Genomic DNA, 67,728 nt, shown 5'->3' on the forward strand with positions numbered 1-67,728 from the left:
TCTCACTAAACATGTTACTTTCACAGAAGAAGGTGTAACTTCTTTTTAAACTTGTGACTATCTTAAAACATGTTACTCTCTCAAAACTTGTTACTCTCTCAAAACTTGTTACTCTCTTTACACTTGTTACTCTTAAAGCTTGTTACTTTCATAACTAAAACTTGTTACTCTCTCAAAACTTGTTACTCTCTCTCAAAACTTGTTACTCTCTCAAAATTTGTTACTCTCTTTACACTTGTTACTCTTAAAGCTTGTTACTTTCATAACTAAAACTTGTTACTCTCTCAAAACTTGTTACTCTCTCTCAAAACTTGTTATTCTCTCAAAACTTGTTACTCTAAACTAAAACATGTTACTCTCTTAAAACTTCTCACTCTAAACTAAAGCTTGTTACTCTCTCAAAACTTGTTACTCCAAACTAAAACTTGTTACTATCTCAACTAAAACATGTTACTTTCACAGAAGAAGGTGTAACTTCTTTTTAAACTTGTGACCATCTTAAAACATGTTAATCTCTCAAAACTTGTTACTCTCTCAAAACTTGTTACTCTCTTTACACTTGTTACTCTTAAAGCTTGTTACTTTCATAACTAAAACTTGTTACTCTCTCAAAACTTGTTACTCTCTCAAAACTGGTTACTCTCTCAAAACTTGTTACTCTAAACTAAAACATGTTACTCTCTTAAAACTTCTCACTCTAAACTAAAGCTTGTTACTCTCTCAAAACTTGTTACTCCAAACTAAAACTTGTTACTATCTCAACTAAAACATGTTACTTTCACAGAAGAAGGTGTAACTTCTTTTTAAACTTGTGACTATCTTAAAACATGTTACTCTCTCAAAACTTGTTACTCTCTCAAAACTTGTTACTCTCTTTACACTTGTTACTCTTAAAGCTTGTTACTTTCATAACTAAAACTTGTTACTCTCTCAAAACTTGTTACTCTCTCAAAACTTGTTACTCTCTCAAAACTTGTTACTCTCTCAAACCTTGTTACTCTAAACTAAAACATGTTACTCTCTTAAAACTTCTCACTCTAAACTAAAGCTTGTTACTCTCTCAAAACTTGTTACTCCAAACTAAAACTTGTTACTATCTCAACTAAAACATGTTACTCCTTTAAAAATTCTCTCAAAACTTTTACTCTAAACTAAAGCTTGTTACTCTCTTAAAAATTGTTACTCTAAACTGAAGCTTGTTACTCTGTTAAAACTTGTTACTCTCTTAAAACTTGTTACTATTTTTCGTATTTCATTTATTTATGAAGCTAATCTTAAAGTTACAATTGTGTTGAAATTAAACAAATATTATTTTTATTTCTGTTTTAATTATAACCAGTATTGTATACATATTCAAATTAGCTATAATAATAATAATAGTAGAAACCAAATAAAATACAGTGCAATATTGGTTTTAGTTTTCTCAGGCCATTTGATTAAGAAAAAAGATATATATATTGGTCTAACTTTATTAAATTAGATCCATAAATTATTTGGCTAGAGTCAGTTGAAAGGGTTAAGGTCATAAAAATTTATTAACCCTCTCATGTTTTATGGTTTATTTGCTTAAAATCAGCTTCAAACTTTGAAGTTCAAATTAGAGTTAATGGGAATAAAAACTCATGTGAATTTAGATATAATTTTTTTGTGTGGGGAAAAATGGAGAAAACCGTACATTTTTCTGATGTTAATAAAATGAAATCTGATTCCAAGCCTAAGATTGTACGGAGACGACTTTCTAGGTGGTCAACTTTCAAAGGTGAGATATTTCGATGTGTTTTATATAATTTCTACAAAGGGGCTGTATTCACAATGTCTATTATAAAAAGGAGCCGCGGTGGCTCAGTGAGTTAGACACTTGCTCACTAACCTGAAGGTCCAGGGTTCAATCCCGGCATAGGTCAAGATAATTCCCTCGGATTTTTCAACCTGGTTTCCACCTGTCAGGTAAAAGGGGCTGACATGGAAAAAGCGTCTAGTCATTTGGATGGGACAATAAACCGAGGCACTGAGTGCTACAGGCTGTGCACGTTAAAGATACCTCGACAGTTGGAAATCGAAAAAAGGGCAGGCCTATGCGGCTGTCCTGGCAAAATTTCCCTCATTGCACCATGCATGGCGTTGCCCATCTTCATTAGTCCACATGATGCAGAAAAGTAGGACGTAAAACTCCATTCATTTCATTTATTTTCTATTATAAAAAGCATTGTGATTTATACAGATAATATTTCTAAAATATGCTATATATTTCTGTGTATACAGGTGATTAATCTGATTATATTTTTTACCATAATAATTAAAAACAGAGTATAGTAATAAGTTAAGCAGTTTGATTTAGTTTTGGCTCAATATTATTAGTTGAATCTTCAGAATAAGTAGGAGACATCTTTCTCAAACTCAACATCATTTCATTTCGTATTATTTGTGGGAAAATGGCAACTGAATTGAGGTCTACCATCTTAGAACAGTATATACATGAATGTGAAAACTAGCTCCTAGTATTTTATAGACTTGCAACAGACAGCATCTTTGAGAATTTGATTAATCGGCTGAACGAACCAACAACAAAAAATAGCTGAAGTTGCCATCCTGCTTGTGTTTTACCAAAAAACAAAAATGGCATCTTGTCAGTGGACTGAGCAGTCAGAATTATTTCCATCCATATGACTTCAGCCAACTAACAGTTGTTCCTAGTTGTGATCAGTGTTTTGTCCATGTCGACAATGGATGTGATGAAATTTTTGAATCATCAGTGTATATTTGGCTATCGGAGCCCCTTTTCTACCATTAGTTTTCTTATTTAAATAGTAGTGTATTGTTCGCAAGTCTAAAATATGTTGTAATAATTAGAGCAGGTGAAATATGTTAAGTATTTACTTAGATAAAGTGTTAGTAAAACAACAGACTAGTTTAGTCATGTTCAAAGTTAATTATGTCCAAACTATGCTCTCTCACTCTATTTCATGGTGTTTGTTTAATGTTGAAAATGGTTTAATATCTAATTAGGAATTTAAGATAAACATGGTTAAGACATGAACATGTTGTATTATGTTAAGAAACCCGAGCCAAGCCTTTTGATAAGTCACAAATCTTGATAACTCAGTGAAGACAGATGTCTGGACAAACTAAGCGCAGTGCTTCAGTTCAACTTCCAGTTCAGCATAAATCTGATATTGCTCGTTTTAAATCAGCACCAGCTTGCTGCAGTCGAAGGTCCAATTCTGAAGACAGCAAACATTTTTTAACAACAACTATAAGGAAGAAACATTGGAGTAAGTTAGTGCTTATTCTTCTAGACACCTGTTATCTCTTTTCATTATGAAATACTTATTCATTTATGGTTGATCTACTTCCTGTTTATTACCTGCTACCAATGTTTCCCCAATATGTTGTTGGATTTTGTGTTTGGTTTTGTGATTCGGATCGTTAGTAATTGGTTTATTTATGAGTGATATTTTTCAAGGCTACATAAGGTAAAAGTTTGAGCGAACCCTGCCTTACTTGTGACACTGGTCACAATTTCTATAGTCTAAGTTATAAGCTGCAACTAAGATTAGTCAAACTGTGAATTAGCTTGAAATTTTGGGAAAGAAAGATTTTCTCACCCTGTACCACAATACAGTCTAGGGTAGCCTTAACTTGAGTTGTACAAAGAGGGATAAAGCCTACCCTTTGACTGTATTGTGGTACTATGTCAGGCACACGGACATTACAGAATATCTGGAAATGTCTTGATGTACTCATTAATTGTTCAGTTTTGTATCAATACCAAAAATTTTGCCAAATTTCTCTTTTGTCATTCTCAAAATTAGAAATCTAAAAATGGATCAGAGCAATTCACATAAAATGTAAACTTTTGAGTCTGGTCCTAACTGTGACAATATTACATCTATAAGTCCTGGCATGGGTAGGGCCAGGTTTGTCAAGCAACCATGAACCATGAAGGTATTTTTTGTCCAAATCAAGTGATATATTTAATAATTTACTCTGATCAAATAAAATGTACCGAAGGTACCCACCATGAACTTTGTCCTGCATTGTTCAATGTAATATTAATCTTTAAATTAAAACTAGTAAGAATCATTTCTATTGTATTTAACAATGGCAAGACTTATGCTTTTCAATAACCTCTCACATTCATAATGTAGAATTGACCAAACCTGTCACTTTTGATTAGTTTGACCCATCTTTGTGTATTAAGGGCAACCCCTATAGTTACTATCAGTTGACTAGTGGTTAAAGTCTGCTCAGCATGTAGAAAGCTCCCCAAGTTTGTGATATAATGTCTCTATTGAGGAGGCAAAGTAAACAGTTGAGTCCTGGATCTACAGGTCTTAGCAGACGTCCTTCTGGACCAAGTAAGGGATGTTAATGTCATATGGATTTAGTTGGACTTTGTTCTCCGTTTTCTATGAAGTTTTAAACAAAATGTATGAATGTTAAAGCAGAATACAAATATTGATATTATTTTGAATAAAAAGAAAGAAAATGGAAGTATTGGACTCAAAGTTTCAAAAGTTTCAAAAGAAAAAGAAGAAACAACAATTTCTTTCACAAGGATAACAATTTAGACTTACTAGGATCCGGTCTTCAAGCTGTACCTGATGAATCCTCTTGGCATGGATATTTCAAGGATTATCTAAACCCATTTCCAGCTGGGTCAACTGGAATATTTTCACCAGCTGACCAAGCTTAGAACCCACGATAACTATTTCTTTTCAATGTAACCTTTGGAAAGCAAATGACATCATATTCTAATGTTTTTGTTCTAGTTTGTAATTGTAGTGTACAAAGTGAGCAAACAGTTGACGTGATAATTTTGTAATTTCAGATCGGTTGAAAAATAAAAAGCGAGATGGGACACCAGAGAAGTCAACTACACCATCCCAAGATGTATCAGATGAAAACAGACCACCCTCTATGAATGTTATATGGAATGAAGACATTGAAAAATTACAAATCAAACATGAAGAAATACAAAAGGTAACTATAACTAAAATCTATAATTAATTGTACAGAGCCAGGAGGTCAAATTTAAGCCTTGGATTACAAAATAAGTAGAAATAGAAACTTTGGTGATTTTGCAGAAATTTGATGAACAAATTTATTTAAAAACTTAACAAATATTAGCTAACCAACAAATTTATTATCTGAATTCCACAAATGTCTGTTTTCATATCTATCATAAATGAAATAAAAAACCAGAAATCTTTTACTAGTAAATTGTCTTAAAAGAAACTTTGATTTAATACTGCAGATGTTTCCATGGCAACCTAGGAAATTTGAGAACATGCATTCGAATTCCTATATTTGCAAACTTTTGCATGTTTTTCATTTATTAATATTTTTTGTAGCTTCATGACCCTAGACCACCATCAGAAAGAAAAAGTACACCCGTTATTAAAAATGTCAGCATACGTAAAGTTAGACCTCCATCAGAACCAGGCAAACCTCAACCTCTCAAGTAAGTAGAGACAAGCTAGCACTGAAATAATGTCCACAAATTGGTTGTTACATGGACATGTACTGTTTTCGATAATGCTGCCTGACTGAGCATATGAAATGTTGAGTCAATAAATTTCAGAAATAGTATTTAAGCAATAAACTGTTACCCTATGGCGGTTATGGTCGTATATCAGGACAAGTTTGGCAGGAAAATTAAATAAATGTGCATAAGGCTTTAATATTTCTTGATTGTTTACATTGGAGACGGCCTATTTGATACAATGACATCAATGAGTAATGGTGATAAACGCCACACGAATTTGTATTAGTCCAATGGAAAAAATAATAGCTAATAGTAAATAATATATCAATATATAATGTTCTTCTTTCCCCTTTAAAATGCCTACAAATTCAGTAATTATTTTTCAGTGTTACTGTAGCTAAACCAGCACCAGAAGATGCACCATTAAAACCTATTAACTATACTGGTTATGCTGGACCTAGATATAATTATAATGGAGATGTACTATCACACAGTATTCTGGGTGGATTTGAAGAGTTTCATAATGAGGCTGTCAAACGTGGAGATTTTATTGTGAGTTATTTCCCTTGTATTGTATTCTTTATCACTATCTGCTGTATTTCTGATACATATTAAGATGCCTGAACTCAGCAAGTAACTTGATGAAAATTTTCAGAGAATCTAGAGAAAGGCAGCCAAGGTGACACAGTTTGCTTGCTAACCTGAAATTCTAGGGTTTGAAGGATCATGGTTTAATCTTGGTATAGATTACATTGAAGTATTTTTTATTGGGAACAGACAATCAAGGCCCTGTGTATTACAATCTCTGCATGTTGATGATCCCTTGAATGTCTGAAATTGAAAAAAGAAGGCATATATAGTGATGCCCTGACAACAAATACCACATTGCATACTGCACGGTGCTCTGTCTTCAATCTGTGGCGAAAACAGTTGGATTTAAAACTCTATTTCATTTTCTCAAAAGGAGGGAAAACCTCTGCATTCATTAAAAGATCTGTTTAAATTGTAGAATGTAGAAACACCAACACTTGATTTAGATCAATCTGATAAACCTACAGTTAAATATGAAAAGAAAAGACCCAGATCTCAGAAAACACGAAGACAAGCTGAAGAGAATAATGCTTTAATAAACTGGCAGATGAAAATGATAGAAAGGAAAAAACAGCAGGGATACATTTCTAGTAAGTTGATTTTGACACTAGTAAGGTTTAAAGGGATTGTGAAGAGATTTTAAAAAAATATTATTTGTCTTAGGGGCACTGATAGCATCAATTTGCACCATTCCAATTTTCAATCAGATGTCTGTTGTTCTTTCAATTCCACTTAAATTATGTGTTTTATAGGTCCTATATTATATTAATAGCAGCTTTTGCTATAGTGACATTATAAAATGTTTTCTGGAATTGTAAGAGCCTGAGATGTCTGATTGAAAATTGGAATGGTGCAAATTCTATCAATGTCACAGATACACAAAAAAGTTTACAATCTCTTTAGTTTAATAGACGAAATGACCCCATTTCAGGGATGCAGGTCAGAAGGCTAAAATAGAAATAGTCATTAGACTGTAAATCAAGATCCCTCAAAATATAGCCTGGCAAAATTTCCCTCACTGCATACTGCATAATGTTCCTTGTTAGCCCAATCAGGTGGAGAAATGTGAAACACCATTTCATTTCCATATTACAGAATTATTACAAGTACCACCAGAAGATTTAGTAATGAATCAAGGTGATAATTACCGTGTTTTACAAGAAAAACGAGACGTAATTGAGAAAACTATTCCAGCTATAGACTACGGTAAAGGATGTAAGTGAATTTTCTTTTTGTTTTCCCTGCTTTTTCAAAAAATATTATAATAATTTGTAAAAAATATGTATTTTTATGTGAAGAGGTACCCAGTTTATTTTTATATATATATAATAGATATATTTTATATAATTTTTAGATCGTGTTGGCAGTGAGTTTTGGAATCAACAGAAATTACTAGGAGACAATATTAATGGTATTCAGTAAGTCTTTTACTCAATGATTCTGTCTTTTTTAATTTTCTCTTTTGTCTATCAACACATGATACCACTTACAAACTGTGTATGTCAGCTTACCAGCCTCTTCAACAGTTCACAAAACTTTATATGACGTCATTGATTGTGGGTTCTAATTTTGATCAACGATGACCTTGAATATGTTTCACTCGTAATTCCAGTTGACCTAGCAAATGGGTAGGGATAATCTGGGAGGGATCAATGCCAAGAAGTTTGGCCAAGGACTAGCCAGTAGAAAGGATCCTTAATTGTGAACCTTGGTTGTTATTCTTGTTTCTTTCATTTTCATTCAATGAATATTTTACTATGTTATTTATAGTATGAGTTTAAAAGATACAGAAAAAGGAATAGGACCACCAGTACAACATATTGGTATTCCACAATCTGTTCGTAAAGAAAAAGGTTAGTATTTTTCTACCTTATTTTTGAAGAGCTCTGACCAAAATACATTTGAAAATTTTGGAATCTGACAATTTTTTTTTTGGAATATTAAGTTACTCTGATATTTATGCCCCATTGCAGCTTAAGATACATGAATACATTTATTCTTAAATGGCTTTTGTGAAAAAGGGTTGAATTTTTAGAATTATAATGTGGTTTTAAAATTCATATAAAAATCTACCAAAGTATTTTCATCTCAGGATAAATTTGTTTTGATAAAAATCTCACAACAAAGGTTCTTGTAGTGATTGTAATAAAGGATATGCTCCGTTATCATGTTAATAGCAAAGATATTGAAGAATGAGTGTAAATTCAACAAAAAAAAAGAATCCCTGTTTGTCTTTTAATTCATTTATTTATTAAATCATTCATAATTCAATATCAATAATATGTTAATTTGTTTATTAATGCTGCTAGAACATATACTATTCCATAAAGACAGTAAGAATTTATCTGTATATCTGTTTAATCTCAGTTTTCTCTTATATATTTTCTGTGGATACTATTAATATAAATTTTTATACGCCCACATCTCTCTATGTGGACGTATATTGTCGGCACCCCTGTCCATCCGTCGGTCCATCCGTCAAATGAAATTCGGTATGTGTCTACATATTCATAAAATGAAGATCAAGTTCAAATTTGAGCTATTTTCGACCGTTAGAAGCAGAGTTATTGCCCTTGCCCTTGCTTGAATATTTACCATCTGCATGCCGTGGTGGGTGTATATGGCTATGGTCCACTATCTTTAGAGTTTTCAATGGGGAAAATTTTTGTAGTGTAATGAGACACTATGTAGTCTGGCGTAAAACTGAAGTCAGGCTATATTCTCAAACATGGAAAAAGATTAACCTAAGAGAAAATCAGGAAATAATAAAAATTCTAGTTGGAAGGGTGTACTGCAATCAATCAAAGATCATGAAAGGTGTAATAGAAAGAAAAAGGTTGAAAACTCCTGATTTAGACAGTCTAGCCATTTGATAAGTAATGACATAAAGTGCCACATTTTTTTTTTTTTTTTTATATCTGTGGTCATATATCCTTAAAATTGATAATATTCTCTATATAGGATGGACCTGGGCAGAAGATCATCATACAGAAGTACATTATCCCTGGCATAAAACACCATACCTGTCATCTCGGGTCAAACAACTACAACCTTATATGAATGAACTTGACCCACACCAACCTGTAAGTTTTCAATGCATTTGATTTAAACCTATCAATCTTGATATTGATCAACAGATGATGGAATTTGTAATTTCCCATCATCAGCAGCAAGAATTGTAAAGAAACCCAGCCAAGGAAGGACCAAGTTTATACAACCTTTTATATGAAACAACTTTGAATCATTATACATGGCACCAAAAAAGGCTAGTTTCAAGAAATGAATTCTCGGAGACAAAATTCAAATAAGGCATTCTTGTATGGTCAAAGCCCTAAGCGATGTTGACGCTTTGACCATACCAAATGCTTAGTTTTGAATGTAACAAATTTAACAGGAGTTAAATAACACATAAGTTGTTTTGAAGACTGTTGGCATAGCTTGTAGATATATAATTGGAAAAAAAAGTAAAATTTCTTTTATATGTTTCAGGAATTTGCTGGTTTAGAAATCATTGGAAGTAACAGACCTCTACAAACAACAGTTGATGTTGATTCTGATACAGACTGGACAGAAATACAAGCTGAATCAGAAACAGAAGATACCATAGTGTGAGTATAATATTGTTCAATCTTACTAGGGCAGGGCTTTTGAACATTGGTGTGGGTAATTTTGAAATTTTGGGTGTTATGAGGTGCTATGTGGTCTAACATAAAATTTTTGGACAACTATAATTTAAATTCTTTTCAGTCAGGCTATATTCTCTGTCATGAAAAAGGGTTGCGAAGGGTTTGCAAGGCATTGTTCTAATTGGCTGATAAATCTGCAATGCAATATGTCTTGAATACCCCCTTATCTTTACAGTGATCCATTAAGTGAACATCCAGATGTACATCCAGCACCTATATTTGGACCTTCCATCCAGTTTGCTGGTCAACCCGCTCGTTGGACCGGAGATAGTCATAGTTTTAAGAATGAAATGGGTGTTGAAGCGAGGGTAACATTTGAATCCTATACCAATGAACGTATAACCTCCTACCTAGAAATTATAAATGATGGTACAACTTCTATATATTATGATTGGAAAGTAAGTTGTTTAAATTTCAGATTAAATGAAATAAAACTTCATATACTCTGAACTTTAATTAATATAACTTAAAGCATATGATGTCACTTGGTTACGGTGGTTTACTGACTGCTTGGGTATATGCTGCGTAATTATCTGACTGGTAAACTGGTTGCTAGGGCTGAAGACCAAGAAAGAATTCCAAGAACACATCCTATTGTTTGTTCCATTTTGAATTATCTACATCTAAGATCCCATTTGGGAAAACTAGCCACCATTTCAAAAACTAACTGAACATGAAATGAGCTGTAGTAAATTTATGTGACAAACAAGAATAAAGCATAAGAGAATTTGTTTATTAACTTAAAAACATGTTGTTACTCAGAGTTTCACTATTTGACAGGGAAAGTTTATCTGAATTATTATATATTTATACCTGTATTTTATTCTCTTCAGAAACTAGATAATGATAATCCATTTGAATTAGTAAAATCCTCTCATATTCAACGTTTTTATTTCAACAATAGTAGTGGTAAGTTAATTATAGTACAATCAGTCCTGTTGGTGGGGTGGGGTCCACAGGAGGGCTGGGCCCCAGCAATGAGAATTAAGTCCCAGCAAGCCTTCTTCAGTTCAGTAAAGATTGATTAATTTGCAGCGTCTTTGTACAAAATCAAAAGATGAGTATTTTGATAAAGTTTATTAGAACCTAGAAATCATCAGAGTGAGTTCTCTGGGCTTCTAATTTTATATATTTTCGAACTCCCAGATTGTAGAACTTGTGGCGCTTTGCTCCCATGGGGTCTCCCCAGACTTAATGTAGAAATAAAGTAAAACCTTATTTTATTTGATCAGGTGTGGTATTACCAGGTGAAACTATGAAGTTTCCGTTTGTATTCAAGTCACCTAATGCAGGAGTTTTTAGTGAACAATGGTTATTTGAAACTAGACCTGTAGTTTGTGGTGGAGCTGCATTGGTAGTAACATTACGTGGTGTGGCTTTACAAGAAGACGTTTATAAAAAACATAGAGAAATTATTGAGGTATTAAGAATTTATTAAGAGGTCACAAGTGGCTGGTTGTACTTGTCTAGTAGAAGCTCTGCCATGTCTTATAAAAGCTCTGTCATGTCTGATAGAATCTTGTCAGATTGAAGCTTTGTTGCATTTTATAGCTCTGTCATATCAGATAGAAGCTCTGTCTTATAGAAGCTCTGTCATGTCTGATAGAAGCTCTGTCATGTCTGATTGAAGCTCTGTCGTGTCTAAAAGAAGCTCTTTCGTGTCTAATAGATGCTCTTTCATGTCTAATAGAAGCTCTTTCATGTCTAATAGAAGCTGTCATGTCTAAAAGAAGCTCTTTCGTGTCTAAAAGATGCTCTTTCATGTCTAATAGAAGCTCTGTCATGTCTAATAGAAGCTCTGTCATGTCTAATAGAAGCTCTTTCATGTCTAATAGAAGCTCTTTCATGTCTAATAGAAGCTGTCATGTCTAAAAGAAATTGATATTTCAAATAGAAGCCCTTTTGTTTCTTTGTGTAGAAACCCTATCACCATTATGTCTAAAAGAAGCTCTGTCATGTCTAAAAGAAGCTCTGTCATGTCAAATAGAAACTCTGTCATGTCTAATAGAGACTGTAATATATGTAACTGTCATGTATTTAATATATTATATAGATCTCCATTTCACTTCACTTTCTGTGAAATTACTCTCAAATTTTTGGGGGAATTTTGGATGTTGATTTGTAAATAAGTCTGGTTTTTATTTATAATTATAGCAAGATCTACAAGATAAACAGGCTTGTCAAGTTGTCAAATATTTATTATATGAATTAATAGATGGTATTAGAACACCAGAACGATGTCGTTCACCTATTGATGCTTATATTACAGAGGAAGACACTTTCACTAGACTTAATCATGGGGTAAGTTTAACCAATCTAACAGACAAACTATTTCTATCATTACATCAAATTTATGTCTTGTTTTATTAACTTAAATAAAAATAATTTGTTTGTATTATAAAAACATCATCTGTACAATGTCAACCTATTACTAACTTTCTGTTATACCTTGACTGTAATAGCCACTTTTCTTATCACCGATTTGATTGGATTTACAAACTTCTGTGACATACGAAAGGTGGCTATTGCAGACAAGGTATAAGATGAAGTTTGTAATAGGAAAAACATGTAAATACAAACTACTCTTCTTCTGTTGTTTCAAAATTCAAATAAAAACACTAATCGTAGAATGTCAAAAAATAAAAGGTTATATAACATATGAAATTGTATCTTGAATATGAACTAGGGAGCCGCGGTGGTTCAGTGAGTTACATGCTTGCTCGCTAACCTGAAGTTCAATCCCGGCATAGGTCGAGATAATACCTTCAGATTTTTCAACCTGGTTTCCCCCTGTCAGTGATGCAGGCTGACATGGAAAAAGCGTCCAGTCGTTCGGATGGGACAATAAACCAAGGCCCCGTGTGCTACAGGCTATGCACGTTAAAGATCCCTCGACAGTTGGAAATCGAAAAAAGAGCAGGCTAATGCCGCTGTCTTGGCAAAATTTTCCTCATTGCACCCTGCATGGCGTTGCCCATCTTTATTAGGCCACATGGTGCAGAAAAGTAAAACGTATGAATATGAACTCTTTCCAAATAAAAATTTACAATATTCCATACTATTTTAGAGGTGATATTTCAATTTATGGAAAACAAATACGATTCTGAAAAAAGTCAATTGGAGATGTTGATGGTTGATAGCAATCAGAGAGAAATATTGGCATATTTCAGGTTTACCCTCTATTGTAGACCAATATTCTAATGATTTCTATTTTAGGTGTGTTATAAATATGAACAAGTTGAAGAATTAAAGAGAATATATAAACAGTTATTTACATTAGAAGAAAGAGATACAGCAGACTGGGATTTATCACTAGATACACTGAAAGAGGTTTGTATTCTTGAATATATAGTTATATTATCTTAAGGGGTCTCATGGTAGGCATTTGCAGCTGTGGTGGCAGTGAGCAAGAAGCTTGCTTGCCAGTCAAGGGTTCAATCTCTGCATGGTTCGATATAATACAATTGGATTTTTAAACCTGTTTCTCTTGCCAATGATGCTTTTTGGAGAGGCTGCCTTGGAAAATGTATTTAGTTGTTTGGATGGGACAATGTCAAGAATTTTCAAATTTCTCAAATCAGTTTCCTCTGGTCAGTGATAAAGGTTAGAGAAAATTCCCTCATTGCACACTGCATGACATTGCCTGTTTCAGTCCATTAAGGAGCATCGTTTGTAATTTATTGTAGAAAATATTAGAACTCTCTGAAGATGATGAATTAAAGGAACCAATGTTAAATCAAGTTAGTCTAGCTGTAAATAAAATGTCTTTCATACCAACTTTACCAGTTCGAGAAGAAATGGAGAAACTGGCTTATAATCATTTATCAGAAGCTCTAGACAATATGTGTGGATATTCTATATATTTACGTCAAACTATTGGTCTCCCTGATAAAGACTTTAATGATTCTTCAGATACAAGTAAGTTTTAAAATTAGTTTTTATACATTATCTTGAAATATGGTCAATATCATGTTCACAATGTCAAGCTATTACTTGTACTTGACTGAAATAACCACCTTTTTTGTATCACAGAACTTTGTATATACAGCAATTTGATTGGATGGTTAGCTAACACATACAGTCAATCAGAGTCCTCTATAAAACCATAAGCCTACAGTTTTTATGTTGGGAGCTGTAATTTACCGTAGTCACAAGTTTACAATCCAATGAAATAATTGGACTATTTGTTTTCATGCTTTGAATAGGATGTGATCGAACACACAATGGCACCCAATAAAACTCTGGCATCAGGTGGAATCATTGGGATAGTTTTAGGGTCCGCTGAAAACTTGAATAGATGTAATGAGGATAATTGTTTTTGATTAAAATGAAAAATGATCAATTATGATCAAAATATAAGATATTAAGTAGTCCAAGCAACTTATATATAGCTATATGATAAATATAAAAAGTTCAATTTGAATTAATACCCTTTCCAATCAGAAGAAACTGAAATCCCTGCACCACTTCTTGATCAACCAGTCATAAATAAGAAAAAAGGAAAAGTTCGAGCTGGTCGACTTGGGTCTGGAGAAACTGACCTACCAGTAGCTAGTGAGTAAAGCTAGTAGACTGCTGATATTACTAGAACAACATTATAGTCATAGACCAAATTTAGATTAGTGTAGTTTTTTACAATGTAATGGAATGGCTAATTTTAACATCCAGGACCTAGATATAAGACCCAATTAGATTTACATATATTTTTTTTAGATTTTTATAGAATTTATTTCTAGTATACGAAAGTATTTAAATATAACAATTATCATTTGTTTCAATATTTCTAAAAATCATCATGGATAAATACTTCTAAAAATGGTTCTCCCACAGTCATCAGGAACAAAATGAAAAATTCAGGTATATGAACAAAATAGTTACAAGGAAACCTAAAGTTAAAATTTTGTGCTCAGTTTGGCAAGGAACAACTGCTAACTGTTGTTGTTTTATTACATACTTTTACATACAGGCCTCAGAAAAATTCAATGAAGACTCGAAAACTACTCCAATAAATGTAAAATAGATTTAATCCATTTTTTGTCATTTTTTTTAGTTTTGTATCTAGTTTAATTTGTTATATTTATATTTTGTTTCTTTTTTCAATTTTATTGATTTTTATTTCCTTTTTAATGAAGAAAAAAATAGAATGGGTGAGTTAGTGTGGCTAGAAAATTCAACTTTTTAACCCTTTCAATATTTCAAACCTATTACAATGATTGTAGTCTGATTTCTTTTCTTTATTCTTTAGAGTTATTTCCCTTAGACCGGCTATATCATTACTTCTGCTTTGAATAAAATAATCATCAAAATATATTCAGCTTTTAATCTAACATAAAATAACCAATTAAGAAATGATCTCAATATTATTCAACCTACTGTATTTATTTCAATTTTATTGTGGCCTGTTTCTGTTGAATTGATGGCTAGATTGAAAGATTTTTGAATTTGAAAGACTTTGATTTTGTTCTTCAATTTGTTTTTGTTCTTTGATCAGAAAGTTATTTTTACTTCATTTAACTTCTATACTTGAAAATTAGTTTCTTTCATGCCTGTATAAAGGTCAGTGACAGAGAAATCAGGTTTTTTGGCTTATCTCCTTTGCAAAACCACTACAGAACACTTTGCCCATGGTGGTGTACATTTTATTAAAAGACAAATGTAAATAAATGTTAAATCCAATAAATTCATGTATCTAGAATGATTGGCAAAATACCATTAACAATGGCAGAGGGAAATTTGAGGTTATTAAAAAAGTTTGTCTCTTTGTCTACAGGTGATAAAAGATCCAAATCAGTAGAGAAACCCAAAGTTGAACCTAAACAGGACAAGAAAGTTACCCCAACTAAAGAAGTTAAAGGTACCAAGGGAGCAAAAGAGGTCAGTGTCTCATTTCTACGACTGTCTAGGCATAAGATTCATACCAAGTGTTCGATGCTGTTTGTCGCTAAGAGCCTTATGATAAAGCATGCTAGCAGTTTCCTTAATCACATTCAAAATTTTGAAAACCTCTTTACAATTCTCTTAAGATAGCTAATCATAACACTATTTATGGTTTGTCATATAGTCCGATTATGACCTATTCCATTCCTTGAAATTTTCTGAAAATTAAAAAAGATTTTGTCTTGAATTGCAGTTGCCTAAGCCTGTAGAAAGTAAGGGTAAAATAACACCAGCACCTAAGAAAACACCGAGTCGTATAGATGCTATAACACCCATTGGTGAAAATAGTTTAACACCAACACCTTCACCTACTCCAACATTTGATTCTGTAGTTGATAAAAAATATAAAGAAAAACTATATAGCATGGTATGTATTAAACATAAGTTCATAGTTAACGGTATATTGGTAAGGTTTTTTTTTAAGAAACCATGGAAAGAAAAATTATGAACAAAAAAATGAAATGAATGGTGTCCCACTTTCCTGCAACCAATGGACAAAAAATGATGCCATGCAATTCCATGCATTGTAAAATGAATTAAATTTTTTCCAGGACAGTGCAATTAGATGCATTGTACAATGAGGGTAATTTTGCCAGGACAGCGGCATAAACCTACTCTTTATGTGCAGAATGAGATATGTGGGCTTATGCAGACATCAAAGTCTTAGACCTATAGATTACTAAAAAAAACTACCCGAAAATTATTTTTGATTCTAAAAAGCAGAGAGGATATTAAAAAATTTTGTTATCAAGGTCATAGAGATAATCTGTTCTTAAGCTTTTTAATTCTAACTAAAGGGTTAATTAACCTTCAATAATCTAACAATAAGGATTAAACATTTCAAGGTTAATATTAATCCAGGTTTATTTTCATCATCTTTGTATTAATAATAGTTTTAATTAGGAAGTCCAATTATAAAATCTAAATGGATTTCAAGGTTTCATGTTTGTAGCATCATAGTAAGGGTATAAACTATCATAAGCGTTTTGTGAAATTTTTTCTATGCTTATTTCAAGGGTCCTTTACCCTCCATTTTCTCATCTAATTTAATCCTGAATTGTATTCGATTGGAATCTTCTACTCAAGTAGTACCACTGACTGTTGCTTTTAAATAAGTGGGTTTAACTGGTCAAAGTTCGTACTTGAAATGTATAATCACAACATGAAAATTTTTAAATTGTTCGTAGTGGTATATTGTTTTGAGGAATCTTTTCATCATGCAAAGATACTCATTTCATATTGCTTGGTCATGTATAAATACTTTAGGATATAAGACCAAACCATACCCCCATTCCTCATATTTCCTTGAGACCGTGGTATTACTAGTAAGAGAAATTACATTTTCATAGCTAAATATTTTCTGATATGAAATGTTTTGATTAAAATGGACAATATAGAATTGAGTCAAACCTTACTGTGGAATATTTACTAGGAAAGAATGTTGCATCATCTCATTTCCAAACCCACAAAACAAAGTGTAGTGGGCTTAGTTTAATACGAGTTAGTAAGACTATGTCAAAACCTGTATTCCAGATATGATGACATAGGTAGTACTGCGCATTACAATGCTTACGTTTCTTGGTTTATTTTGTGTAAATATTCTTTAATTTGTGGTGTTATTTGTTTTTTTTTAGACGTATTTAATATTAGGAGATCTGACCAGTAAAATACAGAATATATGTGATGATGTTAGAAGAGACAGAGTATTAAGACTATGAAATATTTCATTAATTTTTTTAACTTAAAATGTAAATCTGTGATATTTAACTGTGATTTTTTTATTATTCTGTTCTTTATAGTTTTCTAAAATCATGATTTTGTATTTTTCAAGAGTATTTAAATTTCTCGTTAAATATTTATTGAGAATTGAATATAAAAGTAACAATTATTATTTCTATTTTGTACATCAAGATGATTTATCAGGAAAATTTCATTATAGTATTGACTGTTGAAAAAAATCTACATTTTAGTTTGAGTTGAGGTCAGGGAAAGTCTGAGCAACTCTCCGACCTTTGAGTTTCTTAAGGACCCCCCCACCTCATATCCATCTGATCAATCTACTTCAGCTAGCAAATTGTGACAACCAAAACTTCAATTTTCTCACTGAATTTCAGTCATTACATTTTCAAGTAATTGATGAGACACTGGGATTTGTGTCCTTAGACTTTGGACTGACCCACTTCGCTTCTGATGAGGTGAACATAACAGCTAGTAAAACCAAGAAAGGAAATGAAACCATCTACTGGCATGCAAGATTTATTAGCTCAAAACATGCTGATATTTCATTTACATAGTTTGTAGATATTACAATGATAATGATTTGACTGATGAACGCGGCAAACTCTGATTTTTGGAAGCCCAATCCACATAACAGTCTGTGGAACAACATTATAGCCAATCAGAAAACAGGAAATAAAAAAGATTGACCAGTAAGATGTAAGAGATTTTAAGCTTTCCTCAAAACAGATGGTAACAAGATAACTATGAAAAAAATTATCTTGTTTTCAGTTATTAATACTACTAGAAAGGACAAAATCTCTTGCTACATAAAATTATTTAAACAATTTATACATTTACATAATGAGGCTTTTTCACAAGCTAAATTTCATCAAACTAAAAACTTAACTTGAGTTCTAAAATACCCTTCACATTGACATCAATGGAACCAAAAAACACATTAAAGTTTGCTTTCCATACTAATTTTGTTAAGTCAATTTGAAATGCACTGCTGAAAGTGATTTTTGTTTAATTAACAACAATGTGAAACAAGTTTTAAGAAAGTTGTTTAAAAACATTAATTAAACCATAATTGTCTTAAAAAATAAATAATTTTAATTCAGTTCAGAAAAAGCATGTAAAAAAAAATTTACCATTCTTTTTACCATAACTAGATGTTTTTTCATCTAGATGGGTTTCATTTTCATCCTAATAATTCACAACTCTAGCAATGATGTGATATTTATATTTCTATAAGGTTTTATATTTTCTTTACAAAATCAACAATTTTGAGATATAATTTTTATATGTACAATTTGTTAACCAAATATAATTAGTAATGAATCAATTTGAACATTTTGGTGATATCTTTTACAATCAAAAAAAAAAACCCATAAAATTGTCCGAATATAAACGATCATTAACTCTTAAGTTATTCAGTTCAAGAAAGCCATGCAATGACCAAATAAAGTCAATCCTCTAAATATTTTCACAAATTCCAGGTTTTTTTTTTTGAAGAATTGAGCTGTTCAAAAAGCACCTTGACATTATATGTTAATTTTGGATTAAAAACTAATTCAAGATTAGGATTATTTTGCCGTTGTTATAGCAACAAAATCATAAAATTATCAGAATTGGAATCACGTAAAAGACACCCTGTTATATAAAGATGGATTAAGAACACAATTAAAATGTGCACAGCACATGAATTAAAAAAAAAATGGAGAAAAAAAAACAGAAATGATTATTGTAAAAATTTCTACTCGAGATTATTCCACTGAAATAAAAGATGTATTTACCTTATTTCTAGAGAGCTATGACATTTTAAAAGTCACACAAAAAACCTTATTTCACGAACACTCATGAAATTTTTAAGTGCAAAAATTACTTTATAAACAGATCTATGTATATATAAAATACTCTATTCTTATTTGTAAAATAGATTTTTAAGTACATGTTTTAAATTCTATATGAAAAAAACTAAGAAGTTTTCATTGAGATTTATTTACCACACAAAGCCATAAAATTTGTGACATCGTTTCAAATTGGGTAATATTACTATAAATCAGCGACATCAGAGAGTTTATATATTTTTTTGGACCCAAATGACAAAAATTGAAAAAATCCTTAACCCAGAGCGCCCCTTTATTTAGTTTGTAAAAAATCATACAGTATAATGCTTTGTTTTTATATATAATAATTTACATACAATCTACATTAGTTCCCTCAGATCCCTCAATAAGCCACTTAAAAACTAAATTAATATATTATTAAAACTACAATGATGTACTTTGTAGGCATATTTGTCAATCGGCAATATCATATAACTAAATTCAATTTGGTAGTTCATACTTAAAGGTGGTGACCAAAAAGATATTCCCTTGCTTTGGAAATATCAACTTTTCAACGCTGTATTCAACTCTTAGTGTCCAATAGTATTCATATGAAATTTTTGGGCTTACACAAGATGAAAAATATTCAGTTTGTGTTCAGTTCAAGTATAATGCAGTTGTTGGCTGAAGGAAACATCACAGCTAAATATAACATCATGATCTCTATGGCTCATTTACTGTTAACAGTGTGTTTAATTGAAATCAAATTTGAATAAACCACAATGAAAATTTAGCAAAAACCATTGACCTTAATCCATGAGCAGCCATAAGTCTATTGCAATTTATAAAATTGGCTATTGGGATCTGAATATCTTTCAAAATCAAAATGTTTACCCAAAATAATTGACAAATATGCCCAGAAAAACACATCAATTCAGCACAAAACCACAAGATTTGAAAAAAAAGCAACAATCTTGAAAGTGATAATGAAATAAATATATAATAAAATCTTTACATGTTTTCAACACAAGTCTTTAAGATATAAATGCAATTTTCTGTAATTTCACATAGAATTCATCATTTTGAAGTAGGCACAATAAATGGAACAACCTGTTTTTCGGCTAGACATCACACAATCTACATTTCTCTACACCGATATTATGTCTGATAATAGGATGATGATACGTGATACTTTATACACATGAAATAATATGTTCAGATTAAAAATGCACCAAAGAAAAAAAAAAAAAAACACTATGAGTGTGCACTATAAAATAAACTGAAGACAAGTAATCTAGAACACAAGATATGGAGGTCCTATCTTCACTAGTTAATATTTCTATCTTTATGCACGACTTGAGATGATTTTATCTCCTGTAAATTATGCTTAGTTGAAACTCAAATGTTATCATCAATAAATTGACGAAGAAAAAAATCAAAACGTTGCACTGAATGAATAGATGATATACACAATGATCTCAATGTTAACGATTAATTCAGCTTTTCATTTTGTTAAAGCAAGAAATCAGAAAATAATCATAGTTGATCAAAAAAAAAAAAAACTTTTTCGTCATTTATACATGGTTAATATAGAGCTGTTATTTTTTTTCACACTTTGTGGAAGATTTCATTCACAACTAAAATCATATGATCATATACAGAGCTATCATATTTCACTTCAGACCTTCCGCAGTGACAAACTCACTTGCATTGTTCACAACTTTGGTCTTCTTATTTTAAGCACTGCACGATCAGTTCCTTTGTGGACGAGCATATCCCTGTCATCCATATTGTTCACTATATAATAAACTGTTTATTTATATTTTTATTTATTTTATCATACATAAGGCATGAAGGTGAGAATATACACACACACATCTACTTTATAGTCTTCACCCAAAATAAATCACATTTCAACACATTACCAGAATTTTCTAGGCTTCCAAGAATGTTCCCAATATCTCTATATATATACCATTTAAAACTATCAATTTGTAATTTTTTCACTGGGTTCTTTATGTGGTCATATCTTCTATCACTTGTCCTCTACTATATATCTGATACTGGTCCGTTATCTCACTATACTGGATATACTTGGCTACCACCATCCACCGCCTGGATTGCTCTCTCCTGTCTGCTCAGGACCGCACTATCTATCCAAAAGGTCAAAAGTTAATGTGGGCTTGGTATGTACATGATAAACATTTAACATTGACTGTTCTTCATTATGAAATTTTTTAGACATAGTCACACATGAAGTGTAAATTTCAGAATTTCAAAAATAAAATTCAAGCCTAAATTTGTATGGACTTTAGTTTCGAATGGCTGTCTGAGATGAATACCAAATTATCCTGTAGATTTTGAGATATTTCTTTTATAACGTAACAATGATTCAGAATAATATATTTATCTAATCCAGGGTGATAAAAAATTCTAAACTTCAGTAAGATACTTAAAAGATGAAATGTAAATGCCTATGGTGTAATTTATTTTTTTTTTTTTTTACAAAGTGAAGAACAGCTCTTTGATATTGAAAAAATATTTAAAAGTTAATTAAAATTTCAATTTATTTTCCAACTGTGCTCTGACAGGATATTTAAATTGATGAGTCAACTCTGAGATAAAAACAAACACATGTTAACAGTGTTAAATTTAATTATGTGAAGTTCGTTAAAATGTTTAAAAACTAAAACGCTAAAGTATAAAAAGGAGATGATGATCGTACCTTGCCAGCTAGTACTGCCTGCTGTGTCATATCATCAGAACCAACTGAATTCACAGAATTAATAGTTCGACCAGGTATATCTTCTGTTTTTTCTTCTTCACGACGTTTTAGACATGCTGCTTTAGGATTTAAATTGCGTTCTGAAATTGAAGAGATTTTCATATGATAAAAAGGCATCCAATTCTGCCAAATTCATGAATAATTTCCGTTTAAAACATTTGAAACCATAATATCATCTTTACATCAGGGTCCAGTCAAAGCTTTGAAGCAATTTGACAAATTATAAGGAGAATTGTATATAACTAATTAACGCCATTACAACTAATAAGACTATATATTAAGGTTTACTGGATGGTGTATGTCTACAGCCAAAAATCTTTACAATGTCAAGCTATTATGAACTTCCATCTTATACCTTAACTGCAATAGCCACTTTTCTTGTATCACAGAAGTTGTGAATGAAATGATTTGATTGGAATGTTTGCTTGACAGAAAGTATGTAAACAATATTAAACCATAATGTCTATAGTCTTAATGTCAAAGGTTCTGATTGGCTGTATTCCCTGAAGTATCATCCAATGAAATACATGGCTATTGCGGTTAAGATATATGACGAAATTTGTAATAGCTTGACATTGTGTATGCTCCTGAAGAAGATATTAGAAGGTATGCATATTATAGTCAGAATAATACAGTTAGACACCTACCTCTAACTTGACCTTCTAGTGAAGTTATAACTGTAACAGCACTTTGTAAGACCATTAATTTAGTAAGTGGTTGTCCACTAGAACAATGTAATGATACCATACTACCTAATTCTTTAAATGCTTCATTAATATCTCTCACTCTAACTCTAGAAAAATAAATAACACTTTAGAAGGGAAATGAAATGGATGGAGTTTCATGTCCTACCCTTCTGCAACTCATTGGGCTGATGAAGACAGGAAACACCATGCAGTTTGCAATAAGGGATATTTGGCCAGGACTGGGGCATTAGCCTACTCTTTCGCAATTTCCAACTGTCGAGTGCACAGCCTGTGACATACCGGACCTCGGTTTATTGTCCAGGTGCTTACAATTCCAATTAGCTTTCCAAATCTTTGAATTTGTTGAATACTATTCTTATATTTATCATTTTACCTTTCTCTGGCATTATTTGCTTGTCTCCTGACTTTTTCTCTTTCTAATTTTTCTTCTGGGTTATTACACTCTTCTTCATCTTCATCTTCATCATGATGTGCAGCTCTTCTAAAATAGAATAATATCAAGAGCATTAGTATTTGTTTCCTGTATCACTAACAAACTGACAGTGGTTTATAGTTCAGCATGGATATACATACACTTTTGGGTCTGATTCCAAATCAAAACCTGAATAGTCCACTTTATTATTAGGTAATCTAAGTGGTATAGGTAGTGTAAGTTGTAATCTAATTTTTGTTTAAATTACTATTTATCATCCCTAAAAATATAGTGGATTGTTGTCATGTAATTTTGTTGCTCCACAAAAGGTTTGATATTTCACTATATTAAGGTGAGAAAACTAACCTGGCAAAATGATCAGAGATTAAATATTTTTTCTGTATTGCTCATAAAATTTTTGGTATACTTTGGGACAGTGTTTATATGAAAACCCAAAATCATTGTTAGAAATATATACAAAAACAATGCAGTGTTTATAAAGTTTTGAACATTTGGTTGTTATACAGCTGCAAACAGCCATATCTTTGAAACAGAACAATACTTACCGAGTACGTTTAGTAGGTAGAGCTATTTTTTTCTCAGATTTTTTCACATCTGGTATGGAACCTTTAGATATATCCAATGATTTATCTAATTTTTCAACTTTTATAGATCCATCAGTTGTGGACTGATCAGATGGCTGTTCTCTTAAAGCTGAAATGAGAAAATCAGAAATTATTGACTCAATAACAGGAAGGTGGAAAAAGCCAACACTGACGGACTTTCAAAATTAACGTTCTTGAATTGAGTGCAATAGAAGTCAGCAAGCAAGAGGGATTCATCTTATACATTGGACATTATAAAGCAATAACCTGCTACATCCTTAGAATATCATTACTCTCGACTGAATCCAAACTCTTTAAAAATAAATACTAAATACTCACTAGAAAATTTATTCTTTCCATCTGCTGATCTGTCTGGTAATGAAGAATGGTTACCCTGGAAAATATAAAATAAACCAATTGAAATAAAACAAATTTACAAATTATACATAGACATGTATACAGATAGACAATGGTTCAAAAACAATACAAAGCCTATACTAATCCATTGTCAATTAATGAATGACAATAATAAAATTCAGATTAAAATATGATGTAATAATTAAAATTGAAATTTGTTAATGTTTAAATATAACAGTGTTGTGATTGTGTTTGTGTGAATGGTAATTTGATCAGAGACAATCATTCATTATTATGGTTATTTTAAATAACATGGGTTTGTTTCTATCTACCCAGCATGCTACTGACTTCCACGTCTGTACAAACAAGGGGAGAGAACTGATATTGTTGCAGCTGTTGACCAACAGGTGTCACACTTGAAGAACCTGGTAAAATAAATCTTCTTGGTGCTGTGTGTATATTTTTCACTGATTAACCATGAGAAAAATTCCAGAAAATGACATGAATTTAAATGAAACTCTGATGACAATGATAACCTTTAGATAAGATTATATGGTATATAAATCTGGTGAAAAGCCACCCTGGACCAAAACAACATTCAGTACAATGTTTCAGCAAGTTTTAACTTGTTAAGTAAATACACAATAAGCAACATGTTGTAAAAATACCATAGAAATATAACATTAAGTTGCATTTAGTACTGGTAATTAGAAAGCAACTAACTAGAAAATTATTTTGTGTTATCAATATAACATTATTGTATACTTGTAGCTCTTCAAAGGTGAAGGTAAGAAAATGATGCCCAGAGAACGGCAACAGTAATGACTAGATCTGTTTATTCTAATTTTGACAGTTTTCTTCACTCAGATTCCTGCTGTAAATGTCCATGACCAGTGAGATCAGATAGATATGTGCCTATATATCAATGTCATATTAAGACCGTTAGATTCCTACAGGCTATAAAGAAAGATTATCAAAGTGTGAACTGGGAATGGAGACTGGTGAGAAGAACTGTGTGTGGTCACTAGAAAACAGTAAATAACACCTACCCAATATTGTAAACCTTGCCAACTAGGAGCTGAGGTGTTAGTCACTGACAACTGTTGTGGTGCCGTAGTTGGATATCTATTATTATACTGGTTATTCCAATTCCACGAATATCCCCAATTATTATACATTATCACAGATTAGACAGTTTGATCCCACTCTCACGGAACTTAATATATCCGCTACTCCACCAAATTGCAAATAAATCCCTTTTCAATCATAACGGATCAAATTTGAAACGGATCAAATTCAGAAATAAAATCCGTAGAAAAGAAACAATGATATCACAACAAAAGGACTGTTGACAAAATATATCCAATTTACAACCAAGTCTGGTCTGCAGAAGAACTTAATCAGAATTCTCAAATACAGGAATATTCGTGCTAGCGCTGCATACCATAGACTAACACGTAAGGTGTCAAGTAAAGTAAAGAAAGATGTGACTTTAGTTACTGCCAGGTAAATGATTGAAGAAAGCTCGTCCCAGTTTATGAAGGTAAATGAAAAGCAGACTTTCTAAATTAAGACAACATTTTTACAATTTAGTAAACAGGCAATACACAACATATGTAAAACTCTTTCCCAACACTGGGTGAATGATTTGCCACACATCAACTATTTCTTAATAGAATTGCCATATCTTGAGATAAAGGAATTTCTCCCTAGTTTAAGTAATATCAGGACCAACTTAACTAATCACTATAATTAATGTAGAGAGCAGATTTCACCAACTCATTAGTGGATGGTCATAAAAAATAGAGGGAAAAACACATTACAAGGTCAAAACATATTCATTTCATTTATGAAGTGAAAATCATGAAAATGTCCATGAGCACTATAGATCAAGAATTTCTCAATAGATCTGTAAAATAGTGTCTGTTGAGCAAACCTATAGCTTGACTTGATTGTTCGGAGGGACAAGTAATATATCTGGAGGGGCAATGGTGTATGGTGCAGTAATGGAATTGGTCGGTTATCAGAATTTTTTAATGGGGGAATCCATCTTTTATTTGGGTTCCCTCACCCCCTGTAACTTAAGGCCTGCTGTGTATGTCAAATAACCATGACCATGAAAAATCGTGTGTTTTCAATTACCCCTACAATGTTAATCATGAACTGGTCAAAGGTTAAGATTCTGCAATTTTGAATTGGACATGATGATGTTGATAACTAGTGGAAAGCAAGGCACATATACAAAACAATGGAAGACTTAAATTTTCTGGGAGGGTAGAAAGGATGTCAACAGCTGCTATTTCTTCTGCTGCTTCACATGTTGAAAGAAGAATATTTCACACTAACCACCTATATTCTTACATATTTCTAATACCAGACTAGCTTTAAGAATAGAGAATGTCTTCAACATGATCTGTTAACTATTAGATTGTAAGTTAGGTCTGGTGAAATAAAAAAATATCACTCTACCTTATCTAGATGGTTGCCAGGTTTTAGAGTTGAACATATGTCAAATATTAACAGGTTCTAATCTTACAATTACATCAAACCTTCTACAGCTTGCTAGAAACTACATGTAACTATAATGTTTATTGTCTAGTTACTAACCCAATCTTATATCAAACAATCAAACTTTAACTTTTCATGTCCAAACTTTCTGCACTTTATTGGGCTAATGAAGATGTGAGCAATGAGAAAAATTTTGTCAGGATAGCTGCATAAAACTACCATACTGTTTTTCAATTTTTTACTGTCACAGGCTCTTAAAGCCTGTAGCAAACAGATTTTGAAACTATTCTATTGTCAAGGTCTTTTGAACAGCAACACTTACTTTAATGAGACTATGAAAAGACAGAGTGGATTTCTTATTTGACTTCAATCCATGAAATCTCTATTTGGCTGCTATTCATATTTAACATTTATAAAACTTTGCCAACGAGCTTGTGTATACTATATATTTTGGACATGCAATAGGTTTTTATCCAAAAAAGTTTCAAATAAAAACTGTTCAGCATGTAAATTTTCCTTCAGCAGCAGTGTTACAGATAATTCAAAAGCTTTCAGAATCAATTGACGTCTTTTACAGGCACTCGAGAGCACATTCTGTAAAAACTTCCATTCAGAAATCTACCTCAAATGAACTGAAATGTGGGTGGATTTGAAGAAACTTTAAGAGTAAATTACAAGAATATTTTTAAAGATAGAACACAAGATTATTTTGAGCATCATTTAAACTGCACTATATGACATAGTCATATCAGATGATAGGCAATGAGTTTACCACGTGGTAAAATGAAGTAATACAGTGGTAAAAGGACAGGTGGTAATCTCATTAAAAACTAACTGTATGAAGAGGCCCAGGTGAACTTTCCAGATCACTGAGCTACAACTTCAACAACTTCTAATACTGATAGTGAAAACAGAGAGATCTCTTTCTTTCCACCAAGATATACTTGGTATACCCATATATAACTGTGTTTCCAGTGACATAAAAAGCCGGCTCTAAGCCGGCTTTTTTGTGTTTCCACTGACAAATTGCCGAACCGTTAGCGTTCGGGAACCGTAACGGTTTGGCAATTGAAGCTTTTCTCGTTCGGCAATTTATCGGGGGCCAAATGAAAGCCGGCTTTCATTTACTCAGTGGAAACACAAAAGGCCGGCTTTTTCTCGTGCGGCAATAGGGGGCGTACTTGTCTTTCCGGCAGCGCGCGCAACTTTAAAAATGGCAGCTTCCATAGCAAACGAAAAAAAGAATTCTTATCAGAATTAAAACCAGCATTTGAACTTTCTTCCGTCGCTGCAAGTATCTACGAATGTCCAAGTTACATCCACTGTAAGAATTGCGTTTTCTCTTCTTTTTAACTAAAAATTTATAAGTTAACATCGAATTGGCCGCCATTATTGCTTTGTTTACTTTAACTGGTCATGCGCAATAATGTACTTCCAATTTAACGATAGTCTTGTACATCGCCTGCTGTCAATAATGTGCGACTTTATGATCGAGAGCTAGCTTAGAGCTTAGAGCTAGCTTTCCTTCACAATTGTCAGTGGAAACGCAGTTTATCTCAAATCTAATATTTACTCTTAATCTTGCATGATACTGGACGACAATTCTAAGCTACATGCCTTATAGCCCTGATTCCCCCTGGGGGTGTGGGACTAGGGTGTCAGGGGTGTGGCCAACTGGTGTAGGAGAATAATTTATTTTGAATTAAAAGAGCATCTCACATCAACACATGCTGAAAATGTGGATGAAATAAATTTTTTGGGTGTGAAAGGTCCAGCTTATTGCTTCACGGGTGTGAAGGCTGAACAAGGTTGGGAACCACTGTCTAACAGTAATGCAATAATAAGCATGTCATAATAGTTGAACAGTAATTGTTGTAGCAGCTCAGTGATTTGTAATCATCCAATAGAAACTGAGCACAAAGAAGAACGTTTCCAAGAAAATTTGCAAGGGATGTTCTCATCTTCACAGGCATGTCTTTCTTTGTCAGTAGCAAGATTATAAATAGTAATACACAGTATTAGCCAAAGTTTCAACCTAGATTAGCAATTAACCCAGTATTCATAGACAAAAGCTGATAACTTTTTACCAGATATCAATTATCTTTCACATTTTGACAAAATTCCAATGTTGCCTGCAAATTACAGTCAAATGTGTAAAATTTATGACAACTGGAAGTCATGAAAATTCCATTAGAATAGAGGGTATAGAAAATAATTATAGAAGAAAATGATGAAATAAAAGTTTGGAAGACATTGCCAAAAGTGTGTTATCTGCATTAAAAGTGAAATAGTGAAATGAGGCATTATAAAGTCATAATTATCAGTGGTAGAAGTTGGTAGGAAGAGGAAACACTGACTGGCAAATACATCAAATACTTCTGAATTCAATCAAACGTAACAGATAGATTTAAAACATCATATTCTACATCTCCTACTAATGTACAACAACCCACACAAAAAATATACCAAGATCTATATCTAAACATTCAAAGTAAAAAAAAATAGCCTGACAAGTACTACAATATTGTGATAACCAGCTGACAAGTATAATATTGTGATAACCTGCTAACAAGTACAATATTGTGTTGTTCAGCTCAAAAGCATATTATCATTGTCTAAACCAGCTTACTTACAAGTACAATATTGTGATAACCAGCTGACAAGTACCATATTCTGATAACCAGATGAGAAGAACAACATTGTACTTGTCAGAGTACAAAATTGTATTCATCGGCTCAAAAGCAATATATTGTCTTTACCAATTGAAAAGTACAATATCACCATTAACCTGCTGACAAGTACAATATAGCCTTCATCAGCTTAAAATCGCAATATGTGTTAACCAGTTGACAAGTACTATATTGTATTCAGTTCATCTTAACCAGGAAGCATTGAACTAGAAAATACCACAATGTATTGCCAAGGTAACAATTTTCATTATTGTAATATGTAATTTCACTGATATTTCTATGTTTTTATATGAAGCAATATATATTTTTTTGGGTACCAATCATTCAGTGCAGGTATGAAATATAATAGTCAAGTTGATGATATTGGTGTGTTATAAATGTTATTATATCTCAATTGTATAATATTAGAAAGAGATCAGTAAAAGTTGGTCTGTTGAAATAATTGTAAGAAGATGTATAATGATCATTTCAGCTGGTCAATAACTCTAGCTTCTGTCTTTTATAAACATCCTGCAATTCCAAATACTCTCACACAAACTACTAGTAAAAAAACCTCCAAAAACTTTCAAAAATAATTAACAGCTGTTGAAGATATTTCACACATATTATTTTCATTTGACTGTAGGCAATGAACAACCTCCCTCAGTTTTAACAGCTCATTTCTGCATCTGGTGCAAATATTAATAAATAATTTTTGTTCCAGTTATGCGTTGAGCAGAAGAATTTACCAAACATTACCATGTGTTGTAAACATTCAAAAGTCATTACAACTTACAAAGACTAATGTAAGTTTCAACTTGTGGCATTTTGAAATTGGAGATTTTTTCCATCCTGGCAGCCATGTTTGAAGAAAGAGCGAGAGTTTTTCAAGTTGTAATTAGTTAAGTATGTGTTTTACAGTTACATGGTAAATAAAATTAACATTTTTCCTACAAATAGCTCGAATTACTAGAAAAACATTTCAAATACATCACTGACTTGTTAGACAAGTTGACTTTTTTTTACCTTTTCTTGAGATTTACAACCAGAATAGATTGGGGGTGAAAACTGGAAGTAAAAAGTTTGAGGCTGTTCCCAAGGTAACTTGATCTGAAGTAGAGAATGTTATAGAATAACCTTTAATGTGTGTTTTCTATTTAAATATCTTGGAATGATTGCCTGACTTTCATGACTTTTAAAATCAGGTGATATTTATGATGGCATTCTACGAGCATCCTTCGACCTCTTCCTCAGCTCTTCCTTTTTCTCATAATGTGATATTTTTCCTGTTTATCTACACCACCTTAATGTAGTTAGCTTCTCGCTCATTGGCTATGTTTCTGTTCCAACCCATCTGATTGGCACTTCTTGTTTGTTTTTTCAAGACAGCCAGTTACTAAATAAACATACGGCTCTCGTCAAAAAGCAGAGAAAAGAAGCACAACCTTAGCTAGTATTGAAAACAGCTGTAGAAAAATCTCACTACTTAACAAATGCCAGCTGGGAGAAAATTTGCCAAAAACACAGTAACTGTTAGCTTTATCACAGGTAAATAGAAAACATGGAATCCCATATTATCTTAATCATCATTATTAAGATTAGAGTAGAGAAAAATCTTTAATTAGATAATTGACAGTGAAACAATTTTAAAGATGTAATGTCAAAACTTAAGGATAGATAAGCCCTTTTCCTTTATAAACAGATAAAAACACCATTAAAGTACCTATGAAAAATGTTCAGAAGTGATACAAGAGTTTCAACAACCAAGACAACAATTCTGTCTATTTCACAGGGGTTCTGATGAACTTTGAAGCAAAATGTATCAGTTAAAATACGTTGGATGAACAACAGAGAATAAGGTTGGATGAAGAAAACACAGAATAAGGTTGGATGAACAATACAGAATTAGACTCGAAGAACATCACACAATAAGGTTAGATGAGCAACACAGAATAAGGTTGGATGAGCAACACAGAATAAGGTTGGACAAACGACACAGAATAAGGTTAGATGAAGAACACAGAATAAGCTAGGTTGGATGAACAACACAGAATAAGGTTGGAAGAAGAACACAGGATAAGGTTGAACGAACAATACAGAATTAGGTTGGATGAACAACACAGAATAAGCTAAGTTGGATGAACAACACAGAATAAGCTAAGTTGGATGAACAACATAGGATAAGGTTGAACGAACAACACAGAATTAGGTTGGATGAACATAAAGAATAATAAGAAGAATTGCATCCTCCAAAACAGAAAAAAATTGTCTGAATTGTATCTGAATGAACATACAGAATTAAGTGAAAATATTTTCTGTGTGGATGAACATTGACCAGGTCTAAAGATGAAAAGTTGTGATGAACAGAGAGTTATCTGTAAAGATGAACACAGGATAAGAACATAGCAGAATGGATAAACAAAAGAATGCTTGATTCACTAAAACAATTCAGCTGTAAAATTCAAATTCAAAATCTAAATGATGAAATAATAAATTTGATTTGTAGAAATGTAAAAAATAATTCATAGACAAAGAAACCCCAAAAACAAACTTATTTCACACATAGCAAATGATAATCAAAGGATATATTTGACTATGCAATAGTGATATGCATCCATTTGAAGTGGAAATAAGCAATTCATATTTGCTGAATAACTGTTATATCTATTCATAAATGAGAATATAAATCTTGATAATGAACACCATCTGTTTCCAGTAATATACTTTCAGAAACTAATTCTTACATTTTTTCAATCACACAGCAAGTGTGTGTAGGACACAGATGTATGTTTGGGTGGGAGTACCATATTCACTATATCACAGCAGCTGGGAAAATGAAGACCACAGATATAATTTCCACAAAGACTTGAAAAAAAGAAATTCCACTCATTGAAATCCATATGTTACATGAACAGATGCAAGATGTAGAAATAGGTTGTAGTATACATAAAAGATAAACAAAAGCGAGTTAAATTAAAACTATATATAATTTTAGACTGTAACAAAGTACAATCTGTGGCCGTCTGCTCGTCATTGTATGTGTGATTTATTTCAGAGTATCTACGTCATAATCTATATTACTCCATGCCAAATTTTTTCTAAAAATTATATATATCTTCATTTACTTCACCAGAATTTAATTGTCTAACAATACAGGTCATATGCAATTGATGCAGAAGATATGTAAAATGGCGAAATGTACACAAACAACAGATACGGCTCGAGTCCTGAGGTCATCTTTTGGTTTGTGTGTTTTAAGTATTTAATTAAGGTGAGACAATTGCATCATGGAAATTGATACTGTTCAATTGATGCCACCGTGATATTAGCTTCAAACTTCCTACATGGAAAACCTTAAGCTGGAATGGGTAGCTTCACATTGGGAGCGATGTCCAGAGTGGGATGCTTAAAATATGGAGTGGGAAGCTTTTAGATGGAGTTGAAAGCTTTAGGGAAGCTTTAAGATGGAGTTGGAAGCTTCAAGACAGAGTGAGAAGCTTTAAGATGGAGTTGGAAGCTTTAAGATGGAGTTGGAAGCTTCAAGACAGAGTGAGAAGCTTTAAGATGGAGTTGGAAGCTTTAAGATGGAGTGGAAAGTTTAAGATAGAGTGGCGGACCAGTTTAGAATTCCTTTAGATATGAGATAATTAGGGGCTCCTCAAAATGCTGGAAATAACACAAATGATCAAGATAAATGAGAAAAACTCTGTAGGTAATAAAGATCATCATCAAACCATCTATTAGTTTTGGTAAAGAAGTTCTTCACCTTGAAACAAGAAATAAGAATTAATGAAGATTAATAGAAAAGATAAAGTGAAAGTTGACAGTTAATTAATTGTGATGTAGTAACAGCAGAGACTAGTGGCAAGTCAGACAAGGTGTGTGTGATGATTTATCAGAGTTGCCAGAATGACAGTAACAGGTGTAAAGATTGAGGTGCCAGATCTGTCACTGTGGTTTGTGGAGTAAATACCGGTCCATCTGTTCTACAAACTTACCATACCTATACACCATACTAATCCAGTAGGTTTTTATTACCTGTCAGTCACTAACAACTAACACCATTAGTTACCTCTTCATTGTGTCATTAGTTATGGATTAGTTACTGCACCTTGTCTTGTTACTGTCAGGCGTGATGGACTTGTACATTGACTATTGGTAATGTGTTATGTTAACTACTGGTTGTGAAAGGTGCACCATAATAATGGATCATTATTGTAAATTTTCATTATGACAGCATAAATTTATGTATAAAAGTTATGCATACGGTAAATATGCTTTATATAGGTTTTGTATATATATATATGTATTCTGTAACTTTATCCTCAAAAACCTAACCAAGAAAAAATATATAATTTAAAAAATGCTGTACATGTATATATATGCAATGTGTAGGTTTTGTATATATGTGATTTCGGGAACCTTATCCTCGTACAACTTAACCAAGATTAAATCCAGAATTTAAGAAATGTAGTAATCTGATTGGATAATAGACCTAAATTAAAATATTGAGTGATTGACCAATAAGATGCCTGGAACATTAAAATCATCTTCAGTTTTTGAGATTAAAGCCTTAGAACATGATGTTGCTGGAGATCTTCTAAGATATTTTTTTATTGTGGTAAGTTTGTAATTTATACAAATGGATATGGTTTGTTGCAAAACTGTTAAATATTTTTCCATGAAAATTTAAAAAGAATAAGGCTTGGAGAGTCCCAACTACTGGTTTTGAAATGTTTATTTTCATACTGGTGTGCATTATTTTAAAAACAAATATTTATGTTTTGGTTTCATTGTTGCATTTGTATTTGTTTAAACTTGAATTGGACGTGTATCTGGAAAGAAAAATAACTGTGAAATATTCAAATTGATACTAACCATATGTGAATCCATATGACTTCCCAACATGCCTGAATATGGGCCAATAGGAGGCATCATGCCGTTGGAATGTGTTGGTGGCATCATGGGTGGTGGAAGTCCCGGATGTTGTAAACCTGTTAATTGACCTTCTGCATGATTTCGTAACACATGAATAGCATCCTCTAATCGATCTTCCGTTCTAGCCTGAAAATATACAGAATCAAATACAATATAAATATATATCAAAAGACATATTAATGAATATTAACGTGATGTTAATACTATAGTGATCATTTCTATTAAAACATTGTGCTCAAAATACATGATTTGGATGCAGAGATAAATATGTACACAATCATGCGATCTATCACAAATGGGTTATTTACATTAAATCTATGAACATTTGGGATTAATATCTAGATCTATCTATAATATACACATTAGGATTACAAGTAATACTTGTGTAGGTTTAGGCTACAACTTGGGTTTTTGGAAGGAAAATAGGTCTGATAAAGGAACTAAACTAAAGGGGGTTTCATTTCATGCTTTTAAACAGTAATATAAATTGTTATTATTATCCATCAGAAATAAAGGTAGAAAGAGTATACTGGTAAAAAAAAGAGCTATAATCTGAATTAGGAAGTTTATGTGGAATAAATACATTTTTTATCAGGATCAGGAGGATTTTGAATAATCAATGATTGATGAATAAATAATGATTTATGAATAAATGATAACTGAATACATGTTAGTGATCATGGATAAATGAACATGAATAATTATATAATTAAATTAGGATCTAAGATTAATGATAATGGTACGATATAAATGATCATGAATAAAAGATCATGGTTAGAAAAGAATGATCATGAAAAAATGATAATGGTTGGGAATAAATGCTTATGAATAAATGAACATGATTATAAGTGTGATTATGATTGATATAAATGATAATTGTCTGAAATGAATGATTATGAATAAATGAAAATGATTTTAAGTATGATCATGAATAAATGAACATGATTATAAGTGTGATTATGATTGATATAAATGAAAATTGTCTGAAATGAATGATTATGAATAAATGAAAATGATTTTAGGTATGATCATGAATAAATGAACATGATTATGATTGATATAAATGATAATGAAAAAATGATTATATGTAGAGTAAAGGTTACACCATAAACTGGTTACCTCAGTTGTATTATCCTGTAACATATGAATGGCGTCATTTAACCGTTCCATAGGTTGACTGGTAGGCAGTAAGACAGGCTATTGATAATGCACAACAGAAAAGAATGACCAATTAGAAACCACATATACTCAGAGGATATGGTTCAAATAACAAATGGCGTAAGAAGTGTTTGTATGGATTAATTGACTAATTAATTGATTAATCAAACAAAAGTAACCAAACAAGTTGCAAATCTTGCAATTTCCATTCTAATTGTTGTTTTTTTAATCCTCAAACACATCTTATTCTATATATCATGAATTCTAATGTGCATCTGCTGTGAAACATAGTGGTTAGTGATAATAAAAGCATGCAATAAGTCACACAGAAAATTGAAATAGAAGTCTCTGCAAGGGAAGTCTCTGCAATGGAAGTCTCTGCGATTAATTTCTAGAATGTCAAATGATTGGCAATATTAAATTTGTACTAATAATGGTTTGAATTTAATTTTATTCACTTAATTCAATTTGTAATAATTTACTACAACTTTTTTTTTTTTTTTTTTAATTAAATTTAATTAAAAAATTTAATTATTTCCATGAATATTAAATGAAATATTCATAGTAAACTGATATTCTTTTTGTATATCTTCCAAGCAAATTCTAAATTTAAACAGAGAGATATCCTTAAAGAAATCTATTTCAATTGAAAAACATATTAAAAAAAATTATTCAAACACAGACAATTCATTCCTAAATATTTGAACACCGTCTGAATAGTCAGCTTAAATTATCTACATTGTTTTGGATACCATGTTACTACCTCCCCCAAAGAGATCAACAGTGCTTTGTTAAGATTGTTCAGGTTTTAATTTTCATCTGCTTCTCTAAGAGACTGACAATTGATGCTAAGTAGTACGTGGGCTGAATTTTATCCAATATAAATATTTCTGCTTAAAGGGACAGATGCACCATTTTGGGGGGTTATATAGTCTTCAGAAGTACCAGAAATTTAAGAAAACCACATAATCCCTTCAAAATTATCTCTAATTTCTATAGATGTCTTTTCTCTCAGTATCTCATAAAAAGACTTGTCATTTTAATTTTCATATACTGATAAATCTGAACACACATGAATTTGAAGGCTCAAATTTTGATGGTGAGCTGTGAACACTATTACCGATTGGCTAAAATATTTCTATTTCTGAGACTAAAGTATGATTGGTCAAAAAAAATGATGAACTTGTCACTTTAATTTTATCAACCATTATTCAAAGCTGTATATTTATTATTGTCAAATTGTTTTAAAAATCATATGGTAGAAGTTAAGCCAATTATTGTCTAAAACCTTGATCTCTGCCATATTTAAAAGTTTAAAATTTCCAACACCAAGATTTCCATTTGCAGCCATTAAAAACAAACATAATGCACACAGTATTGGTGAAAATAGAGTTTGTGCACTTACCATTGGATGTATATGACCATCAAAATTATGGGAGGTAGCACTGTGATTAGTAGGGCGATGCCATTGGTTGGACGAAGCTAGAAAAAACAAATACATCACATATCATAGAAATGACCAATTATGTATAAATTACAATATGTTCTTTTAAATACACAGTCATGTATAAATTACAATATGTTCTTTTAAATACACAGTCATGTACAAATTACAATATGTTCTTGTAAATACACAGTCATGTACAAATTACAATATGTTCTTGTAAATACACTGCCATGTACAAATTACAATATGTTCTTGTAAATACACAGTCATGTACAAATTACAATATGTTCTTGTAACTACACAGTCATGTATAAATTACAATATGTTCTTTTAAATGAACAGTCATGTATAAATTACAATATGTTCTTTTCACTTTTAGGAACTTTTATGTAATGTTTTTGTATAATTTCTCTTCACCATAACACAAGAATGACTTTCAGCTTTTACTGAATTTGATTTTAGAATGTAAATGAGTCTATTTGGCGAAGTTTGGATGAACATTCAACATACCTGACATAGGGGGAGGTGATGAAACAGGTGTAGAAGGATTAGATCCACCATAATTACTTCCTGTGTGTTCCGTTGAATAAATCTAAAAATATACAAAGCAAAAGAAATGTATTGACTGAATATCTCTCTAACAATAACTATTGATCATATTGTCACAAGTTTTCCAAAAAATTTTCAGAAAGAAAAATATTTTCATGGTTACCAATTTTCTTAATTCAAACCATTGGGTATTGGGAATAAGACTAGCAGTCGAGTTTGAAACACAACTCTCAGGCAACTGAGTTGTGAGTTGTGTACGGTACTTTGTTTATTTGCAACTGGTAATCGCTTAGGTGTGAGGGTACTTAAATGAAATTTGGGTGGCATTTGTGCAAGAAATAAAGAAAATTGTTAGGCATCAAATTTACTAGATATAAAGTAATACAAGCTAGATGTATTTGTGTGTTCTAATAAAGAATAAGTAAGACAATATAAAGATACACATCAAGAATGTATCTAATGCGACAAAACTAACATTCTGATCATTGGTACACCCAGACGGAAGCAAGTTTGGTGGCGAATAAAACTTGGAATATCAGACTATTCTGATATTTTGAGGATATAATAAGCAAGTTGATATGACACCTAGAATATCATTATTCTTTTTCCTCACACTGTTCCTATTATAACCTAGAGAATCCAAAATGATTAGAATTTCTTTGACGATCAGAGAGCTATTTATAACATTTAGCATGATATATCATTTACCTCATACAAACTTTTTATATACATCAATTTATTTACGTAAATCTATTGCAATTTATTTGATGGATATGCAGAAGATAGAAATTTGGTTGTACAGAAATCCCAATGATAGATCATGAATTTTATAACAAAAAATTATTGATATATTATAGAATACAATGGTTTTTAAAGTTTTTTTGTCGAGGGTAATTTTGTATACTCCTTATAAATTTACAGAAGAATTCAGTTCAGTTATAGAATTTCAAAAATAGTTCCAACTATTTTTAACGCCATTGTTTTCAAAATAGGAAAAAATTCAGGAATTCCAAAATTCCATAGTTTCTAGTTCTATATAACATGTTAAGACTTTTCTAAAAATAAGCTTAACTAAAAATAATATTAATTATTTATCTTTATTCAAAGATTTATTCAGCTTATTCAGACTGATTATGATATATAATATTATAAAAACTGATGATATGCCTACCAAGAATAAATCTACAGACTAAGATTATAGTAATCTTCTCAAATAAGTAATTCTCACAATATAGTTTTTTTTTTAATATAAAGTCTAATCTATAGTGGAATTTCTGTTGTAAAATTCCTATGGAATAGAGGTCAAAGTTTCAGAAGGACAAAACTGCTTAACATTCAAATTCAATGCATATTATGCATTTCATCTCAAAAGTAGGGAATATTTGAAAAATATCCTTGTAACTAGAAGTATTTGAAAAAAAAAATGTATTCAAATTTTTTGGGTAATAAAAAAAGTTGCATTATAATTCTATCTCTAATTCAATTTTCCATTTCTTTTAAGATCAAAGGGTTTTAATGGCAGCAAAACTTTTCACCAAAGACAATAAACTATGATAGTTGCTCCCATGATATCTATTTTATCAGACCTTCACTAAATTATCATCTATTATCGTTCCTCTCATATTTCATACCAGTCTATATACATCAATTCAAACTTTTTTATTAACCCCACAGAATCATGTTTATATTATGAATTTTCCCCCTAAACATCCACATGTTATGCACCTGTGGCTAATTACTGCTTTGGCCAAAATCACCTGGGTTTCATTGAAGGACCAAATTGTCGTCATATCATTAACAGCAACCATTTGACCAACGCGTGTCATTTTGAGAGGGAAAGGAGAACAATATTTTCCCAGGTTTAGAATGCTTGTTATTATATATTTTAGAAATGGATAACATTCCCGAAAAACTTCTCTAAGTAAAAGCAGATTGGAGAATGGCCAAGAATGACACTATCTAAATATACAATATTCAAATATATACTCTATGTGATAATTAGAACATAGGATATGGGTGGATTCTAAAAGTTTGGGATATTAATCAAAATAAATGCATGTGGGCTGGTCTGTACAAAGTAATATTGTGACCTTATGACTATCATAGCAGTTTGCACCCAATTTTATATCGTGCTATGCACTGTCAAGAACTATCAATTCTGCAGGTGTGCAATCTCATGATGCAATTTATCCTTTATGCTTTCTTCACTCTTATCTACATATACTCATCAAAATTTCATCAAAATTCAACATAAGAACATACATTAAATTTTTTTTCAAAAATTATGCAATTAAAACAACTTACAGATGCTAATGCTTTGCCTAAAGCATCCCCAGTTTGTTGTGTATTTGAAGGATTGGGTCGATTGGCAATAATTTCAGATCCATTAACTGTCGGAGATGATGTAGAGGGCATTGTCTGACCTCGAAAACTGGACATGGGTGGAAGACCGGACAACATTGATTCTTGATTTGGAGAAATTGGAGGATAACCCTGAAAAATTAAAATAGTTGAATGGTAAGTGGGTAGAATTTAGCAAGTCTCAAAAAAACTATACTTAAACATAAAAAATTACATTTTAATTTTAACTAACAAGTATAATCTTTTAAATAAATACAGTTTTTGAAAGTGCAATTCTGTTTCAAGTGAATGTGAAAGTGCAATTTTGTTTGAAGTGAACGTGAAAGAGCAAGTTTGTTTCAAGTGAACGTGAAAGAGCAGTAGTGAAGTTTGTGAGAGTAAAGAATGAACACTTGATATCTTAAAAGGTAATTGCTCAGAATTTATGTATGATAGGAGGTAATTGTAATTGTTTGGAACAGACAAATTCATATAAAAACATTTACATTAAGTTAAAGTACATTCCTACAGCACAGCAGACTGTAAATGGACTATCTGTGAATTAAGAATATATTTGTAATTATTTGTATCAATACAAAACAATTGATATGTAAAAAGATAATTGCTCAGAATATAGGTGTCAAGGTAATTGTTTGGAATATATAAATTTATATGAAAAATTTTTTATATTCAGTGAAAGCACATTATAATCAAACCAGAATATAAAGGGACTTTCTGTGATTTAAGAAAAGACTTGATTTCGTAAAAGGTAATTGCTCATTATATATATAATTGGTGGTAGTCTAAAGGTAATAGTAATTGTTGTTAAAGTACATTAATACAGCCAAGCAGACTGTACATGGACTTGAAAAATATCTCAAGAAAATAGAAATAGAGTTAAAAATAGAAGACAATTAATAAGGACATGTAGTGTAGACAGGGCCTCAGGTGCTCAATCTTTAAACTATTGTCTGTGCACTTGTTATTTGGAATCTGGAAAGTGTCTGTTCAGTAAATTCTCTGTCTGTTAACATTAATGTTGTCTACATCTGTTAAACATCATCATCATAGTGGTTGCCTCATTTCCAGATGCAACTTTCACTTTTTTGTCTTTGATAATAAAATGTAGGAAAAATCTAAACATATTTAAAAAGAACTTGAAATCTTATGAATTCAGTTGTATGATTTCCAGATTCACGACAAATATGAGTGGGAGAAAATTTCTACTGCTTTTGGACAAGATTCCTAAACAATAATTTCTTGCAATATGTTTTAGATAATAAATTATAATAAATAAAATTTATGATTCCAAAAAATTCAATCCATTCAAATGCATGAATTATGTGAGAGAATGAATAGACACTTACAAATATATTATTGACAAAAATCTGAATAATATTGATTTTTAACCAAAGAAAAAGTAAAAAGTTCACAAATCAAAGTCTGATTAAATTTTAACCAAAAAATTTATAACAAAATTTTCAGCTAAAATTCAGTCAAAAAATGGAAATATACTTAAAAAGTAGGAGGGAATTGGGAAGAGTAAGTTTATGCATTCACCACATTGCTCACAGCAGGTAGAGTAAAGACCAGAGTGATAGAAAACACATTGCCCAAGAAAATATATCTTCATTTAATTAGAAAACAGCAGCCTTCACTGTAATCACTTGTGATGATTTATATTTCCTGTAGGTCATTACGGACGGCCAGTAATAATCACTGTTATACTTATATATATATATATCTCATACTGTATATATTCTTTATTTATATTCTAGACTTGTAGTGTCTTATAGCATTGTGACACATCAAAAATATTGAGATCACATGACTTGGTCAAATAGATGCAGATGACTGCTGTATAAAAATCAAAAATTGTTCACAGTTTCAAAGTAGAGTATACTGGTTCAATGTTCAAGAACTAGTTTTTTTGACTTGTAATTTTCATAAATTGAATAAGCTTTTCACTTATTACAAATAATGTGGAGATAAACCAGATGGCCAGAAACAACAATCAAAGATTTTATAACATGTTACTTTAACAGAGGTCCTTCCACGACCAGATGCGCCATTTTCAGGGGTTGATTTAGGTCTTGAATTTATGTAAACAGTCTTCAAAAGTATACTAGAAATACCAAAATCGTACAATTCTTTCAAACTAGGAATTTAACATTCTATTTCTATATATGCTAGAGAAAGTGTCGTTATTATAACTTTCAAACGCGAATAATTCTGTTCATACACTCATTTGAAGGCTCAAATTGTAAAGGTGAGCTGTGAACTGATTACTGACTAGCTTGGCCAAAAGATTCCCGTTTCTGAGACTAAGGTATGATCGGTCCAACAAATGGTACACCTGTCCCTTTAACTCTTTCTCTGAATATAAATAATGTGATGTATTGATCTAGAGCACTAAGAAATAAAATATAAAATCAAGCAGAAGAACTTACCATGTCATGTGGATGGTGCATATTATTATAAGATGAAGCCTGAGAGTAATGTGTACTGCTAGGCAGCATTGTGGAGGGGTAAGACGAGGAAGGCAATGCATTATTTGAAGACCAGGGGTCGGAGCTACTGTGAGGTGCATCTGAAAGTAAAAGAATTGGAATAAGCTGAAAATTTAAATCCCGAAAGCACTTAGAAAATTCTAATCCTAGACAAAAATACAATTTAAATTTCCTGCAAGGGATGAAAAATATCCTTTGAGAGACTTCTTTATTCTATCTGCTTACAGATCGTTACTTATGAAAAATTCCTCGTTTTGGAAAAACAATTAAATTACAAAATTGTTGACAGAATATGGCAGAAGTATAAAAATTCATCAGAAATGCAAGATGTAATTAAATTTCACTGGCAATGTAATTTTATAAGTACGAAAATACTTACCGGTACCAATAAAATAATCTCCATACATTCCTGGTTTTGGAGACGTATATCTGGGGGAATCTTGTGGATAATCATCACCACCTGGTGAATACACCTGTAATGGACAACGACGATACATGTATTATAAGTCAATACAACAACACAAATATCATTAGAAATTAAATTCTGCTTCCAATATACTCAAATAATACACAGATATCTGAAATAAACAAATAGTTATTATTGTTCTAAAATATAATAGATCATTTATTTAGATTTTTAATCCGAAATAAGTCATTTGACAACAATTGTTTCTGTAGAGGATTTGTCTATGAATGGATTATAATAAGAGATTAGAACTATCTAGAAGTCTTACTATATTTATATATTTACACTTATGTAAATATTTCCTTACTTAACTATAAATTACCTACATGATCTATAAATTCCCTGCATGATCTATAAATTCCCTGCATGATCTATAAATTCCCTGCATGATCTATAAATTCCCTACATTAACTATAAATTCCCTATTCCCTACATGATCTATAAATTCCCTTACAAAACATTAAGTATAAATTCCCTTACAAATTCCCCACATAAACTAGAAATGTCCTTATAAATTCCCTACATGAAGTGTAAATTCCCTGCATGAACTACCGTATTAATTTCCTTATAAATTCTCTACATTAATAAATTTCCTTACAAATTCCCTACATGAACCATAAATTCCCTTATAAATTAGCTTCATTTAGTATAAATTACCTTCATTTAGAATAAATTTCCTTATAAATTCCCTACATTTAGTATAAATTCCCTTATAAATTCCCTATAGAAACAATAAACTATGAACTCCCTACATGTTGTACTTGTACTCAAATATATAACATTATAAACAATAGTAGTAAATCATGATAGGATGATACCAATACAAGCAGTCATTGTCCCTTAAAAACATACAAAGTTAATATAACCATTTTTAAATTCGCTTAATGTCAGATTCGCTATGACAATAAGCTTAATTTTGAAAACCATTTCTCTCTAAAAATTGTCTATCAAATATGCAGTTAAATTAAAACTTTACAGGTTAAGTGTACAAATGTTCGCTTTGAAAAATGAACAGACGGAAGTCATGCCAAGATGTTGATCAACTAGTGTACTATTTCAATACACCCATCAATAACATAAAACATAAATAAAAACCAAATTATCCATAAAAATACATTCTAATTCCGTCTGACAATTCTCATATGGGAGGCAAGACAGCAAAGATGGAAGATGTAACATTTTATTACACCAACTTTAATTCCTACATCCGTTTAGACTAACAAGAATTCAACACAATTATACACACTGCAGACGGAAGAAAAAACCATTTTTATCAGGATAATTAGTTTGAGGAGAGATTAGATTCAGCCAACACTTTATCAATATAAGAAATGAGCTAGGAGTTTTTATTTAGTATTGAGACAAGAGTAAAATAATTGACACTTTGATAGACGAGATGGACAAAACAGATTAATCACAGGGGTAGTCAGTTGTTACTTTTATATCACTTATTTTAACATGTATAGTTATATATTACATATACTTAGACAGTACACCTTTTACAAAGTGAAATTACACAAATATAATTTGAAGCTTACAAATTTAAAGGGATGGTAAAGAAGTTGTTTAAAAGTCTTTATGTGTATCAGGGATATACTGATAGCATTGATTTGTCATACGTCTGTAGTTCTTGTTATTTCACTAAAATGACGGCACGATCTTAAAGGGTTTTATATTATATTAGCTGCATTTGCGACATCAGAAAATACTTGTTTTAGTGATATTGCAAGAACCACAGAGGTCTGACTAAAAAATATTTGTACCTTCAACGAAATTTCATTTTCATTGTGTGAATAGAATTCTAATTGAAGAATTTTTCCAATAAGGCTATTATTGCTGCTAGTCTTAGATCTTATACTCGAAAACTTAATGATGTACATTTTCAGAAATACAGTCATCTGATTGGTCAATAAAACTATTAAATTTAAAGTCAATTTTGAGATTGACCAATCAGATGAGGACTTATAACGTTATAAGTTTTTCTAGAATAAGGCTCCTGACTTATCTAACATTTCAATGTCAAATGTCATTCAGATATCAAATTAAAGAAATAGAGCACCATTTCCTGTTTGAATTCAAACTTTTAAGAACTGTAACCGGCAGCAAGTAGAACCCAGAGATCTTATATCTTCGACAAACTGGTCAACCATTCCTAGTACCGTTCCTTATAAAAGATTATGACATGTCAAATGGGAAAAAAATTGCAAATTCCAATAATATCTTTGACAAATTTAAAGAACTCAAAAAGGCTCTGGTCAACTATTCCTGGTCATGAAAACATTGGTACTAAAAGGTTACAATATGTGTATCGTTGTTGCTTGATATTCCAGTTTAAAGATTGATTAAAGAAGAGTAAAAGGTTGAGGTGATGTCTCTAGAGAGAGTGAAATAAGAAATAAGATAGAGTAGGGTCAATCATCATCTATCTTACTACTGACCAATAGTTTTATCTCTACAACTTTATTAGTTGATACATCTGATAGACATTGACATACCTTTCTTTCACATACAACATTCTATTATTCGCTTTCAATCATCCAAAGAACATTTTGAACTCTAAATTTTAAGAAAAATTGAAGAGTGATTCTACAAAGAAATATTTTTTGTAATCATATAACTAATACGAGACTCTAAAAAGCACTAACCATGGTATCTGAAATTCTATTTATGGATTTGAACCAAAATATTTCACAGTTTATCTTCAAACATTTCCAGTAAAGTGGTCATTTACAGTGTTCCTTGTTTCTTTGTACATATTTCAACTGGTTCTAGTGCCATGTCCTCAATTGAAAAGTTTGTCAAAAAAGTTTAGCCACATTTTCAAAATCTACATCTTACAATAAATTCCAAAACACGAATTAACTTAAAAGTAAATCTTAATTAATCCTCATAGTATCTTGGATAGTAGAATAAACAAAATCTACTGAAAAAAAACATTTTTCATGACCGAGAGTCTAGCCACTAATAAATAGTCAAAGTACCAATCTTGATTTCTTGGCAAGTCAATGACAATAGATAATTAGTGGAGAATGATAAGTAGGAGTGATAGAAAAGATGAATGATTTAGCAGAAGTTAGCCATGACTAATTGATGTTGGCACATTCCTTACATAGAGAATGTTGTCAGTCTATTAATCATACTAGTTATTATTTATTACCTATTTTTATATCAAATACTCATTTCTCACATCTTAAAAATATCTCATTTCACCTTCATACAAAACACTTTTTGATCACATGACACAGTATTTCCTTGATGCGAAAAAGCATATTTGCTACTTTTAAGCATTTTCACTGATGCAACAAAGCAATTTTGCAAACAACAACTCTAGAATGCGGATTGTGGATTTTATATAAGAAATAATATTTTTTCCATGAATCGATCAGTTTTCAACAGTCAAAGCGCACTTAAATCTTTTATACAGAATAAATAGAATTGTTTTGAATGTACTTCATCAAATAATTTTCATCAATAAATTTCAACAAGTCATTTATTTAAAATTTCAGATAAAAAAATTATGGTTTCTATTGCTTTATAAGGAATTGAACATTCATATCTTAATTTTCAATATAATGATTTTATTGAGATCTTTATATTTTTATATATATCTTGATATTTAATATAATGATTTTATTGAGATCTTTATATTTTTATATATATCTTGATATTTAATATAATGATTTTATTCAGATCTTTATATTTTCATTTAATATAATGATTTTATTGAGATCTTTATATTTTTATATATATCTTGATATTTAATATAATGATTTTATTGAGATCTTTATATTTTTATATATATCTTGATATTTAATATAATGATTTTATTCAGATCTTTATATTTTCATTTAATATAATGATTTTATTGAGATCTTTATATTTTTATATATATCTTGATATTTAATATAATGATTTTATTGAGATCTTTATATTTTTATATATATCTTGATATTTAATATAATGATTTTATTCAGATCTTTATATTTTCATTTAATATAATGATTTTATTGAGATCTTTATATTTTTATATATATCTTGATATTTAATATAATGATTTTATTGAGATCTTTATATTTTTATATATATCTTGATATTTAATATAATGATTTTATTCAGATCTTTATATTTTTATATATATCTTGATATTTAATATAATGATTTTATTCAGATCTTTATATTTTCATTTAATATAATGATTTTATTCAGATCTTTATATTTTCATTTAATATAATGATTTTATTGAGATCTTTATATTTTTATATATATCTTGATATTTAATATAATGATTTTATTCAGATGTTTATATTTTTATAAATATCTTGATTTTTATTATAATGATTTTAATCAGATCTTTATATTTTTATATATATCTTGATTTTTAATATCAGGATTTTAATCAGAACTTTATATTTCCATATCTTGATTTTTAATATAAGAATTTTATTCAGATCTTGATGTTCAATATATAAATAATTTATCTAGATCTTGATTTTTAGTATCAATAACATTATAATAATTATAGTTCACAATTTTACGTTTAATCACATCATCATCAAATCAGTTCATTAAATTGTTGATATTTAATCAGTTCTTAATTAAGCATTCAAGTTGTTTTTAAAGTTGACAATAAGAATTTTATCAGTTCTTAATTTTTGATATTAAGCATTCAAGTTGTTTTTAAAGTTGACAATAAGAATTTTATCAGTTCTCAATTTTTGATATTAAGCATTCAAGTTGTTTTTAAAGTTGACAATAAGAATTTTATCAGTTCTTAATTTTTGATATTAAGCATTCAAGTTGTTTTTAAAGTTGACAATAAGAATTTAATAAATTCTTAATTTTTGATATTAAAAATTCAATCTGTTCTTAAAATTTGATATTAAGAATTCTATCAGTTATTAATTTTTGATATTAAGTTTTATACAGAATTTGATTTTTGAAGACAACAATTGCAAGTATCTTGAGAGATAGTTACTACCAAGTACAGGTACTCCAGATTATAAATATTTTCATAAAAACAAATTCTTAATTAAACTATCTTGATAAATAAACAGATTGATTAACAAATGAAAGATGAAAATTGCTGATCAACAAATGAAGAAAGAGTTGGTTTATAATATTCCCTAATTAACTGCAATTATCTGCTAGAATTTAAACTAATTATTATCTCTAACGAAGCTACTATAACTATAGGGGTCTAAGTTGGGGTTTGCTGATTAGAATCAAGATGAAAAGACAGGCTGAGACCTCCTGGAGCATTAAAAATTACTAGTCATTTCTTCTATTATATGACACCCTATATTTATATCTCAAACAAAGAAGCTAATATCTTTGTTTGCTGTCTTTTAAATATTCTAATCGTGAAAAATATTTTTTCTCATCAATTTATAATTTTGGTAATAAACTGAATCCATTTTTTCACTTATTTCAAGTGTGTTCATATGATATAATTTACTTATTCTAATATTTCTATATGGCTTTACAATTGATATATTGTGCACATTTTTACAGTGAAAATATTTAACTATAGTAAAATTTTATCATTCAATTCCAATTAAATACAGTAGAGGCATATTCTTTTTAAAAATTCTAAAATCTTAATAAATTGTGAAAATCTTTAAAATAATATTCTCAATTTTTGCAGGGCTAAAAAATTCTATTTATTTCATACGCAATAGTTTTTGGTTTAAATTCAAATTAAACAAGTACTAAAGTGTGAATTTTTCAAATCAGTCTGGGATTAGAAAAATAAGCGTTATCATAATACCGTAATAACATTTCATTTATTCATAGCTTTTTTCAAATTTCATGTTCTGGAGATTTCTATAAATTTCTATGCCAGGTTGGAATTATTAAATAATGCTACAATGATTCCATTGAAACATAATTCCAGATTATCTCTTTTGTTACTAATCTGCCTACTACCAAATTTTTACTATAGCAAAAATTCCATTTTCTAACAACAGGAAAGGGTTTTCATTGAAAAGATCTCATTTGACATATTAGACTGTATATAATTAAATCGTATCAATATTCAAGGACATCATTTAATATTAAATTTTGTTATCAACACTGAGTATTCGTATTTTGAAACAAGGTAAAATTAGTGATATGTAAACTTTTTGAATTTCAATACAAATAGTAATAAATATCCTGAATAATAAGCCTATAAATTTTTCAAACAAGGTAATATTATTGATTTGTTTCAATTTTTTACTCTTTCAATTATTCTAGAACCATAAATAAATTTTATTCATGTATTCTCATATCAATGATCACTAATTTAAATAAATATGTAAGTCATATTGATGATTTAGAACAAAAAGAATTCAAAATAGTTCATTTCATTAAAAAAATTCTTCCGATCAGATATTAATATTCTAATAAATTTAAGTACTATTTACATTCTAATATTAAATATTTTCATATTCTTCCCATTGGTGATTCTCTTAAGACATTGATGTTACTAAAATGGTAAATAATTTCATTCTTGTATTAAATCATTCCCTAATTTAAATATCAAAAATATTAATGATTTCAACTCTTAAATTTTGAGTTCCAAATTTTAGAAATGGTTTCCAAAAGTGTTTAGAAATGATTTCCAAAATTGTTTAGAAATGATTTCCAAAATTGTTTAGAAATGGTTTCTTCTTATCTTAAATAGCAGATACATGAAATTCTGCTAATGCAAATTATTTGAATTCAAAGGTGGTTAATCATTTTATAATATTATCTAAATTATTCAGCTAATTTTCAAAGATATTTTAGCTGAACATGAGCACATAATTTTACTTTATTTGTAAGCAAATCCATTTTATTAATAATCTATGTGACAAATCTATATTTAAATGAGATTTTACTTACTGTTCATAATTCAAATTTTGTGGAATTTGGAATTTTAACTGTAAAATACTTAAGATAGTCTTTAAACTATTGTTATGATGAAAATACTATTGCATTGATAAAAATATAACCATAGGAATAATAATAATTTTACAGTTCAATTCCTTTTTAACCAAAAGCAATTTTCAGCAATAAAATTTTTAATAACTTTTTGGTATTCAATAATGTAAGTTTGGTATGTGTACTTTGAAATAAATGAAACAATTTCTTTGAATGTTAAAATATCGGGCAAAATTCGGCAACTGACAGTGTTGTTTTTACCAAAGCCAGCCAACACAGATGAAGAGTTTTCAGGAATTTTCACCTACTGAGCATTATCTCAACAAAATAACATGAAAATAATGAGAGAAAGACAAGATAAAAGACATGTGACCTATCATATAACTAATAAACAATAAATATTACTCCTTACCATCAATATTATCACTAGAATCAAATTTTACACAATTCCTTACACTTCAAACACACAGCTTGTCATAGGACACTAGAGACAGACTGAATATCTCCCTAGAGTGAAACTCACACTGTTGATGGTGTGAGAGTGACCACTGGATTAACTGACCTTATGTAATACTCATTAAAGGATAAGAGATGGGGAGGAAATGACCACTCATAACATTACATCAACGGTCAGTCATTACAATGTAAGAAGAGTACTTAAAGCTACTTATTGCACTAATCACTTACTAATGAAATCATTGTAGCTAATAGTTAATAGTATCAACATTCCACGCTCTAATACAAATATTTCTATTATTATCTGTGACATGTTAGTGGCACTTGTGCAATCACCTCTTCAAATTCAATTAATACTCAATTAAGTCAAGGACCCTTTACTTTCCATTTAATTTTACAAATATGTAACAAAGACATTTAAAAACTCCCTCCCCCCCCAAAAAAAAAAAAAAATATTTTCAGATTATGTAGTTTACATACGATAATTTCATTATGGGTAATAAAAGTAAACTTTAATCAAAATGAATATTTCTAATTAAATAATTAATATTTATTAATTAAAATTAACCTTCTGAAATATGAATTTCTTTCATCTTTTATCAATCTGAATAAAATTATACAACATTTACATTATTTATTTTCTGATCAAAACATCCATTAATATTATACTTTACCAGTATATAACTTATCTCCAAAATACACATTTTTAAACACTTAATACACAAATTATATACCAGTATGATATATTGATACTTACATTAGTCAATTTAGTAGGCAAGTACATGAATGGTCTATAAAATGGGTATGTACAATACATTCTCCTATTGGGATCCGTTGTGAAGCTTTAATATTGGTACCACAAAATGGTACCCACACAGCTTAAAGTAAGTAATAATCCACGGAATAGGCTGATCAATAACACAAACAAATCTTTGACATAACTAATACTTCCTTTTCACAGGTGCACTTCAGTTTTTAATGAGTATATTTTGATTAAGTCCATAAAATTATTCTTATTTATGATACGTGTGAAATTTTTGTGACGATTCAAATGTCATAAGCTGATTATGGAAAAATTTTCCCCGTATTGGGATTATATTTAGAATAAAAAATTTAATGCGTTGCTCATATCCAGTATAGATGTAACAAAAGGATGTCGTTTCACGCTCAATAACGCTACAATTACGACGAACTTTCCCTGTTTGTGAAGCTAAACCCCAGAGAGAAATTTTCCGATATGTTACAAGAAACAAACTGTTATCTAATATATCTTTACATGTGCACAATATTATTTATCTGTTGGTTAGAAAACATTGGAATATATCACACCCAAAATCTTGATAGATATTCAGACACTGTTCAATAACATCCAATATCATTCAGTATAAAATTATTGTAATATCACCAACCATTAATAGAATATCCATGTGTAGTGTCATACATCTAATATCCATCTCTACTTGATGATAAACAATATCAAATAGACAGAAACAGTTTTAATGACAATTCCAGTATGGGTGAAATCTAGTATCCAAGGTACACAAGGTTAAATCCAGTTAACTGTATCCAGTGTAGTGATAGCCACAGGCTAGGTTCTGGTCAACTGAAACAAGCTGTATGATGGGACAGTGTAAGACAAGCCCAGGGGAGCCGTATTAGAAAGATGTTTTTCTCATCAGTTTCTACCAACCCATTCTAAGACAGACTCCAAAATTTACGCTTCTTCCATTATTCCTGCAGGGGGTGTTGGGTATTAGTCGGCCTCCTACAGACGCTCATTAGAGTTCCATCACATACTGTAACTCTTTAACAGAACAGACTAATAACTAGTACCAATCTATCTAAGAAAGTGTTTGAAATAGTTTAAATTGAGAATCATGACTGACAAAAGATAGTCTATATTTAGATGCTGTAAGTTCTCCATTTCAATAAACCCCTATAAATTTGAAAACAATAAACTGGACCTCAGATGTTAACCATTAGCAGCACATCTGTTTTTAATTTGTATAGCATGATGGCTGACTGGTAGTAAGATAGGCAGAGAAGAAAAATATAAAGTTTTTAACAAGATGGGGTAAAAGTTTGGAGAGTTTAGAACGCTATTTCCTGTAGGCTGGGATTCCCACTGTTAGAGACCATGTGCTTCTGATTTACAACTATCCTGACTCACAAAAACATAAAATTATAGCAAGCACAAAAATAGAGCAGACTCCACACGCTGGTCAAAAGATTACATAAAAAATGAATTCCAGCGAAATACAAAAATAAAACGCGTTATTAATTAAAATTAAAATCATATTGAAAACATAAAATCCACTAATGTATTCCATAATAGAGAAAATACTCTAACCTTCCCACATACTTCATGATTTTAACTACTCATGAAAACTAGGATCTGGAAACCATCACAATAGGTGACATTTTATGATATAATTGTTTAGGTAGCCTAGATGTACAGCTATACAATGTACAAGTTTATGTGACAGAATTTGCAGATTACATCCAAAATGATGGCATGATAAAATGACAGGTGATAGAAACCTGTGACAGTGTTTCAATCTAGGCACCATATTGTTCTCTAGAATGAAAATAAACATATGTTGATGTAAGCACGTAATCTCTCTAATAATATCTATGTCATATCAACAAATTTGTAACATAGTTTGAAACTTTCTCTAATAAACAGCTGATTCCAGCTGCTGAACATAACTTTATATCTTAATACAGTGCTAGTGATTTTCAGCATGCACATAGAGTTCCAATTTGAATGGTTCAGTAGAGGATAAAAGCCCCTCTGGACAAGAGCCTCTTTGCTATTTTGAACCAGGACAAAACAGACCCTTTCCCCTAGGGGCTTTTGTTAGTCATTCGATTGGTTCTGCCAGCAACTAGAAAATGGAAAATATGATTCATACAAGTATCAAATGTGTAAATGTGTAAATTTGGATTACTTCACTCATAAAAGATCTGACAAGGTATTTCTGTAAACTCAGTTCAGTAACCCAAGCTGAAGCTGTATCTTATTCTGATAAAGGCTGTAAAACAGTACATCAGTTATATTTCCAATAAACACGAAACTACTAAATGTACCTACATTTTACAAAAGATATATATGAAAGATATTTTTGATTAATCCATTCATTGGATTGTGTCCGTGATAAGAAATTTGAATACAAGAGCAATGTTAAATGAAGGTCTCATCAATTATGAAAAATGACAAATAAGTGAAAGGGGGAAAATGAATTTCACGGATGATATCAACTAAGTAGCCATACAATGACAGTCTGATGAGTTAAAACAGATGTCTGTTCACTGACCACAATACATCTGGTCACTCATTGTCCATACTGACCACTACACTAACTGACCAATTCATTTATCATATGCCACACACACATATTGAATGCATTCAAATGTCCTCCATAGGTTAAGGTCAATTCAATTAAAAATACATCTACTTTACTATCTTACATTATTCAAATATTTTAATTTGCCATTTTGTTGAAGATAATTTCATCCTTCAATCAAGCAAAACTTTGTCACTCAGGAACAAGTGTGATTGCAGGATTGTTTTGGTATAACTTGACATTGAGAAAATAAAAATAAACTGGAACAGTTTGGTTGTCATCAAAGTGCACTTTGGTTTCATAATTTTCAAAGCGCACTTTGGTCTTGTAGTTTTCAAGAGGCATTTCGGTTTTAATAGTCTTCAAAGCGCACTTTAGTTACGGTTTTCAAAGCGCACTTTACTCTCCAAAATACACTTTAGTTTCCCAGTTTTCATATAACTTTGGATACTTCAGTGATACAGGTAGCATAAAGTATCTTGAAATACCAATTATTCCAAGATACTAATTTAGTAATTTTTGGTACTAGTACCAGTTGTTAGTCATGATGGATGTAGTATGTATGGCTAGTATTTATTAGTATTTATATCTAGTTATCTATACAAATGAAGTGAACAGACTGAATTGTTTATAATTAAATATCAATAAACAAGGTATCTGGTCCAGAATCTATTCTGTAAATATTCTCTACAATTTGATGTTTTTAATAATTGCTTCACAATGTTATACAAATACGACAGATAAGCTTATTATCTAGCAAGGTACGTATACTTATACTTACAAAACACAAGGCCTGTGGTTCAGTTGTCCAAAACCTAAAACTTTCATTTTATTGGCCTCACATCATAGAGATCACCAGTTGTGTATGGTCGCAAATTAGAATAGTGTCAGTGTTGCGTTCAGAGCTCACAATCATTTTTAATATTTACAACCATACACAGCTGATATTGCAATTTTGCTTCAGTTTTTTTTTTTTTTTCATCTTCATTATAATCTAACATGTTTTCTTCCACAGTCTCATTCAAATGACGTTATTTTTAGCCAGCCAAAGCTTGTAATACAGAATCTTTCAGAATAGCAAAACCCCAAGTAGAGCAATATCACAACCTATTTGTTTTGTTATCCCACAATTTTTTAATTTTTAAATTCACACAACATCAAACGATGTGTTTGAACAAACAGCAGCTATCAGATTAAAATGAGATATCAACCTCCCAATAGAAACCATAATTACTGAGTGATCAAAATCACACCCAAATTAATTGTTTCTAAATATATTTTCAAATTGATGAGATTATACAGAAATTATTGGCACAAAACAGCGAAATTAACCAATCTATAATGGCTTTGTAAAGGATGTAAAAGTTTATTTAATAAATGCCGAGGTTTGTTATTTGTGTCGACTATTTATCTGACTGGTAGGCGTAGAAGAGATGAAAATGTGCCAAAAGTTCTGATGTAAAACAACTGCTTTTTAAATAGCATGCTACAGTTGTCCAGGGCAGGATAATCTTTCTGTGATAATATATCATTTACTTCCATGTAAACAAACAGTCTCTTTGATGTTAGCTAGTGTTACCAATCTACCCTCTGGAGTACCCAGCGCCCTTAACTCTCTTTCCATTTCTCAGTGTTTTCAAAAACCTAATGTTAGGAAAGGGTTGGCAATTAACTTGAACAAAACCTCAACAGACATGCCTTTTATCTTTTTAGTCCACATTTATACAATAAAAGACTGTTATAATAATTCAACTTGAAAATTTTTCTCACACTACACCTTATGTTATGAAAATGAAATGAATGGAGTTTTACATCCTACTTTTCTATACCTTATGGCGAAACCATACAGTGTGCAATGAGGGATGAGAGCCTACTGTTTACTGATTGCCAACTGTACACAGCCTGTAGCACACAGGGCCTTTTAAGTTAGGTTTACAACATTAATATTACAATCAATTTAGGTAAATAAATTAAAAGTAAGAAATGTAATAGAATATATTGGATTATAAAGTTTGAGTTAGATGGTTACTATGGTTACCATATTACTATTTTAGTTGAGAAAGTTTGAAGCAAGTTGTACTATATAAATAAACAATGAATGTGTTTGTTAGAAATCTATCTTGCCACCCATTTTACAATACAAGTCAATAACTGTTTTATATACAACATTATTTAAACTGTTAATCAGGTGTTTTACACCAGATTTAGACAGGATTTAGGTCTTCAAACATGTAATCTTAGTGTAGTTTCCTTCTTAATGATAAGAAACTTTCTATTTTTACATATGGGTCAGAATTAGGTCCAATACACAAGGACATGGTCCTGTATAACATTCAGCCCTTGGGGACAATACAATGAATAATTTAAATAATATGTTACACAAATGTTTTCTGAAATTCATGGTTCGACATAAGATATGTGACACCATGCAGTGTTCAATGAGGGTCAATTTTCCAACTCTGTTGAATGTCTTCACTCTTTTGACCAACAATTATTGAAGGATGTTTTATGTCCAGAATGAAGCACATACATATGAATGACAAGCTATTTAAATGATTAAATTGACAAAGTACAACATCTGAAGAACTCAAGACTTCCTCAAAAACAATCAGTAGGATACTAAAGAGACCATTAAATATATATGTCTTTTCTATCTATCACAGAGTAGGCCCTATCTTAAATTGCCGAGACGTCATTTTAACATTCAAACTCAAATAATTCTGGACAGACTTGGATTTAAAGGCCCAAATTTCGTCAGGGAGATGTGAACACTATTACCGATTAGATCAGCTAAAAATATCCTGTTTCTGGGATTAAAGTATAATTGGTCAAAAAAATGGCCTACCTTCAATCTACAAGTTATATAATATGCAATGAATACAATTGTTCACAAATAAAAACTAAAAGTGATCCTAACTAAACTATAATAAATATATTTTCAATGCTTTTAAATCAATCTTGTACTTAGTAGTTATGTAATTTTCAAACATTCAGTCCATATTAAGATTTAAAAATTTTTTTTTTAATCTGGTAAATACTCTATAGTTTTCAGATACTCAGATATATATAGTCTGAATACATATAGAGAATATTTCAGCCATTTTGAAAATTATGTAGGTCATGGTATGAGAATTAAAATTTGAATCATTGATGAAAAGGCAGACGGCAATACTATTATTTGTTTACAAACTCAAATTACATAGTGCAGGCTTGATATTTCATTAATAGGAAAATGTAACAGAATGAATAATTACAGTTGGAAGTCTGTGCTAAAAGAGTAACAGATTACCAGCTGTGAACGAAAATTCCAGGTGTTCACAATATCATTTATTACCTATTATACATACACCTTCATTTTAAAACAAATCTTAGTTCTAAAACTGAACACATGGTGTAAACTTCATCAGAAATATATCTAGAAATAACATGGTCAGATTGGATTTAGCTGTGAAACCATACAACTCAATATGGACTCCGAACCGACAGCCATTTAACTTGTTGTAGTGAAAGTGGAATAGACCAACAGAAGTTTACATATGGCAAGTGAAAGTAACAAATATTCTATTTTGTTATATTCAAATATGTAGAACACAATACGGTGTGGACTATCTAAATAGGATATAACTCGAGGCTATAGAAACAACAGTGCACCAAATGTATCAAAACAGCCAAGGACACATGCCGTCACCAAAATTGATAGAAAATACAGCATATTACCTGAACTGGCGTTAATTCAACAAACTGAGTTTTTCCATACATGGCTTTGTCTGCAAGTTGGTGGTCAGTGTGACCCAGAATTTGACTAGCAGTAGAGGAAATCATAGCTTCTACTCTACTCTACCCCTTCGTATCAAATTTCAATAAATAATTTTCAGGCTAGGTAAAGATATCTGTATCAAGAGCTAAGAACACAGCATTCTCTCTACTACAATCCAGAATTAATATATGGAAAGTTTTTCACCACATCAACTCAAGCATGAATATGAAATATAATTGTATGTGGAATATTATATCTAGCTTATTTTATTGACACACTATAAAGTATCGGTAGAACTTCAGTTTTATTAGTCTAAATAATCAATACTATTATAATTATTGTTCTCACTCTAAGTTTGCTACACTGGTTGTGTAGCTTTTGTTGTTGCTTTTTTGGGACCTTTTTTTTTTTTTGTCTTCGTAAGTTATCACACTACACCAGAATAAAACAGAGGAATTTCAGTAATAATTAACCTGATTCTATTACAATTTTATTGAAAAGAAGATAATCAAAGTTGCAAAAGATTCAAGTGAAAATTGAATATAATTAGAGACTTTAGTCTATTTCTTGGGAAATTAAGCAATAATCGTGACAAAAATGTTACCTTAATGACTCTAGCTATATTTTGTAAATATTTCGAAACTATATTGCCACATATTTCACATCAATTAAGTAATGCCACGTGAGAAGGTGAGAATTGTTAAAAATTCAGTGAAAAACTCAACATAATTGATAGGTCATTATCCTATTGAGATTCGTGATGTTTATATTATGTTCACTTACATTTGCCTTAATTTGTTTATTACATGCTTAATATATATTTTGTAGCATTATCCTAACTAACATGTTTATATTAATCTTAAGTAATAAATATAAATCTTACTAGCATTATTCTAACATGATAATTCATAACATGCTTATATTAATCATAAGTAATAAATATAAATCTTAATTGCATTATCCTAACATGATAATTTATAACATGTTTATATTAATTATAAGTAATAAATATAAATCTTACTAGCATTATCCTAACATGATAATTTATAACATGCTTATATTAATCATAAGTAATAAATATAAATCTTAATAGCATTATTCTAACATGATAATTCATAACATGCTTATATTAATCATAAGTAATAAATATAAATCTTAATAGCATTATCCTAACATGATAATTTATAACATGTTTATATTAATTATAAGTAATAAATATAAATCTTACTAGCATTATCCTAACATGATAATTTATAACATGTTTATATTAATTATAAGTAATAAATATAAATCTTAATAGCATTATTCTAACATGATAATTCATAACATGCTTATATTAATCATAAGTAATAAATATAAATCTTAATAGCATTATCCTAACATGATAATTTATAACATGTTTATATTAATTATAAGTAATAAATATAAATCTTACTAGCATTATCCTAACATGATAATTTATAACATGTTTATATTAATTATAAGTAATAAATATAAATCTTACTAGCATTATCCTAACATATTTATAACATGTTATCAATGATATCAATTATAAGTTATAAATATAACTATTAAGATTACATATTTTATATAAATACTTACCATAAATATTTAACATTATCCTAAAACCTTTTATTACATCTTTCATATAAATTCATAAGTGATTTATTACATTTTATATAAAATTTTACTATAAATATATATACCAGGTAATATTATTCCAATATGATTTATTATATGTTACATATAAATTTTTAATAACATTATCCTAACATGATTAACTGCATGTTGCATGTATAAATTTTCACTATACTATACACATAACATTATCTTAAGGTAATTTATTGGATAATTCAAATAATTTTCTACTGCACATATTTTTGTTTATAATTTGTATATAAGTACTTCTAAAATTATCCCAGTGTAATAGTTAGGTTGTCTTTGTAAGTTTAACAGTAGACAAAATTACACAGGGAAACCAAATTATCCCAATAAATATCTCTTTGTATATTTAATGTAATATAATTAGTGAAAGAAATAACATATAGATAAGTAGTATTTGAACAATCAATATTAGCAATCTGGTGGTGCCTTCCTATTCCTATCAGATTGTCTATTGTATAACTAATAATATTAGTCTCTCACTATACAGTGTAATTTAATGGTCCATAGAACACTTCAGTCTATTTATACTAATAACACTTTCAATTATTTAATAATTTACATATATTCAAATATAATTTACAGTTAACTGATAATATTCAGAACGTTTCAAAACAAGAATCTTCAAGTAATATCTAGGGCACAGGAATTTTTCATGTTAACCATTTGTACATGATTATGGAAGTAAATACAGAATCGTTAATTAGATTCCATCCCAAAATTGTATTGGGGACAATGATATTATCAATTTGAACCATTCCAATATTCTGGACGTCTGCGGTTCTTGCAATTCTACTAAATCTAAGCATTTTTTTGATGTCACTACAGCTGTTATAGATATAGGGACCTTTGCGATAGTGATGTCAATAAAGGTATAGTTAAAGTGGAATTGAATGGTGCAAATTGATTCTATGATTCCCTGATACACATAAAAAATTTAGGAAACTTCTTTACATTCCCCATAGTTAAAGTGGAATTGCAAGAATCACAGACGTCTGATTGAAAATTGTAATGGTGCTTTTAAGTGTCCCCTATACACATACAATTTTAGAAAACTTGTTACAACTCCTTTAAATGCTAAGTTTAATCTGTGATTGTATAAACTGAGTTTGAATACAATAAGTTTTTTGTGTATCTATTAAGTCAAACCAAAAATTTTTCATTTTTCATAGAAACGTTATGTAAATTTTAATATCAAAACTAGAAAAATTGTGATTACTTTTGTTTCCATTTTACAACAAAGTAAGGAACATAAATATTATTGAATGATATTGGTTTAATGATCTATAAAACTATATGAAAGGAAAATAAACTCAGAGGCATCTCAACCAACCACACTCAAACAATGACTAGAATATATGACAAACATTCAAATCAATATAATGTGTTGAAGAATATTTATCTGTGTTAGAATAACAATAACTGAGTTATTATAGGGAGGAATAGAAGAGATAGAAATCCTGTATTCTTTTCAATATATTCTACCAATCATTAGTTAAGTTATTATGAGTTGAGTAAACAATAGCGGAGGGAGGGTAGGTGGCAGATGTTTCAACTATCAATATCTGAAACAGGTGTCTGAAATCTAACTGGATCATATCTCCTATTGATCTTTTCTTATAATATATTATTTAAACCGTAGTTTATCTATTAAATATATTGTACAGCCTTTTTCACAATTTTTCTTTTAAGTAAATTTGAAAATTCTGAATGCATTGAAAAAATCTTTAGCATAATCAATTCTTCCAAATATTATTTATTACTTCATATAGCAATCAAGTCAGTCAATTTGGGCAAAGACCAACCTTCCACTGTTCAATTATATCAGTTTCTGTGCAGAAAAAATTTAAAATATGAGACAGTATATTGTAAAATTTGTCATGATTTCTATAGTTTGAGACTTTTACATTTATTCCATCATAATATCCATCTTGTAGTCAAAAAATCATAAACCTTCAAGATATTTTCAAAAATAATAGATTTTAAATAATGTTTAAGAATAATCCCTTCTAAAAATAATAAGCCTAAAAATAAAATACATCTTTCCAAACTTATATCATTTTATTTATATGTAACCAGAACAATCATTGTCAACTGCTTATCTAAATCATACAGGGAAATGTTTAAGGAACATTCAACAGAGTGAATACGGTAAAAATGTAGATTTTATTTCCTTTGCTTGTTGATAAAAACACCTTTATACATAGAGAAATCAATATTTTAATATTTCTAGGCATGTATAGAAAATCTAGTAAATTCTCTAGATAAAAATAATATAGTAGTTTTATGGCAGTTGGTAGAAATAATCATTCTCGTAAAAATATCAAAGATTCTACAAAAAATAGTGTTTAAAATAAAATATAGCTTTAAAGGGACAGGTGCGCCTGTACTAGAAATGTACTAGAAATGTACGAAAATCACATAATTCCTTTGAAATACTTCAAATTAGGAATTTTACTCACTATTTCTATTATGTCTTTTCTATATATCACAGATAATTCGGAACACAAATGAATTTAAAGGCACAAATTTCGACAGTAAGCTGTGATCACTATTACTGACTTTTAAGACTAAAGTATGATTGGTCACAATAATGGTGCATCTGTTCCTTTAAAGGACAACAAATTGTAGATAAAAAGAATACTGCTACAAAAAAATCTGTCAAACCTATAGAATCAATTGAAAAAGAAATTCATTTTTTGTGCACTTAATTAATTTGGTTTGCAATACCATGGTCTTTTTCATTTCTGTCGGCAATATGTATCATTGTAATTAAGCAGAATACCTTCTGTATGTTAAGAAATGTGGACAAAATTGTTCTGTATTTTGGGAAGCCATGCACATTTCAGTGGACAAATAATTACTATGTCAAACTGGAAAAATGAAATGAACAGAATATATGTATCCTAATGTGTATATGCAACAAGACCATATGAAATAGTATACATGTATATTGTAGATATAATGTATAAGAAATAGAACTTACAGAACCAACTTTCCGTCGACCCCCTCCTGATTCTGGTGGTGTGTATTTACCACCTCCTCTTCCTGAAATTTAATAGTTTAATCTTTGTAATCCAGGTAGATCATGCAGGTAATTCACAAACTCTAATTTAGAAAAATATTTGGAAATGATTTGAATAGATTATGGACAAGTTTGATCACAGGAATTTTCTCATTAACTAACATTTTAGATAAATTAAAGAAACATTATGATTTTTTGTAGGTTGAAAAATGTTTTTGCTCAAATTTATGAAAACTTTAATTCTATAGAAATGTGTCACTTAACCTGAAAGTTTCAACATAAAAAATCCTGCTGCAAACTATTTGTTAAAAGTTTGTGTTAACTTTTTACGTTCATTACGGTTTTGAAAGTTGTTAGAAAACTACTGTATGGATTTGAATAACATAAATGACAAATTGTAGCAAAATATGTCTCTATGTCTCAACTTGCAGACAGATTTTTGCAAATTAAATAAATGAAACCTGAGGAAATAAAATATATGTCAATATTTTTGAAATAAATGCATCATTTTTGCAAATGGAATATAAATCATTTGAAATTACAATAAATTATATCAATAACAATGGCCCATGTATAACATTTTTTTTTCAGAAAATCATGAAACTAGAATAAATTATTATTGTAAACTGAATAAATCACAACATGTTATTATTTCTACATGGACACTCATTTTTGGAAAAAAATTGTAATACAAAGCTGATTTTTGAATTGACATCTTCACAATGTCCAGCTAAAACAAACTGTGCTAATGTATTACAGTAGTTTGTAAATACAGCTAGTTGATTAAATTGTACACTATTGAATACATGATGACACATACCCAAGCAAACATTTAACAGTCAGTAAAGGTGGTTATTTATTCAAGGTATTAGACACATAATAGCTTGTTATTGAGAAGATGCTTCGAAGAGAAAATTAAGACAAACCTCCAGGCGGCAAGGATTCAGGTGACATAGGTACACTACTGGCAATCATACCCTGAAAAATATCAAAATTAATGAATTATAGTTAATCAAAACACTGAGAAAGAATAAATACAAATTTTTTAACAATGATTCTGGTAGAAATAGAAATTGTCCCGAATGATTTGGTTGCATAATCAGATCTTGTTAAGGAAGGCCTTGATATGTTAATGCAGTTTATTACACCACGAGAATGGTAGTTGGTTTTTATCTTTATTTATCAATTTTGAATCAAAACTCTTTTGATCAATACTTTAAATTACATTTCAAATTTCAGATATTTATCAGCTCAGTAACAGACAATTCAAATGATTTGTATATATGATAACTTTTAACTAATTTATTCAATCAGATTACTGATATTATATACTGCAATACTAATAAAAAACTATATCATATTCAGCTTTGAATATAAAAAAAAATCCATTTATTTCCCCACCCATATTTTTTAGTTGTCTATTCTACTCAGATCATTTCATATGTTTACCACATGTATATTGCAATGTGTATTTAACATTTCCAAAACATAGCCCAACACATGTCAATAAACTGAAATCAGGGAAAGGAATTCTCTCCAACTGACAAAAAATTGAAATTATATCCCCAAATCCGCTGAGCAAATACAATACATATGGTAATGATCAAAACTTTGGCTTTTCATAATACAGGGAGGGACAATCAACAATCATATGGTTTACATCTGGATACGTTTTTTACATCAACTTTTCTGAGATTTTTATTATTACGTCAAGCGGTTCCATACTCAAATAATTTCATAAACAATATGTTTAAAACATAAATATCATTCAAATTTGATTTCCTTTCTTACTTGAATTCTAAATATACTCATTAGTACAAAATCAGTCCAATTAATTTTGACCTTTTTTACCTTCACAACTGAGAAAATTCTTTAAAACTGACACAATATTTCTCTCATTATGATAAAGAGTGGGAATTAAATCTTGTAAAGTGAGAAAAATCAGTAAGCCATTTCAAAGAAAAACTGTTAACATCATTTTATTTGGGTACTCAAAAAACATGCACACGTGACAACCAATATTTAATATTAGCACAGGGCCTAATAAACTAACAGTTTGAATCTAAACTTAATTCCAGCTGTAGACAAGTGGAACATGTTTAACTTAATATATAGAAAATAGCAGTTCAACTTTCAATGTTAGATGATTCTTAGTCACCTCCCACCAAACATTGCAAAACATGTTCACAAAATGTCAGATTCCTTGTCAAGAAATATTTTGGCAAGAGGTGTTTTTTCATGATGAATATATATCAAGACAGCTATCTGGAGCTCGTTACTGATAACTACAAACAGTTTCGTCCAAAACATGAAAAGAAACGTCAATCCCTGTAGACTGATTCCATTACAATACATTTCAAATATTTCATGTTTCCAAAATGTAACTTTTATTGCAAGATGACGAGGTCAACGTCTGCTGTACATATTGATATCTAATTTAAATCTATGGTATTGCCCTTATTTCTATCAATTTTATTTATCATATTATGGTATATGTATGCTGTTCTCTAATATGCAAATCATATGCAAATTATATTCAGATTCTGATTTACATAAATACAGATTTTAACTTTTTTAGTCAAGCGACATAATATAATATAAGAAAATATCAAATAAGTTGTTTTAACAAAATAATCAGATTGATAATCAAACAAGAAATTTTGAGAAGACGAATTTCAATATCGATGTATGGTTGCAAATTTTAATTTTCAAATGCTTCATTATCTTAATCATTGTTCAATTTTTGTTTTCCAGTATTAATCAAGATAATGCTGATGCTATTTACATCTTATAAAAAATTCAAGAGAATTCAGTTTTTGAAGCAAAAGGGAGACAACTCTATTCATGAAAAGATTTTCAGAAACACACTACACTACAGGCCTACAGACCAAACTAATTTCTTCCTTCAGCATGCACCTCTACTTTACTTAAAGAAACAAAATCAATTTGACAGTAATATCATTTTAATGTCAAAATGTTTCTCTGAAAAAATTTGAAGAATAATCTCAAATAAGTGCTATTGATGAAAAGAACACAGAAGATAGTGGAACACAGCCATACACACCCACCATGGCATGCGGATGGTAAAAACGAAATATCCATTTTAAAGTTCCATCAAAGTCAGTTGAAAACTAAGAGAGTAACAGCATATTAAAGATTTTGGGGCAAGGGCAATAACTCTGCTTCTAACAGTCGAAAATAGCTCAAATTCAAACTTGATCTTTGTTTTATGAATATATATTCACATACCGAATTTTTTTTGATTCCATCAAAAAATCTAGTTTTCAGAGCGTTTACAAGCAAATATTGACGGACGGGGGTGCCGACAATATACGTCCACATAGAGAGATGTGGGCGTATAAAAATGGATCTACATTGTTCAGATTATTGTGGATAAGTCAGTGATTAAACATATTGTGCTTAATATTCATATTGTTAATATTCATTATTTTAATCATCACACAACTTATTGTTTGAATGATTCAATAGATCCTGGTAGATCTACACATGTAGCTTAAATTCTATTTGTACCATTCCAGTTTCCACTTAGTATGAATTTACAATAGGAGGAAATTTTTCTGGAATTACAGAGACTACAGATATTAGATGAGAAATCAATTCAAATTGTCCTAATCTTATTTGAATTTTCTTCAAATGTAAAAAAAACTTTAGGAATTGTAAAAAGGTTTCCTGAATTTTTCATGTGTATCCTGGGACACTGATTGCATCGATTTGAACCATTTTAATCAGTCATCAGTCAAATGTTGCAATCTCACTAAATCTAAGCATTTAAGGCAAGTAAAATAATAATTGTGTTCAAACTACATGGATCCCAGTATGACAGTTTTTGATCAAAACAAGAAGGGGACACCATTCCTGTCAGTTGAACTTAGATGAAGGATTTTAATTAATGACCATGTTGTATTTATACAATGAATAGACAGCCTAATTAGTTTAAATTTACTAGCTAACTATCTCCTATAGGACTCGACCGTAGGAAACCCAACTACCCTCATCTTCCTGTCTTTTACATTGTCACTCTGTCACTAGTCAAGTTATGGTGAAATAGACTTTTGACAGTAATAACTCTCCTAGGAATATCTTCAAGAAATCTTCACTTCATCAACTTTTTAACTAAGTTTTGAAACTTGCTGATTGGCTGGCTTGACAATTAGACCATACTTTTATGTCTGTTTCCCACCTGCGGCCCACATCAAAATAAATGAAGTCAAATCTATTCTATTTCTCTATATGGTTAAAACAATCTTTCTTTCATTCAATTTTCTAGCCGTAGGAAATAAATTTCACGATTGTATATTAATAAGAGCACCTGAGCTTGCTTTAACTACACTTGATAATTTGTCATTTTTATTCACGAACAATCACTCAGAAACATGTCTTAATCAAATCAACTAAATCAAATAAACAATATCATATACAGAGCTGGTAATTGTTTTAATCATATTTATTACTTTTCATTCATTATTTGCTAAAATTTCATCAGATTTTCATTTTATTTGATAATGTTTTCTTAAACAGACTGATGCACCATTTTGAGGGGTTGATTTGAGTCATGAATAAAGGTAAATGATCTTCAAAAAAAATTTTTAATATTCAAATGCGGATAATTCTGGACATGCATGGATTTGAAGGCTCAAATTTTTGTATATATTGCTTGTACTGTTATCATAAATGATTACTTACCGGTGGTTTACCATAAGGAAGATCAGATGTATTTTTATCTGAAATAATATTGAAAATATTTCATCTTAAAATTAAAAGACTTTCTGAAAATATTGTTTGCATATTAACGGCAAATAAAAATTTTGTATATCTCAATTTAGCTCACACCATAGCTATCAAAAGTTTGGAAAACATATCTCTTATGCAAGTGAGTTGTGAGTGACTGGTAATCGCTATAGAGCAAGGACACCTCTATACAGAAAATCAAACATAATTCACCTTGAATATATTGATACTGAACAAATTACAAAATAATTTATATAGTAATCAAGCAATATTCAAATTTCCCGTACAATAAATACTAGCTATACTATATCAAATTTAATCACTTACTCATTAAGGGTGGAATACTACTGTCGTTATTATTAATATTAAATGGGTGAAGTTCTTCTCTATTCTGACCATTATTATATGGTGCATTTTCATAAAGCTGAAATCAAAGAGCAACATAATTACAGGTGGATCACAGTTCAGTAGAATCTGTTAATCATTTTTTAGTATTTTGCCAGGAATAGAATATAAGGCAATAGTTATATAAACTTAAAGTTATCATATGAGCATCTTAACCTAGATCAGGTTTTCTCAACTTGCAGTGAGCGTGTTGTTTGTAGAGCAACATAATTTCTAATAATGAAAGTTTTGCAAAAAATATTAGACTGTCTATTTCAATTTTTTTTATAATGTTTCAACTCAGTTTCCCCATGACATTGTCCAGAATAATTGGACCAAGATTTGACATTGTCCAGAATAATTTACCAAGACTTGACATTGTCCAGAAAAATTTACCAAAACTTGACATTGTCCAGAATAATTTACCAAGACTTGACATAGTCAAAAATAATTTACCAAGACTTGACATTGTCCAGAATAATTTACCAAGACTTGACATTGTCCAGAATAATTTACCAAGACTTGACACTGTCCAGAATAATTTACCAAGACTTGACATTGTCCAGAATAATTTACCATGACTTGACACTGTCCAGAATAATTTACCAAGACTTGACACTGTCCAGAATAATTTACCAAGACTTGACATTGTCCAGAATAATTTACCATGACTTGACACTGTCCAGAATAATTTACCAAGACTTGACACTGACCAGAATAATTTACCAAGACTTGACAATGTCC

At 30.3% G+C, this 67,728-nt stretch overlaps 4 protein-coding genes across 4 annotated transcripts; 2 read left to right on the forward strand and 2 right to left on the reverse strand.

The window, feature by feature from the left end:
• Nucleotides 1–3,112: 3,112 nt before the first annotated feature.
• LOTGIDRAFT_238557 (hypothetical protein) lies at nucleotides 3,113–17,653 on the forward strand (the record flags this gene model as incomplete). Its single annotated transcript, XM_009050657.1, has 20 exons — nucleotides 3,113–3,272; nucleotides 4,832–4,983; nucleotides 5,355–5,464; nucleotides 5,875–6,040; nucleotides 6,498–6,669; nucleotides 7,175–7,294; nucleotides 7,434–7,497; nucleotides 7,850–7,932; nucleotides 9,041–9,162; nucleotides 9,569–9,687; nucleotides 9,941–10,163; nucleotides 10,599–10,674; nucleotides 10,998–11,185; nucleotides 11,920–12,066; nucleotides 12,982–13,095; nucleotides 13,452–13,683; nucleotides 14,209–14,319; nucleotides 15,536–15,639; nucleotides 15,896–16,069; nucleotides 17,337–17,653. The coding sequence occupies 20 exons, from the start codon at nucleotides 3,113–3,115 to the stop codon at nucleotides 17,418–17,420; spliced, it is 2,721 nt and encodes a 906-aa protein (XP_009048905.1). The 3' UTR covers nucleotides 17,421–17,653.
• A 4,409-nt stretch (nucleotides 17,654–22,062) lies between these two features.
• Nucleotides 22,063–23,165, reverse strand: LOTGIDRAFT_60186 (hypothetical protein; the record flags this gene model as incomplete). The annotated part of the gene is made up of 3 exons (XM_009050658.1): nucleotides 22,063–22,115; nucleotides 22,683–22,828; nucleotides 23,116–23,165. Coding segments are annotated over 3 exons (249 nt in total), but the record flags the coding sequence as incomplete, so codon positions are not given.
• A 14,146-nt stretch (nucleotides 23,166–37,311) lies between these two features.
• LOTGIDRAFT_140803 (hypothetical protein) lies at nucleotides 37,312–42,735 on the reverse strand (the record flags this gene model as incomplete). The annotated part of the gene is made up of 4 exons (XM_009050659.1): nucleotides 37,312–37,428; nucleotides 39,690–39,878; nucleotides 42,176–42,315; nucleotides 42,615–42,735. Coding segments are annotated over 4 exons (567 nt in total), but the record flags the coding sequence as incomplete, so codon positions are not given.
• A 24,696-nt stretch (nucleotides 42,736–67,431) lies between these two features.
• On the forward strand, nucleotides 67,432–67,722 carry LOTGIDRAFT_140782 (hypothetical protein; the record flags this gene model as incomplete). Its single annotated transcript, XM_009050660.1, has 1 exon — nucleotides 67,432–67,722. A coding segment is annotated over one exon (291 nt), but the record flags the coding sequence as incomplete, so codon positions are not given.
• Between the last annotated feature and the right edge of the window lie 6 nt (nucleotides 67,723–67,728).

Source organism: Lottia gigantea (assembly GCF_000327385.1).
Source record: "Lottia gigantea unplaced genomic scaffold LOTGIsca_151, whole genome shotgun sequence".
In the NCBI taxonomy this organism is placed as follows: Eukaryota; Metazoa; Mollusca; class Gastropoda; family Lottiidae; genus Lottia; species Lottia gigantea.